This window comes from Nothobranchius furzeri, chromosome 10 (assembly GCF_043380555.1).
Source record: "Nothobranchius furzeri strain GRZ-AD chromosome 10, NfurGRZ-RIMD1, whole genome shotgun sequence".
NCBI lineage: Eukaryota > Metazoa > Chordata > Actinopteri > Cyprinodontiformes > Nothobranchiidae > Nothobranchius > Nothobranchius furzeri.
In genome coordinates, this window is record NC_091750.1 from 2,024,053 (window position 1) to 2,096,141 (window position 72,089).

Here is a 72,089-nt window from a genome sequence, read left to right on the forward strand (position 1 = left end):
AGGGGACACACATGCTTAAATATCGACTGTCGGCAATAATCAGATTCATACTCATAAATTACTTGTTTACATGTTTTGTGTGTGTGTGTGTGTGTGTGTGTGTGTGTGTGTGTGTGTGTGTGTGTGTGTGTGTGTGTGTGTGTGTGTGTAACTCTGCCCACTAATCCATTACGTATTTTGTTTCTTGTTGACATAAATACAAAAATTATGCAAAAGAAAAGAAGTGAAATAATGTACAAAATTAAAGTGTATGATCCAGTATCGAACCCGCGACCTTCACCATTGCAAGCGAACGCATTAGTCACTAGACCACCAGCACTAGGTGCTCATCTTCTCGCAAATTCATACCTTTAAAACACTATGAGTGCTGGCAGGCTTTACAGCAACGTATGTAAAATAGAGCCTTTTTTATTATTATAAACTTGTCGCTTCCGTACAAATGTGAAACAATATATCTGACGGAGATTTCTGCGGAGTTTCTGCACTTTCCTGTCAACAGAAACAGACATGCTGTCTGCCGCTGCCTTCCGCCTCCAGGCTTTTTCAGACTAATAACTGAAAACTAAAGACTGCACACGTTAACTGAACAAAGATTACAGCAATACACCACAACTTTCTCGCTACAAATATCGTCAAAACATATTTATGTGCTCAAACGATCTTAGTTTATCAAATTTTCTCTTAGAACAGCCTGAACAGAGTCCGCCATACTTTCTCTGTTTCTCAGTCCTACATGGACCAATCACATTGCTGTTCTGCATTTCTTCATTTGCATGTAAAGGCCGGATTTGCTCTCTAGCTAACTAGTGAGCAGTACAGCGGTCGAACTAGTCAACATGTTACACAGAATGCCAGCCAAGTGTGTATTTATTCAAATTCCACAAATTTACTAGTTTTAGGGGCATTTTCTGCAGCTAGTTAACTAGTGACAGTGTTTTGTGTTCACTACTTAACATGTAAGGCTCAGTTTGCCCTCTATAAGCTAGTGAGAAAAAATTATAATGCAGATATGCTCACTAGTTAACTAGTGAGTGCTTCCTGTCCCATTACAAGTGAACTAGAAAGGCCAAATATGTCAACTAGTTAACTAGTGAAGGTAAATTTGTCACTAGTTAACTAGTAAGAACACATTTTTACATAACAAGTAAACTAGATTGCTCCAAAAACAGCAACTAGTGTGCGTCTTGTGCGCACTAGTTAACTAGTGAGCATATCTGCACCTCACTAGATAACTAGTGAGCAAATCCGCACCTCACTAGTTAACTAGTGAGCAAATCCGCACCTCACTAGTTAACTAGTGAGCAAATCCGCACCTCACTAGTTAACTAGTGAGCAAATCCGCACTTCACTAGTTAACTAGTGAGCAAATCCGCGCCTCACTAGTTAGCTAGTAAGCAAATCCGCACTTCACTAGTTAACTAGTGAGCATATCTGTGCCTCACTAGTTAACTAGTGAGCAAATCTGCACCCTACTAGTTAACTATTTGGCGTTTTGGGGCCCACTAGTTAACTAGTGAGCATATCTGCACTTTACAAGTTAACTAGTGATGCTTTTTTGCACCTTACTAGTTAACTAGTGGGTGCTTTAGGGCACACTAGTTAACTAGTGAGCAAATCTGCACCTCACTAGTTAACTAGTGAGCAAATCCGCACATCACTAGTTAACTAGTGAGCATATCTGTGCCTCACTAGTTAACTAGTGAGCAAATCCGCACCCTACTAGTTAACTTGTTGACATTTTGGGGCCCACTAGTTAACTAGTGAGCATATCTGCACTTTACAAGTTAACTAGTGATGCTTTTTTGCACCTTACTAGTTAACTAGTGGGCGCTTAAGGGCACACTAGTTAACTAGTGAGCAAATCTGCACCTCACTAGTTAACTAGTGAGCATATCCGCACCTTACTAGTTAACTTGTGGGCGATTTGGGGCCCACTAGTGAACTAGTGACACTTATTTTGCACCTCACTAGTTAACTAGTGGACATTTGTACCCTCTCTAGTTAACTAGTGAGCAGTTCTGCCTTCACAAGTTTACATGTAAGTGTCACACTGAAGCCACTACTACTTCACTAGCTGAGGTTCCTCTGGCCAGCATGTTAACTTGTTTGCCGCATGCAAATGTTTGGGGTGGGATTTTACGAAATTCCGCACTGTGATTGGTTGTCATATTTTATTTTGACACAGGGAGCCAATAGAGAGTCTTAATTTGAGAAATTCTCCACCTCCTAATTAGAATTCTGCGCAACTAGCTAGCTAGTGTGAATGTAGACTTGAACTAGTTTACTAGTATACATTTATGTCCTCACTAGTTAACTAGTTTGGACAATGGATGCATCAACTAGGTAACTAGTGAGCCTGCTGCCATCAACTAGCTAGCTAGTGAGCCATTAATGGTTCACTAGTTAACTAGTGGCACTGACCTACTCCAACTAGTTAACTAGTTAGGAGTTAAGCCTTCACTAGTTAACTAGTGTGCACATTTTGACCATCAATAGTTAACTAGTGAGACAAAAAAAACCTTCAACTAGCTGACTGGTATGCACTTTGGCCTTTACTAGTTAACTAGTGAGCCATTTATGTGACAACTAGTTAACTAGTGAAGCCAAAATGTGTTCACTAGTTAACTAGTGCACATTTATGTCTACCACAAGTTAACTAGTGTGCACATTTTGGCAATCACTAGTTAACTAGTGAGACACAAAAACCTTCAACTAGCTGACTGGTATGCATTTTGGTCTTTACTAGTTAACTAGTGAGCCATTTATGTGTCAACTAGTTAACTAGTGAAGCCAAAATATCTTCACTAGTTAACTAGTGCGCATTTATGTCTACCACAAGTTAACTAGTGTGCACATTTTGACCCTCACTAGTTAACTAGTGAGACAAATACCTTCAAGTAGCTGACTGCTATGCATTTCTGCTTTTACTAGTTAACTAGTGAGCAGTTTTTGTGTCAACTAGTTAACTACTGAAGCCTAAATGTGTTCACTAGTTAACTAGTGGGCACATTTTCACCCTCGATATTTAACTAGTTGACACAAACATGTCTAACTAGTTAACTAGTGGACAGAAATGGCTTACATGTTCATGACAATTCTGGCTGATATCCTGATATCAGAATAAATGCTCATTTGGCTTGCCATATGTAACTGGACTACTTTAAATTGACACCAGATCCGGTGACCTTTGGGACATGGTTTGACCCCCTTAGGAAAGTGCTATCATCATGAAACGTTCAGATCACTTACAACTCAATAGATTCTACCTTCCTGTAATGTTTCAGCCTGATTGGACCTTGTTTTCACACAAATGAACCCAGAATGATGTGAAATTGTGCTTCGTGCAAAATAATTCTGGGTGCAATTTAAAAACCATAAGTGCTAATGACTCCATTCCTTTTTGATGTTGTAGGGGCTGTTGATTGGAGTACATTAAAACAAACCTGATCTCTCTAGGACATTCAGAAGCCAAGTTATAAGCCCTCAAAGGTGTAACTGGACTACTTCTTTAAAGTGACACCAGATCCGGTGACCTTTGGGACATGGTTTAACCCCCTTAGGAAAGTGCTATCATCATGAAACGTTCAGATAGCTTACAACTCAATAGATTCTATCTTCCTGTAACGTTTCAGCCTGATTGGACCTTGTTTTCACACAAATGGACCCAGAATGATGTGAAATTGTGCTTCGCGCAACATAATTCTGGGTGCCATTTACAAACCATAAGTGCTAATGACTCCCTTCCTTTTTGTGGTTGTAGGGGCTGTTGATTGGAGTACACTAAAACAAACCTAACCTCTCTAGGACATTCAGAAGCCAAGTTATAAGCCCACAAAGGTGTAACTGGACTACTTCTTTAAAGTGACACCAGGCCCGGTGACCTTTGGGACATGGTTTTACCCCCTATAGGAATGTGCGATCATCTTGAAACGTTCAGATCACTTACAACTCAATAGATTCTACTTTCTTGTAGCGTTTCAGCCTGATTGGACCTTGTTTTCACACAAATGGACCCAGAATTATGTGAAATTTGCCTTTCTGCATGGAGTTGCGTGTTCTCCCCATGCATGCATGGGTTTTCTCCGGGTACTCCGGTTTCCTCCACAGATCACAACATGCCCTATAGGTTAAAAAAAATAATTGTAAGTCGCTTTGGGTAAAAGCGTCTGCTAAGCACATAAACATAAACATAAACATAAATTGTGCTTCGTGCAACATAATTCTGGGTGCCATTTACAAACCTTAAGTGCTAATGACTCCATTCCTTTTTGTGGTTGTAGGGGCTGTTGATTGGAGTACACTAAAACAAACCTAACCCCTCTAGGACATTCAGAAGCCAAGTTATAAGCCCACAAATGTGTAAGTGGACTACTTCTTTAAATTGACACCAGATCCGGTGACCTTTGGGACATGGTTTTACCCCCTATAGGAATGTGCGATCATCTTGAAATGTTCAGATCACTTACAACTCAATAGATTCTACCTTCTTGTAGCGTTTCAGCCTGATTGGACCTTGTTTTCACACAAATGGACCCAGAATGATGTGAAATTCGCCTTTCTGCGTGGAGTTGCGTGTTCTCCCCATGCATGCATGGGTTTTCTCCGGGTACTCCGGTTTCCCCCACAGATCACAACATGCCCTATAGGTTAAAAAAAAATAATTGTAAGTCGCTTTGGGTAAAAGCGTCTGCTAAGCACATAAACATAAACATAAACATAAACATAAATTGTGCTTCGTGCAACATAACTCTGGGTGCCATTTACAAACCTTAAGTGCTAATGACTCCATTCCTTTTTGTGGTTGTAGGGGCTGTTGATTGAAGTACACTAAAACAAACCTGATCTCTCTAGGACATTCAGAAGCCAAGTTATAAGCCCACAAATGTGTAACTGGACTACTTCTTTAAATTGACACCAGACCCGGTGACCTTTGGGACATTGTTTGACCCCCTTAGGAAAGTGCTATCATCATGAAACGTTCAGATCACTTACAACTCAATAGATTCTACCTTCCTGTAACGTTTCAGCCTGATTGGACCCGGTTTTCACACAAATGAACCCAGAATGATGTGAAATTGTGCTTTGTGCAACATAATTCTGGGAGCCATTTAAGAACCATAAGTGCTAATGACTCCATTCCTTTTTGAGGTGGTAGGGGATGTTTATTGAAGTACACTAAAACAAACCTGATCTCTCTAGGACATTCAGAAGCCAAGTTATAAGCCCACAAATGTGTAACTGGACTACTTCTTTAAATTGACACCAGATCCGGTGACCTTTGGGACATGGTTTGGCCCCCTTAGGAAAGTGCTATCATCATGTAACGTTCAGATCACTTACAAGTCAATAGATTCTACCTTCCTGTAAAGTTTCAGCCTGATTGGACCTTGTTTTCACACAAATGAACCCAGAATGATGTGAAATTGTGCTTCGTGCAACATAATTCTGGGTGCCATTTACAAACCATAAGTGCTAATGACTCCATTCCTTTTTGTGGTTGTAGGGGCTGTTGATTGGAGTACACTAAAACAAACCTAACCTCTCTAGGACATTCAGAAGCCAAGTTATAAGCCCACAAAGGTGTAACTGGACTACTTCTTTAAAGTGACACCAGGCCCGGTGACCTTTGGGACATGTTTTGACCCCCTTAGGAAAGAGCTATCATCATGAAACGTTCAGATCACTTACAACTCAATAGATTCTACCTTCCTGTAATGTTTCAGCCTGATTGGACCTTGTTTTCACACAAATGAACCCAGAATGATGTGAAATTGTGCTTTGTGCAACATAATTCTGGGTGCCATTTACAAACCATAAGTGCTAATGACTCCATTCCTTTTTGTGGTTGTAGGGGCTGTTGATTGGAGTACACTAAAACAAACCTGATCTCTCTAGGACATTCAGAAGCCAAGTTATAAGCCCACAAATGTGTAACTGGACTACTTTAAATTGACACCAGATCCGGTGACCTTTGGGACATTGTTTGACCCCCTTAGGAAAGTGCGATCATCTTAAAACGTTCAGATCACTTACAACTCAATAGATTCTACCTTCTTGTAATGTTTCAGCCTGATTGGACCTTGTTTTCACACAAATGGACCCAGAATGATGTGAAATTGTGCTTCGTGCAACATAATTCTGGGTGCCATTTACAAACCATAAGTGCTAATGACTCCATTCCTTTTTTGTGGTTGTAGGTGCTGTTGATTGGAGTACACCAGAACAAACCTGACATCTCTAGGACATTCAGAAGCCAAGTTATAAGCCCACAAATGTGTAACTGGACTACTTCTTTAAATTGACACCAGATCTGGTGACCTTTGGGACATGGTTTTACCCCCGTAGGAAAGTGCTATCATCATGAAACGTTCAGATCACTTACAACTCAATAGATTCTACCTTCCTGTAACGTTTCAGCCTGATTGGACCTTGTTTTCACATAAATGAACCCAGAATGATGTGAAATTGTGCTTCGTGCAAAATAATTCTGGGTGCAATTTAAAAACCATAAGTGCTAATGACTCCATTCCTTTTTGATGTTGTAGGGGCTGTTGATTGGAGTACATTAAAACAAACCTGATCTCTCTAGGACATTCAGAAGCCAAGTTATAAGCCCTCAAAGGTGTAACTGGACTACTTCTTTAAAGTGACACCAGATCCGGTGACCTTTGGGACATGGTTTAACCCCCTTAGGAAAGTGCTATCATCATGAAACGTTCAGATAGCTTACAACTCAATAGATTCTATCTTCCTGTAACGTTTCAGCCTGATTGGACCTTGTTTTCACACAAATGGACCCAGAATGATGTGAAATTGTGCTTCGTGCAACATAATTCTGGGTGCCATTTACAAACCATAAGTGCTAATGACTCCCTTCCTTTTTGTGGTTGTAGGGGCTGTTGATTGGAGTACACTAAAACAAACCTGATCTCTCTAGGACATTCAGAAGCCAAGTTATAAGCCCACAAATGTGTAACTGGACTACTTCTTTAAATTGACACCAGATCTGGTGACCTTTGGGACATGGTTTGACCCCCTTAGGAAAGTGCTATCATCATGAAACGTTCAGATCCCTTACAACTCAATAGATTCTACCTTCCTGTAACATTTCAGCCTGATTGGACCTTGTTTTCACACAAATGAACCCAGAATGATGTGAAATTGTGCTTCGTGCAAAATAATTCTGGGTGCAATTTAAAAACCATAAGTGCTAATGACTCCATTCCTTTTTGATGTTGTAGGGGCTGTTGATTGGAGTACATTAAAACAAACCTGATCTCTCTAGGACATTCAGAAGCCAAGTTATAAGCCCTCAAATGTGTAACTGGACTACTTCTTTAAAGTGACACCAGGCCCGGTGACCTTTGGGACATGGTTTGACCCCCTATAGGAATCTGCGATCATCATGAAACGTTCAGATCACTTACAACTCAATAGATTCTACCTTCTTGTAACGTTTCAGCCTGATTGAACCTTGTTTTCACACAAATGGACCCAGAATGACGTGAAATTGTGCTTCGTGCAACATAATTCTGGGTGCCATTTACAAACCATGAGTGCTAATGACTCCATTCCTTTTTGTGGTTGTAGGGGCTGTTGGTTTGAGTACATTAAAAATAACCTGATCTCTCTAGGACATTCAGAAGCCAAGTTATAAGCCCACAAATGTGTAACTGGACTACTTCTTTAAATTGACACCAGATCCGGTGACTTTTGGGACATGGTTTGACCCCCTTAGGAAAGTGCTATCATCATGAAACGTTCAGATCACTTACAACTCAATAGATTCTACCTTCCTGTAACGTTTCAGCCTGATTGGACCTTGTTTTCACACAAATGAACCCAGAATGATGTGAAATTGTGCTTAGTGCAGCATAATTCTGGGTGCCATTTACAAACCTTAAGTGCTAATGACTCCATTCCTTTTTGTGGTTGTAGGGGCTGTTGATTGGAGTACATTAAAACAAAACTGATCTCTCTAGGACATTCAGAAGCCAAGTTATAAGCCCACAAAGGTGTAACTGGACTACTTCTTTAAAGTGACACCAGGCCCGGTGACCTTTGGGACATGGTTTTACCCCCTATAGGAATGTGCGATCATCTTGAAACGTTCAGATCACTTACAACTCAATAGATTCTACCTTCTTGTAGCGTTTCAGCCTGATTGGACCTTGTTTTCACACAAATGGACCCAGAATGATATGAAATTGTGCTTCGTGCAACATAATTCTGGGTGCCATTTACAAACCATAAGTGCTAATGACTCCATTCCTTTTTGTGGTTGTAGGGGCTGTTGATTGGAGTACATTAAATCAAACCTGATCTCTCTAGGACATTCAGAAGCCAAGTTATAAACCCACAAATGTGTAACTGGACTACTTCTTTAAATTGACACCAGATCCGGCGACCTTTGGGACATGGTTTGACCCCCTTAGGAAAGTGCGATCATCATGAAACGTTCAGATAACTTACAACTCAATAGATTCTACCTTCCTGTAACATTTCAGCCTGATTGGACCTTGTTTTCACACAAATGAACCCAGAATGATGTGAAATTGTGCTTCGTGCAAAATAATTCTGGGTGCAATTTAAAAACCATAAGTGCTAATGACTCCATTCCTTTTTGAGGTTGTAGGGGCTGTTGATTGGAGTACATTAAAATAAACCTGATCTCTCTAGGACATTCAGAAGCCAAGTTATACGCCCTCAAAGGTGTAACTGGACTACTTCTTTAAAGTGACACCAGGCCCGGTGACCTTTGGGACATGGTTTGACCCCCTTAGGAAAGTGCTATAATCCTGAAACGTTCAGATCACTTACAACTCAATAGATTCTACCTTCCTGTAACGTTTCAGCCTGATTGGACCTTGTTTTCACACAAATGAACCCAGAATGATGTGAAATTGTGCTTAGTGCAGCATAATTCTGGGTGCCATTTACAAACCATAAGTGCTAATGACTCCCTTCCTTTTTGTGGTTGTAGGGGCTGTTGATTGGAGTACACTAAAACAAACCTGATCTCTCTAGGACATTCAGAAGCCAAGTTATAAGCCCACAAATGTGTAACTGGACTACTTCTTTAAATTGACACCAGATCTGGTGACCTTTGGGACATGGTTTGACCCCCTTAGGAAAGTGCTATCATCATGAAACGTTCAGATCCCTTACAACTCAATAGATTCTACCTTCCTGTAACATTTCAGCCTGATTGGACCTTGTTTTCACACAAATGAACCCAGAATGATGTGAAATTGTGCTTCGTGCAAAATAATTCTGGGTGCAATTTAAAAACCATAAGTGCTAATGACTCCATTCCTTTTTGATGTTGTAGGGGCTGTTGATTGGAGTACATTAAAACAAACCTGATCTCTCTAGGACATTCAGAAGCCAAGTTATAAGCCCTCAAATGTGTAACTGGACTACTTCTTTAAAGTGACACCAGGCCCGGTGACCTTTGGGACATGGTTTGACCCCCTATAGGAATCTGCGATCATCATGAAACGTTCAGATCACTTACAACTCAATAGATTCTACCTTCTTGTAACGTTTCAGCCTGATTGAACCTTGTTTTCACACAAATGGACCCAGAATGACGTGAAATTGTGCTTCGTGCAACATAATTCTGGGTGCCATTTACAAACCATGAGTGCTAATGACTCCATTCCTTTTTGTGGTTGTAGGGGCTGTTGGTTTGAGTACATTAAAAATAACCTGATCTCTCTAGGACATTCAGAAGCCAAGTTATAAGCCCACAAATGTGTAACTGGACTACTTCTTTAAATTGACACCAGATCCGGTGACTTTTGGGACATGGTTTGACCCCCTTAGGAAAGTGCTATCATCATGAAACGTTCAGATCACTTACAACTCAATAGATTCTACCTTCCTGTAACGTTTCAGCCTGATTGGACCTTGTTTTCACACAAATGAACCCAGAATGATGTGAAATTGTGCTTAGTGCAGCATAATTCTGGGTGCCATTTACAAACCTTAAGTGCTAATGACTCCATTCCTTTTTGTGGTTGTAGGGGCTGTTGATTGGAGTACATTAAAACAAAACTGATCTCTCTAGGACATTCAGAAGCCAAGTTATAAGCCCACAAAGGTGTAACTGGACTACTTCTTTAAAGTGACACCAGGCCCGGTGACCTTTGGGACATGGTTTTACCCCCTATAGGAATGTGCGATCATCTTGAAACGTTCAGATCACTTACAACTCAATAGATTCTACCTTCTTGTAGCGTTTCAGCCTGATTGGACCTTGTTTTCACACAAATGGACCCAGAATGATATGAAATTGTGCTTCGTGCAACATAATTCTGGGTGCCATTTACAAACCATAAGTGCTAATGACTCCATTCCTTTTTGTGGTTGTAGGGGCTGTTGATTGGAGTACATTAAATCAAACCTGATCTCTCTAGGACATTCAGAAGCCAAGTTATAAACCCACAAATGTGTAACTGGACTACTTCTTTAAATTGACACCAGATCCGGCGACCTTTGGGACATGGTTTGACCCCCTTAGGAAAGTGCGATCATCATGAAACGTTCAGATAACTTACAACTCAATAGATTCTACCTTCCTGTAACATTTCAGCCTGATTGGACCTTGTTTTCACACAAATGAACCCAGAATGATGTGAAATTGTGCTTCGTGCAAAATAATTCTGGGTGCAATTTAAAAACCATAAGTGCTAATGACTCCATTCCTTTTTGAGGTTGTAGGGGCTGTTGATTGGAGTACATTAAAAGAAACCTGATCTCTCTAGGACATTCAGAAGCCAAGTTATAAGCCCTCAAAGGTGTAACTGGACTACTTCTTTAAAGTGACACCAGGCCCGGTGACCTTTGGGACATGGTTTGACCCCCTTAGGAAAGTGCTATAATCCTGAAACGTTCAGATCACTTACAACTCAATAGATTCTACCTTCCTGTAACGTTTCAGCCTGATTGGACCTTGTTTTCACACAAATGAACCCAGAATGATGTGAAATTGTGCTTAGTGCAGCATAATTCTGGGTGCCATTTACAAACCTTAAATTCTAATGACTCCATTCCTTTTTGTGGTTGAAGGGGCTGTTGATTGGAGTACACTAAAACAAACCTGATCTCTCTAGGACATTCAGAAGCCAAGTTATAAGCCCACAAATGTGTAACTGGACTACTTCTTTAAATTGACACCAGATCCGGTGAACTTTGGGACATGGTTTGACCCCCTTAGGAAAGTGCTATCATCATGAAACGTTCAGATCACTTACAACTAAATAGATTCTACCTTCCTGTAACGTTTCAGCCTGATTGGACCTTGTTTTCACACAAATGAACCCAGAATGATGTGAAATTGTGCTTCGTGCAACATAATTCTGGGTGCCATTTAAAAACCATAAGTGCTAATGACTCCATTCATTTTAGTGGTTGTAGGGGCTGTTGATTGGAGTACATTAAAACAAACCTGATCTCTCTAGGACATTCAGAAGCCAAGTTATAAGCCCACAAATGTGTAACTGGACTACTTCTTTAAATTGACACCAGATCCGGTGACCTTTGGGACATGGTTTGACCACCTTAGGAAAGTGCTATCATCATGAAACGTTCAGATCACTTACAACTCAATAGATTCTACCTTCCTGTAACGTTTCAGCCTGATTGGACCTTGTTTTCACACAAATGAACCCAGAATGATGTGAAATTGTGCTTCGTGCAACATAATTCTGGGTGCCATTTAAAAACCATAAGTGCTAATGACTCCATTCCTTTTTGAGGTTGTAGGGGCTGTTGATTGGAGTACACTAAAACAAACCTGATCTCTCTAGGACATTCAGAAGCCAAGTTATAAGCCCTCAAAGGTGTAACTGGACTACTTCTTTAAAGTGACACCAGGCCCGGTGCCCTTTGGGACATGGTTTGACCCCCTTAGGAAAGTGCTATCATCATGAAACGTTCAGATCAGTTACAACTCAATAGATTCTACCTTCCTGTAACATTTCAGCCTGATTGTACCTTGTTTTCACACAAATGAACCCAGAATGATGTGAAATTGTGCTTCGTGCAACATAATTCTGGGTGCCATTTACAAACCATAAGTGCTAATGACTCCATTCCTTTTTGTGGTTGTAGGGGCTGCTGGTTGGAGTACATTAAAACAAACCTGATCTCTCTAGGACATTCAGAAGCCAAGTTATAAGCCCACAAATGTGTAACTGGACTACTTCTTTAAATTGACACCAGACCCGGTGACCTTTGGGACATGGTTTGACCCCCTTAGGAAAGTGCTATCATCATGAAACGTTCAGATCACTTACAACTCAACAGATTCTACCTTCCTGTAACGTTCCAGCCTGATTGGACCTTGTTTTCACACAAATGAACCCAGAATGATGTGAAATTGTGCTTCGTGCAACATAATTCTGGGTGCCATTTAAAAACCATAAGTGCTAATGACTCCATTCCTTTTTGTGGTTGTAGGGGCTGTTGATTGGAGTATACTAAAACAAACCTGATCTCTCTAGGACATTCAGAAGCCAAGTTATAAGCCCACAAATGTGTAACTGGACTACTTCTTTAAATTGACACCAGATCCGGTGACCTTTGGGACATTGTTTGACCCCCTTAGGAAAGTGCGATCATCTTAAAACGTTCAGATCACTTACAACTCAATAGATTCTACCTTCTTTTAATGTTTCAGCCTGATTGGACCTTGTTTTCACACAAATGGACCCAGAATGATGTGAAATTGTGCTTCGTGCAACATAATTCTGGGTGCCATTTACAAACCATAAGTGCTAATTACTCCATTCCTTTTTTGTGGTTGTAGGTGCTGTTGATTGGAGTACACCAGAACAAACCTGACATCTCTAGGACATTCAGAAGCCAAGTTATAAGCCCACAAATGTGTAACTGGACTACTTCTTTAAATTGACACCAGATCTGGTGACCTTTGGGACATGGTTTGACCCCCTTAGGAAAGTGCTATCATCATGAAACGTTCAGATCACTTACAACTCAATAGATTCTACCTTCCTGTAACGTTTCAGCCTGATTGGACCTTGTTTTCACACAAATGAACCCAGAATGATGTGAAATTGTGCTTCGTGCAAAATAATTCTGGGTGCAATTTAAAAACCATAAGTGCTAATGACTCCATTCCTTTTTGATGTTGTAGGGGCTGTTGATTGGAGTACATTAAAACAAACCTGATCTCTCTAGGACATTCAGAAGCCAAGTTATAAGCCCTCAAAGGTGTAACTGGACTACTTCTTTAAAGTGAAACCAGGCCCAGTGACCTTTGGGACATGGTTTGACCCCCTTAGGTAAGTGCTATCATCATGAAACGTTCAGATCACTTACAACTCAATAGATTCTACCTTCTTGAAACGTTTCAGCCTGATTGAACCTTGTTTTCACACAAATGGACCCAGAATGATGTGAAATTGTGCTTCGTGCAACATAATTCTGGGTGCCATTTACAAACCATAAGTGCTAATGACTCCATTCCTTTTTGTGGTTGTAGGGGCTGTTGGTTTGAGTACATTAAAAATAACCTGATCTCTCTAGGACATTCAGAAGCCAAGTTATAAGCCCACAAATGTGTAACTGGACTACTTCTTTAAATTGACACCAGATCCGGTGACCTTTGGGACATGGTTTGACCCCCTTAGGAAAGTGCTATCATCATGAAACGTTCAGATCAATTACAACTCAATAGATTCTACCTTCCTGTAACGTTTCAGCCTGATTGGACCTTGTTTTCACACAAATGAACCCAGAATGATGTGAAATTGTGCTTAGTGCAGCATAATTCTGGGTGCTATTTACAAACCTTAAGTGCTAATGACTCCATTCCTTTTTGTGGTTGTAGGGGCTGTTGATTGGAGTACATTAAAACAAAACTGATCTCTCTAGGAAATTCAGAAGCCAAGTTATAAGCCCACAAATGTGTAACTGGACTACTACTTTAAATTGACACCAGATCTGGTGACCTTTGGGACATGGTTTGACCCCCTTAGGAAAGTGCTATCATCATGAAACGTTCAGATCACTTACAACTCAATAGATTCTACCTTCCTGTAACATTTCAGCCTGATTGGACCTTGTTTTCACACAAATGAACCCAGAATGATGTGAAATTGTGCTTCATGCAACATAATTTTGGGTGCCATTTACAAACCATAAGTGCTAATGACTCCATTCCTTTTTGTGGTTGTAGGGGCTGTTGATTGGAGTACACTAAAACAAACCTAACCTCTCTAGGACATTCAGAAGCCAAGTTATAAGCCCACAAAGGTGTAACTGGACTACTTCTTTAAAGTGACACCAGGCCCGGTGACCTTTGGGACATGGTTTTACCCCCTATAGGAATGTGCGATCATCTTGAAACGTTCAGATCACTTACAACTCAATAGATTCTACCTTCTTGTAGCGTTTCAGCCTGATTGGACCTTGATTTCACACAAATGAACCCAGAATGATGTGAAATTTTGCTTCGTGCAACATAATTCTGGGTGCCATTTACAAACCATAAGTGCTAATGACTCCATTCCTTTTTGTGGTTGTAGGGGCTGTTGATTGGAGTACATTAAATCACACCTGATCTCTCTAGGACATTCAGAAGCCAAGTTATAAGCCCACAAATGTGTAACTGGACTACTTCTTTAAATTGACACCAGATCCGGCGACCTTTGGGACAGGGTTTGACCCCCTTAGGAAAGTGCTATCATCATGAAACGTTCAGATCACTTACAACTCAATAGATTCTACCTTCCTGTAACATTTCAGCCTGATTGGACCTTGTTTTCACACAAATGAACCCAGAATGATGTGAAATTGTGCTTCGTGCAAAATAATTCTGGCTGCAATTTAAAAACCATGAGTGCTAATGACTCCATTCCTTTTTTAGGTTGTAGGGGCTGTTGATTGGAGTACATTAAAAGAAACCTGATCTCTCTAGGACATTCAGAAGCCAAGTTATAAGCCCTCAAAGGTGTAACTGGACTACTTCTTTAAAGTGACACCAGGCCCGGTGACCTTTGGGACATGGTTTGACCCCCTTAGGAAAGTGCTATAATCCTGAAACGTTCAGATCACTTACAACTCAATAGATTCTACCTTCCTGTAACGTTTCAGCCTGATTGGACCTTGTTTTCACACAAATGAACCCAGAATGATGTGAAATTGTGTTTAGTGCAGCATAATTCTGGGTGCCATTTACAAACCTTAAGTTCTAATGACTCCATTCCTTTTTGTGGTTGTAGGGGCTGTTGATTGGAGTACACTAAAACAAACCTGATCTCTCTAGGACATTCAGAAGCCAAGTTATAAGCCCACAAATGTGTAACTGGACTACTTCTTTAAATTGACACCAGATCCGGTGAACTTTGGGACATGGTTTGACCCCCTTAGGAAAGTGCTATCATCATGAAACGTTCAGATCACTTACAACTAAATAGATTCTACCTTCCTGTAACGTTTCAGCCTGATTGGACCTTGTTTTCACACAAATGAACCCAGAATGATGTGAAATTGTACTTCGTGCAACATAATTCTGGGTGCCATTTAAAAACCATAAGTGCTAATGACTCCATTCCTTTTTGTGGTTGTAGGGGCTGTTGATTGGAGTATACTAAAACAAACCTGATCTCTCTAGGACATTCAGAAGCCAAGTTATAAGCCCTCAAAGGTGTAACTGGACTACTTCTTTAAATTGACACCAGATCCGGTGACCTTTGGGACATGGTTTGACCCCCTTAGGAAAGTGCTATCATCATGAAACGTTCAGATCACTTACAACTCAATAGATTCTACCATCCTGTAACGTTTCAGCCTGATTGGACCTTGTTTTCACACAAATGAACCCAGAATGTTGTGAAATTGTGCTTCGTGCAACATAATTCTGGGTGCCATTTACAAACCCTAAGTGCTAATGATTCCATTCCTTTTTGTGGTTGTAGGGGCTGTTGATTGGAGTACACTAAAACAAACCTGACCTCTCTAGGACATTCAGAAGCCAAGTTATAAGCCCACAAAGGTGTAACTGGACTACTTTTTTAAAGTGACACCAGGCCCGGTGACCTTTGGGACATGGTTTTACCCCCTATAGGAATGTGCGATCATCTTGAAACGTTCAGATCACTTACAACTCAATAGATTCTACCTTCTTGTAGCGTTTCAGCCTGATTGGACCTTGTTTTCAAACAAATGGACCCAGAATGATGTGAATGTGTGCTTCGTCCAACATAATTCTGGGTGCCATTTACAAACCATAAGTGCTAATGACTCCATTCCTTTTTGTGGTTGTAGGGGCTGTTGATTGGAGTACACTAAAACAAACCTGATCTCTCTAGGACATTCAGAAGCCAAGTTATAAGCCCACAAATGTGTAACTGGACTACTTCTTTAAATTGACACCAGATCCGGTGACCTTTGGGACATGGTTTGACCCCCTTAGGAAAGTGCTATCATCATGAAACGTTCAGATCACTTACAACTCAATAGATTCTACCTTTCTGTAGCGTTTCAGCCTGATTGGACCTCTTTTTCACACAAATGGACCCAGAATTATGTGAAATAGTGCTTCGTGCAACATAATTCTGGGTGCCATTTACAAACCATAAGTGCTAATGACTCCATTCCTTTTTGTGGTTGTAGGGGCTGTTGATTGGAGTACATTAAAACAAACCTGATCTCTCTAGGACATTCAGAAGCCAAGTTATAAGCCCACAAATGTGTAACTGGACTACTTCTTTAAATTGACACCAGACCCGGTGACCTTTGGGACATGGTTTGACCCCCTTAGGAAAGTGCTATCATCATGAAACGTTCAGATCACTTACAACTCAATAGATTCTACCTTCCTGTAACGTTTCAGCATGATTGGACCTTGTTTTCACACAAATGAACCCAGAATGATGTGAAATTGTGCTTCGTGCAACATAATTCTGGGTGCCATTTACAAACCATAAGTGCTAATGACTCCATTCCTTTTTGTGGTTGTAGGGGCCGTTGGTTGGAGTACAATAAAACAAACCTGATCTCTCTAGGACATTCAGAAGCCAAGTTATAAGCCCACAAAGGTGTAACTGGACTACTTCTTTAAATTGACACCAGATCCGGTGACCTTTGGGACATGGTTTGACCCCCTTAGGTAAGTTCTATCATCATGAAACGTTCAGATCACTTACAACTCAATAGATTCTACCTTCCTGTAACGTTTCAGCCTGATTGGACCTTGTTTTCACACAAATGAACCCAGAATGATGTGAAATTGTGCTTCGTGCAACATAATTCTGGGTGCCATTTAAAAACCATAAGTGCTAATGACTCCATTCCTTTTTGAGGTTGTAGGGGATGTTGATTGGAGTACACTAAACAAACCTGATCTCTCTAGGACATTCAGAAGCCAAGTTATAAGCCCACAAAGGTGTAACTGGACTACTTCTTTAAATTGACACCAGATCCGGTGACCTTTGGGACATGGTTTAACCCCCTTAGGAAAGTGCTATCATCATGAAACGTTCAGATCACTTACAACTCAATAGATTCTACCATCCTGTAACGTTTCAGCCTGATTGGACCTTGTTTTCACACAAATGAACCCAGAATGTTGTGAAATTGTGCTTCGTGCAACATAATTCTGGGTGCCATTTACAAACCCTAAGTGCTAATGATTCCATTCCTTTTTGTGGTTGTAGGGGCTGTTGATTGGAGTACACTAAAACAAACCTGACCTCTCTAGGACATTCAGAAGCCAAGTTTAAGCCCACAAAGGTGTAACTGGACTACTTTTTTAAAGTGACACCAGGCCCGGTGACCTTTGGGACATGGTTTTACCCCCTATAGGAATGTGCGATCATCTTGAAACGTTCAGATCACTTACAACTCAATAGATTCTACCTTCTTGTAGCGTTTCAGCCTGATTGGACCTTGTTTTCAAACAAATGGACCCAGAATGATGTGAATGTGTGCTTCGTCCAACATAATTCTGGGTGCCATTTACAAACCATAAGTGCTAATGACTCCATTCCTTTTTGTGGTTGTAGGGGCTGTTGATTGGAGTACACTAAAACAAACCTGATCTCTCTAGGACATTCAGAAGCCAAGTTATAAGCCCACAAATGTGTAACTGGACTACTTCTTTAAATTGACACCAGATCCGGTGACCTTTGGGACATGGTTTGACCCCCTTAGGAAAGTGCTATCATCATGAAACGTTCAGATCACTTACAACTCAATAGATTCTACCTTTCTGTAGCGTTTCAGCCTGATTGGACCTCTTTTTCACACAAATGGACCCAGAATTATGTGAAATAGTGCTTCGTGCAACATAATTCTGGGTGCCATTTACAAACCATAAGTGCTAATGACTCCATTCCTTTTTGTGGTTGTAGGGGCTGTTGATTGGAGTACATTAAAACAAACCTGATCTCTCTAGGACATTCAGAAGCCAAGTTATAAGCCCACAAATGTGTAACTGGACTACTTCTTTAAATTGACACCAGACCCGGTGACCTTTGGGACATGGTTTGACCCCCTTAGGAAAGTGCTATCATCATGAAACGTTCAGATCACTTACAACTCAATAGATTCTACCTTCCTGTAACGTTTCAGCATGATTGGACCTTGTTTTCACACAAATGAACCCAGAATGATGTGAAATTGTGCTTCGTGCAACATAATTCTGGGTGCCATTTACAAACCATAAGTGCTAATGACTCCATTCCTTTTTGTGGTTGTAGGGGCCGTTGGTTGGAGTACAATAAAACAAACCTGATCTCTCTAGGACATTCAGAAGCCAAGTTATAAGCCCACAAAGGTGTAACTGGACTACTTCTTTAAATTGACACCAGATCCGGTGACCTTTGGGACATGGTTTGACCCCCTTAGGTAAGTTCTATCATCATGAAACGTTCAGATCACTTACAACTCAATAGATTCTACCTTCCTGTAACGTTTCAGCCTGATTGGACCTTGTTTTCACACAAATGAACCCAGAATGATGTGAAATTGTGCTTCGTGCAACATAATTCTGGGTGCCATTTAAAAACCATAAGTGCTAATGACTCCATTCCTTTTTGAGGTTGTAGGGGATGTTGATTGGAGTACACTAAACAAACCTGATCTCTCTAGGACATTCAGAAGCCAAGTTATAAGCCCACAAAGGTGTAACTGGACTACTTCTTTAAATTGACACCAGATCCGGTGACCTTTGGGACATGGTTTAACCCCCTTAGGAAAGTGCTATCATCATGAAACGTTCAGATAGCTTACAACTCAATAGATTCTATCTTCCTGTAACGTTTCAGCCTGATTGGACCTTGTTTTCACACAAATGGACCCAGAATGATGTGAAATGTGCTTCGTGCAACATAATTCTGGGTGCCATTTAAAAACCATAAGTGCTAATGACTCCATTCCTTTTTGAGGTTGTAGGGGCTGTTGATTGGAGTACACTAAAACAAACCTGACCTCTCTAGGACATTCAGAAGCCAAGTTATAAGCCCACAAAGGTGTAACTGGACTACTTTTTTAAAGTGACACCAGGCCCGGTGACCTTTGGGACATGGTTTTACCCCCTATAGGAATGTGCGATCATCTTGAAACGTTCAGATCACTTACAACTCAATAGATTCTACCTTCTTGTAGCGTTTCAGCCTGATTGGACCTTGTTTTCAAACAAATGGACCCAGAATGATGTGAATGTGTGCTTCGTCCAACATAATTCTGGGTGCCATTTACAAACCATAAGTGCTAATGACTCCATTCCTTTTTGTGGTTGTAGGGGCCGTTGGTTGGAGTACAATAAAACAAACCTGATCTCTCTAGGACATTCAGAAGCCAAGTTATAAGCCCACAAAGGTGTAACTGGACTACTTCTTTAAATTGACACCAGATCCGGTGACCTTTGGGACATGGTTTGACCCCCTTAGGTAAGTTCTATCATCATGAAACGTTCAGATCACTTACAACTCAATAGATTCTACCTTCCTGTAACGTTTCAGCCTGATTGGACCTTGTTTTCACACAAATGAACCCAGAATGATGTGAAATTGTGCTTCGTGCAACATAATTCTGGGTGCCATTTAAAAACCATAAGTGCTAATGACTCCATTCCTTTTTGAGGTTGTAGGGGATGTTGATTGGAGTACACTAAACAAACCTGATCTCTCTAGGACATTCAGAAGCCAAGTTATAAGCCCACAAAGGTGTAACTGGACTACTTCTTTAAATTGACACCAGATCCGGTGACCTTTGGGACATGGTTTAACCCCCTTAGGAAAGTGCTATCATCATGAAACGTTCAGATAGCTTACAACTCAATAGATTCTATCTTCCTGTAACGTTTCAGCCTGATTGGACCTTGTTTTCACACAAATGGACCCAGAATGATGTGAAATTGTGCTTCGTGCAACATAATTCTGGGTGCCATTTAAAAACCATAAGTGCTAATGACTCCATTCCTTTTTGAGGTTGTAGGGGCTGTTGATTGGAGTACACTAAAACAAACCTGACCTCTCTAGGACATTCAGAAGCCAAGTTATAAGCCCACAAAGGTGTAACTGGACTACTTTTTTAAAGTGACACCAGGCCCGGTGACCTTTGGGACATGGTTTTACCCCCTATAGGAATGTGCGATCATCTTGAAACGTTCAGATCACTTACAACTCAATAGATTCTACCTTCTTGTAGCGTTTCAGCCTGATTGGACCTTGTTTTCAAACAAATGGACCCAGAATGATGTGAATGTGTGCTTCGTCCAACATAATTCTGGGTGCCATTTACAAACCATAAGTGCTAATGACTCCATTCCTTTTTGTGGTTGTAGGGGCTGTTGATTGGAGTACACTAAAACAAACCTGATCTCTCTAGGACATTCAGAAGCCAAGTTATAAGCCCACAAATGTGTAACTGGACTACTTCTTTAAATTGACACCAGATCCGGTGACCTTTGGGACATGGTTTGACCCCCTTAGGAAAGTGCTATCATCATGAAACGTTCAGATCACTTACAACTCAATAGATTCTACCTTTCTGTAGCGTTTCAGCCTGATTGGACCTTGTTTTCACACAAATGGACCCAGAATTATGTGAAATAGTGCTTCGTGCAACATAATTCTGGGTGACATTTACAAACCATAAGTGCTAATGACTCCATTCCTTTTTGTGGTTGTAGGGGCTGTTGATTGGAGTACATTAAAACAAACCTGATCTCTCTAGGACATTCAGAAGCCAAGTTATAAGCCCACAAATGTGTAACTGGACTACTTCTTTAAATTGACACCAGACCCGGTGACCTTTGGGACATGGTTTGACCCCCTTAGGAAAGTGCTATCATCATGAAACGTTCAGATCACTTACAACTCAATAGATTCTACCTTCCTGTAGTGTATCAGCCTGATTGGACCTTGTTTTCACACAAATGGACCCAGAATGATGTGAAATTGTGCTTCGTGCAACATAATTCTGGGTGCCATTTACAAACCTTAAGTGCTAATGACTCCATTCCTTTTTGTGGTTGTAGGGGCTGTTGATTAGAGTACACTAAAACAAACCTAACCTCTCTAGGACATTCAGAAGCCAAGTTATAAGCCCACAAAGGTGTAACTGGACTACTTCTTTAAAGTGACACCAGGCCCGGTGACCTTTGGGACATGGTTTTACCCCCTATAGGAATGTGCGATCATCTTGAAACGTTCAGATCACTTACAACTCAATAGATTCTACCTTCTTGTAGCGTTTCAGCCTGATTGGACCTTGTTTTCACACAAATGGACCCAGAATGATGTGAAATTCGCCTATCTGCGTGGAGATGCGTGTTCTCCCCATGCATGCATGGGTTTTCTCCGGGTACTCCGGTTTCCCCCACAGATCACAACATGCCCTATAGGTTAAAAAAAATAATTGTAAGTCGCTTTGGGTAAAAGCGTCTGCTAAGCACATAAACATAAACATAAACATAAATTGTGCTTCGTGCAACATAATTCTGGGTGCCATTTACAAACCTTAAGTGCTAATGACTCCATTCCTTTTCGTGGTTGTAGGGGCTGTTGATTGGAGTACACTAAAACAAACCTGACCTCTCTAGGTAATTCAGATGCCAAGTTATAAGCCCACAAAGGTGTAACAGGACTACTTCTTTAAAGTGACACCAGGCCCGGTGACCTTTGGGACATGGTTTTACCCCCTATAGGAATGTGCGATCATCTTGAAACGTTCAGATCACTTACAACTCAATAGATTCTACCTTCTTGTAGCGTTTCAGCCTGATTGGACCTTGTTTTCACACAAATGGACCCAGAATGATGTGAAATTCGCCTATCTGCGTGGAGATGCGTGTTCTCCCCATGCATGCATGGGTTTTCTCCGGGTACTCCGGTTTCCCCCACAGATCACAACATGCCCTATAGGTTAAAAAAAATAATTGTAAGTCGCTTTGGGTAAAAGCGTCTGCTAAGCACATAAACATAAACATAAACATAAATTGTGCTTCGTGCAACATAATTCTGGGTGCCATTTACAAACCTTAAGTGCTAATGACTCCATTCCTTTTTGTGGTTGTAGGGGCTGTTGATTGGAGTACACTAAAACAAACCTGATCTCTCTAGGACATTCAGAAGCCAAGTTATAAGCCCACAAATGTGTAACTGGACTACTTCTTTAAAGTGACACCAGACCCGGTGACCTTTGGGACATGGTTTGACCCCCTTAGGAAAGTGCTATCATCATGAAACGTTCAGATCACTTACAACTCAATAGATTCTACCTTCCTGTAACGTTTCAGCCTGATTGGACCTTGTTTTCACACAAATGAACCCTGAATGATGTGAAATTGTGCTTCGTGCAACATAATTCTGGGAGCCATTTAAGAACCATAAGTGCTAATGACTCCATTCCTTTTTGAGGTGGTAGGGGTTGTTTACTGAAGTACACTAAAACAAACCTGATCTCTCTAGGACATTCAGAAGCCAAGTTATAAGCCCACAAATGTGTAACTGGACTACTTCTTTAAATTGACACCAGATCCGGTGACCTTTGGGACATGGTTTGGCCCCCTTAGGAAAGTGCTATCATCATGTAACGTTCAGATCACTTACAAGTCAATAGATTCTACCTTCCTGTAACATTTCAGCCTGATTGGACCTTGTTTTCACACAAATGAACCCAGAATGATGTGAAATTGTGCTTCGTGCAACATAATTCTGGGTGCCATTTACAAACCATAAGTGCTAATGACTCCATTCTTTTTTGTGGTTGTAGGGGCTGTTGATTGGAGTACACTAAAACAAACCTAACCTCTCTAGGACATTCAGAAGCCAAGTTATAAGCCCACAAAGGTGTAACTGGACTACTTCTTTAAAGTGACACCAGGCCCGGTGACCTTTGGGACATGGTTTGACCCCCTTAGGAAAGAGCTATCATCATGAAACGTTCAGATCACTTACAACTCAATAGATTCTACCTTCCTGTAATGTTTCAGCCTGATTGGACCTTGTTTTCACACAAATGAACCCAGAATGATATGAAATTGTGCTTTGTGCAACATAATTCTGGGTGCCATTTACAAACCATAAGTGCTAATGACTCCATTCCTTTTTGTGGTTGTAGGGGCTGTTGATTGGAGTACACTAAAACAAACCTAACCTCTCTAGGACATTCAGAAGCCAAGTTATAAGCCCACAAAGGTGTAACTGGACTACTTCTTTAAAGTGACACCAGGCCCGGTGACCTTTGGGACATGGTTTTACCCCCTATAGGAATGTGCGATCATCTTGAAACGTTCAGATCACTTACAACTCAATAGATTCTACCTTCTTGTAGCGTTTCAGCCTGATTGGACCTTGTTTTCACACAAATGGACCCAGAATGATGTGAAATTGTGCTTCGTGCAACATAATTCTGGGTGCCATTTACAAACCTTAAGTGCTAATGACTCCATTCCTTTTTGTGGTTGTAGGGGCTGTTGATTGGAGTACACTAAAACAAACCTAACCTCTCTAGGACATTCAGAAGCCAAGTTATAAGCCCATAAATGTGTAACTGGACTACTTCTTTAAATTGACACCAGATCCGGTGACCTTTGGGACATGGTTTGACCCCCTTAGGAAAGTGCTATCATCATGAAACGTTCAGATCACTTACAACTCAATAGATTCTACCTTCCTGTAACGTTTCAGCCTGATTGGACCTTGTTTTCACACAAATGAACCCAGAATGATGTGAAATTGTGCTTTGTGCAACATAATTCTGGGTGCCATTTAAAAACCATAAGTGCTAATGACTCCATTCCTTTTTGAGGTTGTAGGGGCTGTTGATTGGCGTACACTAAAACAAACCTGATCTCTCTAGGACATTCAGAAGCCAAGTTATAAGCCCTCAAAGGTGTAACTGGACTACTTCTTTAAAGTGACATCAGGCCCGGTGACCTTTGGGACATGGTTTGACCCCCTTAGGAAAGTGCTATCATCATGAAACGTTCAGATCACTTACAACTCAATAGATTCTACCTTCCTGTAACGTTTCAGCCTGATTGGACCTTGTTTTCACACAAATGAACCCAGAATGATGTGAAATTGTGCTTCGTGCAACATAATTCTGGGTGCCATTTACAAACCATAAGTGCTAATGACTCCATTCCTTTTTGTGGTTGTAGGGGCTGTTGGTTGGAGTACATTAAAACAAACCTGATCTCTCTAGGACATTCAGAAGCCAAGTTATAAGCCCTCAAAGGTGTAACTGGACTACTTCTTTAAAGTGACATCAGGCCCGGTGACCTTTGGGACATGGTTTGACCCCCTTAGGAAAGTGCTATCATCATGAAACGTTCAGATCACTTACAACTCAATAGATTCTACCTTCCTGTAACGTTTCAGCCTGATTGGACCTTGTTTTCACACAAATGAACCCAGAATGATGTGAAATTGTGCTTCGTGCAACATAATTCTGGGTGCCATTTACAAACCAAAAGTGCTAATGACTCCATTCCTTTTTGTGGTTGTAGGGGCTGTTGATTGGAGTACACTAAAACAAACCTAACCTCTCTAGGACATTCAGAAGCCAAGTTATAAGCCCACAAAGGTGTAACTGGACTACTTCTTTAAAGTGACACCAGGCCCGGTGACCTTTGGGCAGGGGCGGCTTCAGGATTTTTTTTCTGCAGTAGCTTAATATTTGCTTAGTGACAGAAAGGAGTTGCAAATCCTAAAATTGTTCCAATTTAGCCTGAAGTTGTGTACTTAATTAAAAGAAATGACTCTGTATGACTTTTTAATAAGAGGAAATTAGAAAGAAAGAAAGTAACAGGAAAACATACTAATATGATCATAAATAATACTAGATATTAAAGTCATTGTCTTTTCATTACACAGTGAAAAACATTGCACTTTTGGACTGTTTTAACACTGTAATTTAATGTACCAAAATAAACACAAATCACATGCATTATGGTCAGGGAGGGTGTAGTTACTCACCAACTGATGTCAGAGCAGAATAATGCGTCTGTTGTTGTGGTTCAAGGCGAAAGCATCGATGATGTCCTGCTCATCAAGGGCTCTTGCACGTTCTGCGTTGATGGACAACAAAGCCAGGTTGCTGTTTCTTGAGTCCCCGCTTTTGCTCCTCAGGTATGTTTTGACGCGCCGTAAACATGAAAAGCTCCGTTCACAGGTTGCAGATGTGACAGGCAGTGTGAGTGAAATGCATAAAAGTCTGTGCAGATCAATGAATGCATCCTTGTATGGATGAAGAAGGGAGAAAAACTCCTGTGTGGTGTTTACAGTTTGTCCGTTCTGTCTTTTCTGGTCAAGCATCCGTTGCACTTGGTGCAGTTCTGCAGAAAGGTTGTCTTTGCTTACTCCATAATGCTGAGCCATGGGTAACAGGAGATCCATTTGAAGAAAGGACTGATGTTTTGGATTTAAAGCAGATGTGCCTTGTAGAACGCCACATGCTTCAGGTGAAAAGCGTCTTTTCAGTTCACTGACAAGTCTATCGATGACAGGGTAGAAACAGTTGTGTCTAATGGCATCAGGAGAGTTGAGGGCTGGACGTCTTCCTGTTGGAGCTTCAACTACAAAGCCTTCTAACTTTCCCGCAGTTTGCACATGTCGCCTCTCTGGTCTCATCTCTGTGAAGATGCCGGCCTTGGTTGACAGGGTTTGAGCTTTATCCCAAATGTCATGCCAGAACTTTTCGTTTGCCTTTTCAGAGAGAGATGCAATTGTGGACTCAACAAGGTCTGTAGCAGATGCAAGTTGAAGATCTGGAGACTGGAGGTGATCAGACAAGAATTTGGTGGTGCGAAAGAGATCCTCAAACAGAGCAAGCTGCACAACAAACTGAAAGTCAATCAGGCCCTTTAGTGATCTTGCTTCTGTCTTCCTTCGGGCATTTGGCTGCTGCATCATATCATCAAGTGACGCACAGATTGCTGGCAGAGTTTTCTGAATGGCTAACAGTGCAGAATACTGACAAGCCCATCTAGTTTCAGACAACTTTTTTAGTTCAAACAGCTTATCTGCAGCTTGAAGCTCCTTTTGTTTCTTCATGAAAATACTGTGCACAACAGAGCCAGAAAAAAAATTATGCAGCATCTGCACAATTTCAAAGAATTCTCCAGCTGGTTCGACATTATTCACACAATCCACCAAGACCAGATTTAGACGGTGGGCATGGCAATGGACATATAGAGCTTGTGGGACCTCCTGTCTAAATTTTTCCTGGACACCATTATTACACCCTGACATGACAGCTGCCCCGTCATAACACTGGCCGATACACCTGTTGTGATCAATGTTGCATTTGCTCAGAGTCTGTTTGATGGTTGTCAGAAGGGAGTTGGCATCAAGCCCATCAGCTGGAGTAAAGTGAAGGAACTCTTCCCATATTTCATCATTATGCACGTACCGCACAGCCACAGACACCTGCTCCTTCTTACTCACATCTTTACTCTCATCAACTATCAGTGCAAATACGCCAGCCTCTTGTAATTCCCTGCTTATTTGTTCCCTGACCATATTTGCCATGATGTCAACCAGTTCATCTTGTATGTCATGATGAGTGTACTTCGCATTTTTGGGATTATTGGCAATTTTTGATTCAACTGTTTTGTCAAACTTCCCAATGACATGTAAAAGTTCAATAAAATTGCCTCTGTTAGATGTTTCAGATTCCCTGTGTCCTCTCTGTGCAATGGTCTGACATGCAGTATAGCGTAAAGCTTCCACAACATATATTCCCGGTTTTCACGTACCGTTTTGGAATGTCCCTCGCTGAGTGCATTGCTTATTTTAGAGCCACTCTCTTTTCTCAGCTTAAATTCAGACCACGCATCCATTGCATATTTATGGCCAGCACTGACATTGTGTGTGTGGAATGACTGTGTAGCTTTAACCCATGTGCTGAACCCATCCTGGGTAAACGCGGTCTCTTTCCGAAACTGCCGGCCTGGGTGAGCAAAATGTCTGCATGCAAAGCAAAACACACTGTCCTTGTCGGCCGAGTACTCCAGCCAACTATATTGCTCATACCATCGGCGGTTAAAGGACCGCATTTGTATGCCGCACTTTTTAGCCCGGTATTTTACCAGTATTGGGCGACGTGGTCCTTCATGAGGGGTTTGGCTGATATCTGATGAAGTTGAGTCGTTGTTTGTTCCACTGCCTGGGACAGAAAGAAGCGGGTCAGGGCGCGTCTCTTCACACAGCGCGGGCACCTGTTCTCCTCTGTGCTCATCACAATCATCCTCGACCCGTGGATCCTCGCTGCTGTTAAAATCCGTGGCGTGGTCCTTTTCAATGGTGGAAGTAGCTGCATCATCCGTCTCCGTTGATAATCGCGGTCGTTTGGGTGGAATAAGATATTTGTCCATGTTTGCATCAGGCTGCTTTGTAATAGCTATGCGCTAGCAAGAAAAATCTCAGTGCTTCTAAAAGCGTGGGGTCAAATCGAAGTCTCGCGATAGCACCAGTGAGGCACGTCTTTTTTTGTTTTTCCAAGAAATTTGTTCTCCAAAACTATAAGTAAAACTACCGCTTTTTATGTTAGATTAAATATATATATTTTAAATTATTTAATGTAAAAACTTTATACAATCTTTGTTACAACATAATCAGGGTTGCTAAGCAGTTGCTTGGTCAAATCTTGTGGTTGCTATAGCAACACCAAGCTACCGCCTGGCGCCGCGTCTGCCTTTGGGACATGGTTTTACCCCCTATAGGAATGTGCGATCATCTTGAAACATTCAGATCACTTACAACTCAATAGATTCTACCTTCTTGTAGCTTTTCAGCCTGATTGGACCTTGATTTCACACAAATGGACCCAGAATGATGTGAAATTGTGCTTCGTGCAACATAATTCTGGGTGCCATTTACAAACCTTAAGTGCTAATGACTCCATTCCTTTTTGTGGTTGTAGGGGCTGTTGATTGGAGTACACTAAAACAAACCTGATCTCTCTAGGACATTCAGAAGCCAAGTTATAAGCCCACACATGTGTAACTGGACTACTTCTTTAAATTGACACCAGATCCGGTCATAGGCGTCATTTTAACCGGGGACGCCGGGGACATGTCCCCGGCAAAATTTGTGATTGGCAGCTGTGTCCCCCCCACTTTCAAAAACGCCTGCTGATGAGGATTTTTGTTTTACCAGCTCAGATCTTATCAGGGGTCGGCAGCCTATTCCCATCAAAGAGCCATTATTACCCGTTTCCCACGGTAATTTTGGACGGACCTTAATAAGCAGTGACTTAAGTGAAGCAGGCAGGTCGCGCTAGAAAATTTAGTTAAAAAAAGACGTCATAAATGTGTTCCCCCGTCCTTTTTATTTATAAAATATGAAGTAAAAACTCACAATTTAATTTTCATTCATTTGTCATTAATATTTAGTCTACACCCGTGCGTTAAGTGGACCATCTTCCAGTAAAAGCAAAGCATCCAGCCCACCTCTCCAAATGCGTAAAATGTGCATCAGCCGCTAGTTAGGCGCGCCGCGCGCACCATCAGCTGATCAGCCCAGACAAGAGCAGAGCAAAAAGAGAAAGAATAGAGGATAATTCTGTCTGGATGTGGATGGAGATTACATTTTACAGCAGCCTGATCATCATTTAAATACGTAAACCATCACCTGTCTTCTAGTCCATGCTATCAGCATTATTTTAATTGATGTGTGTGTGTGTGTGTGTGTGTGTGTGTGTGTGTGTGTGTGTGTGTGTGTGTGTGTGTGTGTGTGTGTTTTCCACTTCAAACACTGGTCTAACCAAGCAGACCAGCGTGTCCAGTAACATATTAATGTTACAATTAAACTGTTTCCCTTCACGTAGGCTAGGAACGTTTCACCTGCCGTGGCCCGACTGCTTCTGCTCCACATGAACTTTGTGCGTAATCAAATGTCTCTACGTGTCATGCGTCTCCATATTAGAGACGGGAACAAGCGCTGTTCAGCCAAAGTTTCATAATTTCATAAAAAGAACATTTTTCCAAGTGACACATCCCTCAGAGAGACCGGGTTTCCAGACTGTTTCAGTGGGAGGAAATCATCGCATGCACCGTGGTTCTGCACTGCGCTGCGAACCCCTCAGATCTTCAGCTCACTGTCCACCGTGGGCGCTCCGAGCCACGCTGAACCAGTATAAAGCTCTGATGTTCTGATGGGAATATTTTACCTCCGCATGTGCATCAACGATTAAAATGTCAGCTCATCCATGCGCATCAGTGTGCGTCGGGGTGATTCTTTCAAACCAAGCAACATGCTTGAGTTCATCTGTCAAAATAAACAGTCAAATGGAAATATCTGTAACCTGCCGTTTAACTGTTTTGCCTTCTTGTGAAGATTGTTGCAAAGAGAAACAATTAAACTTGATTAACCCCAGAGCCACCCAGAGAACCATGCATAGCGCATGCGGGAAGATTCCTCCCACTGAAGCAAGTGTTTTCCAAACCCTGTCTCTCAGAGGGACTTGTCACTTAGAAAATGTTCCCTGATGATGAAACTTTGGCTGAATAGTGCTTGTTCCTGTCTCCAATGTGGCGACACATCCAGGAGCCGTCTGAGGAGAATCCCAGAATCTCACATCCTCTTCAGCTCATAAAGCGCCGATATGATTACGCACAAGCGTGACGCGTCAACCCGGTCTCACAGTAAGACCGGGTTGGACCTGTTCAGGTTTACGCAGACAATCTTTACATTTAGAATTGGCATACAGGTGTAAAATTAATGCAGTAAAATATAAAGCATTTTATTTAAATATCCATTCATTATTTTACAAACACAGAGAGCCGGATGGAAGAGCCGCATGCGGCTCCAGAGCCGCCGACCCCTGTGCTAGCCTACTTTATTGTCCCCAGCAATTTTTAAACCCCACTCAAGTGTATGGTTATTGTCCCCAGCAATTCTGAAAACAAACTGACGCCCTTGGATCCGGTGACCTTTCGGACATGGTTTGACCCCCTTAGGAAAGTGCTATCATCATGAAACGTTCAGATCACTTACAACTCAATAGACTCTACCTTCCTGTAACGTTTCAGCCTGATTGGACCTTGTTTTCACACAAATGAACCCAGAATGATGTGAAATTGTTCTTCGTGCAACATAATTCTGGGTGCCATTTAAAAACCATAGGTGCTAATGACTCCATTCCTTTTTGTGGTTGTAGGGGATGTTGATTGGAGTACACTAAAACAAACCTGATCTCTCTAGGACATTCAGAAGCCAAGTTATAAGCCCTCAAAGGTGTAACTGGACTACTTCTTTAAAGTGACACCAGGCCCGGTGACCTTTGGGACATGGTTTGACCCCCTATAGGAATGTGCGATCATCATGAAACGTTCAGATCACGTACAACTCAATAGATTCTACCTTCTTGTAACGTTTCAGCCTGATTGGACCTTGTTTTCACACAAGTGGACCCAGAATGATGTGAAATTGTGCTTCGTGCAACATAATTCTGGGTGCCATTTACAAACCATAAGTGCTAATGACTCCATTCCTTTTTGTGGTTGTAGGGGCTGTTGGTTGGAGTACATTAAAACAAACCTGATCTCTCTAGGACATTCAGAAAACAAGTTATAAGCCCACAAATGTGTAACTGGACTACATCTTTAAATTGACACCAGATCAGGTGACCTTTGGGACATGGTTTGACCCCCTTAGGAAAGTGCTATCATCATGAAACGTTCAGATCACTTACAACTCAATAGATTCTACCTTCCTATAACGTTTCAGCCTGATTGGACCTTGTTTTCACACAAATGAACCCAGAATGATGTGAAATTGTGCTTAGTGCAGCATAATTCTGGGTGCCATTTAAAAACCATAAGTGCTAATGACTCCATTCCTTTTTGAGGTTGTAGGGGATGTTGATTGGAGTACACTAAAACAAACCTGATCTCTCTAGGTCATTCAGAAGCCAAGTTATAAGCCCACAAATATGTAACTGGACTACTTCTTTAAATTGACACCAGACCCGGTGACCTTTGGGACATGGTTTGACCCCCTTAGGAAAGTGCTATCATCATGAAACGTTCAGATCACTTACAACTCAATAGATTCTACCTTCTTGTAACGTTTCAGCCTGATTGGATCTTGTTTTCACACAAATGAACCCAGAATGATGTGAAATTGTGCTTCGTGCAACATAATTCTGGGTGCCATTTACAAACCATAAGTGCTAATGACTCCATTCCTTTTTGTGGTTGTAGGGGCTGTTGATTGGAGTACACTAAAACAAACCTGACCTCTCTAGGACATTCAGAAGCCAAGTTATAAGCCCACAAAGGTGTAACTGGACTACTTCTTTAAAGTGACACCAGGCCCGGTGACCTTTGGGACATGATTTTACCCCCTATAGGAATGAGCGATCATCTTGAAACGTTCAGATCACTTACAACTCAATAGATTCTACCTTCTTGTAGCGTTTCAGCCTGATTGGACCTTGTTTTCACACAAATTGACCCAGAATGATGTGAAATTGTTTTTCGTGCAACATAATTCTGGGTGCCATTTACAAACCATAACTGCTAATGACTCCATTCCTTTTTGTGGTTGTAGGGGCTGTTGATTGGAGAACACTAAAACAAACCTAACCTCTCTAGGACATTCAAAAGCCAAGTTGTAAGCCCACAAAGGTGTAACTGGACTACTTCTTTAAAGTGACACCTGGCCCGGTGACCTTTGGGACATGGTTTTACCCCCTATAGGAATATGCGATCATCTTGAAACGTTCAGATCACTTACAACTCAATAGATTCTACCTTCTTGTAGCGTTTCAGCCTAATTGGACCTTGTTTTCACACAAATGGACCCAGAATGATGTGAAATTGTGCTTCGTGCAACATAATTCTGGGTGACATTTACAAACCATAAGTGCTAATGACTCCATTCCTTTTTGAGGTTGTAGGGGATGTTGACTGGAGTACACTAAAACAAACCTGATCTCTCTAGGACATTCAGAAGCCAAGTTATAAGCCCACAAATGTGTAACTGGACTACTTCTTTAAATTGACACCAGATCCGGTGACCTTTGGGACATGGTTTGACCCCCTTAGGAAAGTGCTATCATCATGAAACGTTCAGATCACTTACAACTCAATAGATTCTACCTTCCTGTAACATTTCAGCCTGATTGGACCTTGTTTTCACACAAATGAACCCAGAATGATGTGAAATTGTGCTTCGTGCAACATAATTCTGGGTGCCATTTACAAACCATAAGTGCTAATGACTCCATTCCTTTTTGTGGTTGTAGGGGCTGTTGATTGGAGTACACTAAAACAAAACTGATCTCTCTAGGACATTCAGAAGCCAAGTTATAAGCCCACAAATGTGTAACTGGACTACTTTAAATTGACACCAGATCCGGTGACCTTTCGGACATGGTTTGACCCCCTTAGGAAAGTGCTATCATCATGAAACGTTCAGATCACTTACAACTCAATCGATTCTACCTTCCTGTAACGTTTCAGCCAGATTGGACCTTGTTTTCACACAAATGAACCCAGAATGATGTGAAATTGTGCTTCGTGCAACATATTTCTTGGTGCCATTTAAAAACCATAAGTGCTAATGACTCCATTCCTTTTTGTTGTTGTAGGGGCTGTTGATTGTAGTATACTAAAACAAACCTGATCTCTCTAGGACATTCAGAAGCCAAGTTATAAGCCCACAAAGGTGTAACTGGACTACTTTAAATTGACACCAGATCCGGTGACCTTTGGGACATGGTTTGACCCCCTTAGGAAAGTGCTATCATCATGAAACGTTCAGATCACTTACAACTCAATAGATTCTACCTTCCTGTAACGTTTCAGCCTGATTGGACCTTGTTTTCACACAAATGAACCCAGAATGATGTGAAATTGTGCTTCGTGCAACATAATTCTGGGTGCCATTTACAAACCATAAGTGCTAATGACTCCATTCATTTTTGTGGTTGTTGGGGCTGTTGATTGGAGTACACTAAAACAAACCTGACCTCTCTAGGTTATTCAGAAGCCAAGTTATAAGCCCACAAAGGTGTAACTGGACTACTTCTTTAAAGTGACACCTGGCCCGGTGACCTTTGGGACATGGTTTTACCCCCTATAGGAATGTGCGATCATCTTGAAACGTTCAGATCACTTATAACTCAATAGATTCTACCTTCTTGTAGCGTTTCAGCCTGATTGGACCTTGTTTTCACACAAATGGACCCAGAATGATGTGAAATTGTGCTTCGTGCAACATAATTCTGGGTGCCATTTACAAACCATAAGTGCTAATGACTCCATTCCTTTTTGAGGTTGTAGGGGATGTTGATAGGAGTACACTAAAACAAACCTGATCTCTCTAGGACATTCAGAAGCCAAGTTATAAGCCCACAAATGTGTAACTGGACTACTTCTTTAAATTGACACCAGATCCGGTGACCTTTGGGACATGGTTTGACCCCCTTAGGAAAGTGCTATCATCATGAAACGTTCAGATCACTTACAACTCAATAGATTTCTCTTTCACCTCTGTCTCCGTGTCTGGTCGGAATTACAAAGCATTCAACAACAATAACAATAAAGTTTTAAGTATCAGGCGTGACATTAAAAGAAACGCTTTGATGCTCCACCTGAGAATAAATCTGTAAGGCTTGTCACCAGCATTCAGACATCAATTCTGCTTGCTTCACAGCCAGACAGGACACGGTAAAAAAAAAAAAAAAAAAAAAAAAAAATAGATTCTACCTTCTTGTAGCATTTCAGCCTGATTGAACCTTGTTTTCACACAAATGGACTCAGAATGATGTGAAATTGTGCTTCGTGCAACATAATTCTGGGTGCCATTTACAAACCATAAGGGCTAATGACTCCATTCCTTTTTGTGGTTGTAGGGGCTGTTGATTGGAGTACACTAAAACAAACCTGATCTCTCTAGGACATTCAGAAGCCAAGTTATAAGCCCACACATGTGTAACTGGACTACTTCTTTAAATTGACACCAGATCCGGTGACCTTTGGGACATGGTTTGACCCCCTTAGGAAAGTGCTATCATCATGAAACGTTCAGATCACTTACAACTCAATAGATTCTACCTTCCTGTAGTGTTTCAGCCTGATTGGACCTTGTTTTCACACAAATGGACCCAGAATGATGTGAAATTGTGCTTCGTGCAACATAATTCTGGGTGCCATTTACAAACCTTAAGGGCTAATGACTCCATTCCTTTTTGTGGTTGTAGGGGCTGTTGATTGGAGTACACTAAAACAAACCTAACCTCTCTAGGACATTCAGAAGCCAAGTTATAAGCCCACAAAGGTGTAACTGGACTACTTCTTTAAAGTGACACCAGGCCCGGTGACCTTTGGGACATGGTTTTACCCCCTATAGGAATGTGTGATCATCTTGAAACGTTCAGATCACTTACAACTCAATAGATTCTACCTTCTTGTAGCGTTTCAGCCTGATTGGACCTTGTTTTCACACAAATGGACCCAGAATGATGTGAAATTCGCCTTTCTGCGTGGAGTTGCGTGTTCTCCCCATGCATGCATGGGTTTTCTCCGGGTACTCCGGTTTCCCCCACAGATCACAACATGCCCTATAGGTTAAAAAAAATAATTGTAAGTCACTTTGGGTAAAAGCGTCTGCTAAGCACATAAACATAAACATAAACATAAACATAAATTGTGCTTCGTGCAACATAATTCTGGGTGCCATTTACAAACCTTAAGTGCTAATGACTCCATTCCTTTTTGTGGTTGTAGGGGCTGTTGATTGGAGTACACTAAAACAAACCTAACCTCTCTAGGACATTCAGAAGCCAAGTTATAAGCCCACAAATGTGTAACTGGACTACTTCTTTAAAGTGACACCAGGCCCGGTGACCTTTGGGACATGGTTTTACCCCCTATAGGAATGTGCGATCATCTTGAAACGTTCAGATCACTTACAACTCAATAGATTCTACCTTCTTGTAGCGTTTCAGCCTGATTGGACCTTGTTTTCACACAAATGGATCCAGAATGATGTGAAATTCGCCTTTCTGCGTGGAGTTGCGTGTTCTCCCCAAGCATGCATGGGTTTTCTCCGGGTACTCCGGTTTCCCCCACAGATCACAACATGCCCTATAGGTTAAAAAAAATAATTGTAAGTCGCTTTGGGTAAAAGCGTCTGCTAAGCACATAAACATAAACATAAATTGTGCTTCGTGCAACATAATTCTGGGTGCCATTTACAAACCTTAAGTGCTAATGACTCCATTCCTTTTTGTGGTTGTAGGGGCTGTTGATTGGAGTACACTAAAACAAACCTGATCTCTCTAGGACATTCAGAAGCCAAGTTATAAGCCCACAAATGTGTAACTGGACTACTTCTTTAAATTGACACCAGACCCGGTGACCTTTGGGACATGGTTTGACCCCCTTAGGAAAGTGCTATCATCATGAAACGTTCAGATCACTTACAACTCAATAGATTCTACCTTCCTGTAACGTTTCAGCCTGATTGGACCTTGTTTTCACACAAATGAACCCAGAATGATGTGAAATTGTGCTTCGTGCAACATAATTCTGGGAGCCATTTAAGAACCATAAGTGCTAATGACTCCATTCCTTTTTGAGGTGGTAGGGGTTGTTTATTGAAGTACACTAAAACAAACCTGATCTCTCTAGGACATTCAGAAGCCAAGTTATAAGCCCACAAATGTGTAACTGGACTACTTCTTTAAATTGACACCAGATCCGGTGACCTTTGGGACATGGTTTGGCCCCCTTAGGAAAGTGCTATCATCATGTAACGTTCAGATCACTTACAAGTCAATAGATTCTACCTTCCTGTAACATTTCAGCCTGATTGGACCTTGTTTTCACACAAATGAACCCAGAATGATGTGAAATTGTGCTTCGTGCAACATAATTCTGGGTGCCATTTACAAACCATAAGTGCTAATGACTCCATTCCTTTTTGTGGTTGTAGGGGCTGTTGATTGGAGTACACTAAAACAAACCTAACCTCTCTAGGACATTCAGAAGCCAAGTTATAAGCCCACAAAGGTGTAACTGGACTACTTCTTTAAAGTGACACCAGGCCCGGTGACCTTTGGGACATGGTTTGACCCCCTTAGGAAAGAGCTATCATCATGAAACGTTCAGATCACTTACAACTCAATAGATTCTACCTTCCTGTAATGTTTCAGCCTGATTGGACCTTGTTTTCACACAAATGAACCCAGAATGATGTGAAATTGTGCTTTGTGCAACATAATTCTGGGTGCCATTTACAAACCATAAGTGCTAATGACTCCATTCCTTTTTGTGGTTGTAGGGGCTGTTGATTGGAGTACACTAAAACAAACCTAACCTCTCTAGGACATTCAGAAGCCAAGTTATAAGCCCACAAAGGTGTAACTGGACTACCTCTTTAAAGTGACACCAGGCCCGGTGACCTTTGGGACATGGTTTTACCCCCTATAGGAATGTGCGATCATCTTGAAACGTTCAGATCACTTACAACTCAATAGATTCTACCTTCTTGTAGCGTTTCAGCCTGATTGGACCTTGTTTTCACACAAATGGACCCAGAATGATGTGAAATTGTGCTTCGTGCAACATAATTCTGGGTGCCATTTACAAACCTTAAGTGCTAATGACTCCATTCCTTTTTGTGGTTGTAGGGGCTGTTGATTGGAGTACACTAAAACAAACCTAACCTCTCTAGGACATTCAGAAGCCAGGTTATAAGCCCACAAATGTGTAACTGGACTACTTCTTTAAATTGACACCAGATCCGGTGACCTTTGGGACATGGTTTGACCCCCTTAGGAAAGTGCTATCATCATGAAACGTTCAGATCACTTACAACTCAATAGATTCTACCTTCCTGTAACGTTTCAGCCTGATTGGACCTTGTTTTCACACAAATGAACCCAGAATGATGTGAAATTGTGCTTTGTGCAACATAATTCTGGGTGCCATTTAAAAACCATAAGTGCTAATGACTCCATTCCTTTTTGAGGTTGTAGGGGCTGTTGATTGGCGTACACTAAAACAAACCTGATCTCTCTAGGACATTCAGAAGCCAAGTTATAAGCCCTCAAAGGTGTAACTGGACTACTTCTTTAAAGTGACATCAGGCCCGGTGACCTTTGGGACATGGTTTGACCCCCTTAGGAAAGTGCTATCATCATGAAACGTTCAGATCACTTACAACTCAATAGATTCTACCTTCCTGTAACATTTCAGCCTGATTGTACCTTGTTTTCACACAAATGGACCCAGAATGATGTGAAATTGTGCTTTGTGCAACATAATTCTGGGTGCCATTTACAAACCATAAGTGCTAATGACACCATTCCTTTTTGTGGTTGTAGGGGCTGTTGGTTGGAGTACATTAAAACAAAACTGATCTCTCTAGGACATTCAGCAGCCAAGTTATAAGCCCACAAATGTGTAACTGGACTACTTCTTTAAATTGACACCAGATCCGGTGACCTTTGGGACATGGTTTGACCCCCTTAGGAAAGTGCTATCATCATGAAACATTCAGATCACTTACAACTCAATAGATTCTACCTTCCTGTAACGTTTCAGCCTGATTGGACCTTGTTTTCACACAAATGAACCCAGAATGATGGGAAATTGTGCTTCGTGCAACATAATTCTGGGTGCCATTTACAAACCATAAGTGCTAATGACTCCATTCCTTTTTGTGGTTGTAGGGGCTGTTGATTGGAGTACACTAAAACAAACCTAACCTCTCTAGGACATTCAGAAGCCAAGTTATAAGCCCACAAAGGTGTAACTGGACTACTTCTTTAAAGTGACACCAGGCCCGGTGACCTTTGGGCAGGGGCGGCTCCAGGATTTTTTTTCTGCAGTAGCCTAATAGTTGCTTAGTGACAGAAAGGAGTTGCAAATCCTAAAATTGTTCCAATTTAGCCTGAAGTTGTGTACTTAATTAAAAGAAATGACTCTGTATGACTTTTTAATAAGAGGAAATTAGAAAGAAAGAAAGTAACAGGAAAACATACTAATATGATCATAAATAATACTAGATATTAAAGTCATTGTCTTTTCATTACACAGTGAAAAATATTGCACTTTTGGACTGTTTTAACACTGTAATTTAATGTACCAAAATAAACACAAATCACATGCATTATGGTCAGGGAGGGTGTAGTTACTCACCAACTGATGTCAGAGCAGAATAATGCGTCTGTTGTTGTGGTTCAAGGCGAAAGCATCGATGATGTCCTGCTCATCAAGGGCTCTTGCACGTTCTGCGTTGATGGACAACAAAGCCAGGTTGCTGTTTCTTGAGTCCCCGCTTTTGCTCCTCAGGTATGTTTTGACGCGCCGTAAACATGAAAAGCTCCGTTCACAGGTTGCAGATGTGACAGGCAGTGTGAGTGAAATGCATAAAAGTCTGTGCAGATCAATGAATGCATCCTTGTATGGATGAAGAAGGGAGAAAAACTCCTGTGTGGTGTTTACAGTTTGTCCGTTCTGTCTTTTCTGGTCAAGCATCCGTTGCACTTGGTGCAGTTCTGCAGAAAGGTTGTCTTTGCTTACTCCATAATGCTGAGCCATGGGTAACAGGAGATCCATTTGAAGAAAGAACTGATGTTTTGGATTTAAAGCAGATGTGCCTTGTAGAACGCCACATGCTTCAGGTGAAAAGCGTCTTTTCAGTTCACTGACAAGTCTATCGATGACAGGGTAGAAACAGTTGTGTCTAATGGCATCAGGAGAGTTGAGGGCTGGACGTCTTCCTGTTGGAGCTTCAACTACAAAGCCTTCTAACTTTCCCGCAGTTTGCACATGTCGCCTCTCTGGTCTCATCTCTGTGAAGATGCCGGCCTTGGTTGACAGGGTTTGAGCTTTATCCCAAATGTCATGCCAGAACTTTTCGTTTGCCTTTTCAGAGAGAGATGCAATTGTGGACTCAACAAGGTCTGTAGCAGATGCAAGTTGAAGATCTGGAGACTGGAGGTGATCAGACAAGAATTTGGTGGTGCGAAAGAGATCCTCAAACAGAGCAAGCTGCACAACAAACTGAAAGTCAATCAGGCCCTTTAGTGATCTTGCTTCTGTCTTCCTTCGGGCATTTGGCTGCTGCATCATATCATCAAGTGACGCACAGATTGCTGGCAGAGTTTTCTGAATGGCTAACAGTGCAGAATACTGACAAGCCCATCTAGTTTCAGACAACTTTTTTAGTTCAAACAGCTTATCTGCAGCTTGAAGCTCCTTTTGTTTCTTCATGAAAATACTGTGCACAACAGAGCCAGAAAAAAAATTATGCAGCATCTGCACAATTTCAAAGAATTCTCCAGCTGGTTCGACATTATTCACACAATCCACCAAGACCAGATTTAGACGGTGGGCATGGCAATGGACATATAGAGCTTGTGGGACCTCCTGTCTAAATTTTTCCTGGACACCATTATTACACCCTGACATGACAGCTGCCCCGTCATAACACTGGCCGATACACCTGTTGTGATCAATGTTGCATTTGCTCAGAGTCTGTTTGATGGTTGTCAGAAGGGAGTTGGCATCTAGCCCATCAGCTGGAGTAAAGTGAAGGAACTCTTCCCATATTTCATCATTATGCACGTACCGCACAGCCACAGACACCTGCTCCTTCTTACTCACATCTTTACTCTCATCAACTATCAGTGCAAATACGCCAGCCTCTTGTAATTCCCTGCTTATTTGTTCCCTGACCATATTTGCCATGATGTCAACCAGTTCATCTTGTATGTCATGATGAGTGTACTTCGCATTTTTGGGATTATTGGCAATTTTTGATTCAACTGTTTTGTCAAACTTCCCAATGACATGTAAAAGTTCAATAAAATTGCCTCTGTTAGATGTTTCAGATTCCCTGTGTCCTCTCTGTGCAATGGTCTGACATGCAGTATAGCGTAAAGCTTCCACAACTGCACGCATATATTCCCGGTTTTCACGTACCGTTTTGGAATGTCCCTCGCTGAGTGCATTGCTTATTTTGGAGCCACTCTCTTTTCTCAGCTTAAATTCAGACCACGCATCCATTGCATATTTATGGCCAGCACTGACATTGTGTGTGTGGAATGACTGTGTAGCTTTAACCCATGTGCTGAACCCATCCTGGGTAAACGCGGTCTCTTTCCGAAACTGCCGGCCTGGGTGAGCAAAATGTCTGCATGCAAAGCAAAACACACTGTCCTTGTCGGCCGAGTACTCCAGCCAACTATATTGCTCATACCATCGGCGGTTAAAGGACCGCATTTGTATGCCGCACTTTTTAGCCCGGTATTTTACCAGTATTGGGCGACGTGGTCCTTCATGAGGGGTTTGGCTGATATCTGATGAAGTTGAGTCGTTGTTTGTTCCACTGCCTGGGACAGAAAGAAGCGGGTCAGGGCGCGTCTCTTCACACAGCGCGGGCACCTGTTCTCCTCTGTGCTCATCACAATCATCCTCGACCCGTGGATCCTCGCTGCTGTTAAAATCCGTGGCGTGGTCCTTTTCAATGGTGGAAGTAGCTGCATCATCCGTCTCCGTTGATAATCGCGGTCGTTTGGGTGGAATAAGATATTTGTCCATGTTTGCATCAGGCTGCTTTGTAATAGCTATGCGCTAGCAAGAAAAATCTCAGTGCTTCTAAAAGCGTGGGGTCAAATCGAAGTCTCGCGATAGCACCAGCGAGGCACGTCTTTTTTTGTTTTTCCAAGAAATTTGTTCTCCAAAACTATAAGTAAAACTACCGCTTTTTATGTTAGATTAAATATATATATTTTAAATTATTTAATGTAAAAACTTTATACAATCTTTGTTACAACATAATCAGGGTTGCTAAGCAGTTGCTTGGTCAAATCTTTTGGTTGCTATAGCAACACCAAGCTACCGCCTGGCGCCGCGTCTGCCTTTGGGACATGGTTTTACCCCCTATAGGAATGTGCGATCATCTTGAAACATTCAGATCACTTACAACTCAATAGATTCTACCTTCTTGTAGCTTTTCAGCCTGATTGGACCTTGATTTCACACAAATGGACCCAGAATGATGTGAAATTGTGCTTCGTGCAACATAATTCTGGGTGCCATTTACAAACCTTAAGTGCTAATGACTCCATTCCTTTTTGTGGTTGTAGGGGCTGTTGATTGGAGTACACTAAAACAAACCTGATCTCTCTAGGACATTCAGAAGCCAAGTTATAAGCCCACACATGTGTAACTCGACTACTTCTTTAAATTGACACCAGATCCGGTGACCTTTCGGACATGGTTTGACCCCCTTAGGAAAGTGCTATCATCATGAAACGTTCAGATCACTTACAACTCAATAGATTCTACCTTCCTGTAACGTTTCAGCCTGATTGGACCTTGTTTTCACACAAATGAACCCAGAATGATGTGAAATTGTTCTTCGTGCAACATAATTCTGGGTGCCATTTAAAAACCATAGGTGCTAATGACTCCATTCCTTTTTGTGGTTGAAGGGGCTGTTGATTGGAGTATACTAAAACAAACCTGATCTCTCTAGGACATTCAGAAGCCAAGTTATAAGCCCACAAAGGTGTAACTGGACTACTTCTTTAAATTGACACCAGATCCGGTGACCTTTGGGACATGGTTTGACACCGTTAGGAAAGTGCTATCATCATGAAACGTTCAGATCACTTACAACTCAATAGATTCTACCTTCCTGTAACATTTCAGCCTGATTGGACCTGGTTTTCACACAAATGAACCCAGAATGATGTGAAATTGTGCTTCGTGCAACATAATTCTGGGTGCCATTTAAAAACCATATGTGCTAATGACTCCATTCCTTTTTGTGGTTGTAGGGGCTGTTGATTGGAGAACACTAAAACAAACCAAACCTCTCTAGGACATTCAGAAGCCAAGTTATAAGCCCACAAAGGTGTAACTGGACTACTTCTTTAAAGTGACACCTGGCCCGGTGACCTTTGGGACATGGTTTTACCCCCAATAGGAATATGCGATCATCTTGAAACGTTCAGATCACTTACAACTCAATAGATTCTACCTTCTTGTAGCGTTTCAGCCTAATTGGACCTTGTTTTCACACAAATGGACCCAGAATGATGTGAAATTGTGCTTCGTGCAACATAATTCTGGGTGACATTTACAAACCATAAGTGCTAATGACTCCATTCCTTTTTGAGGTTGTAGGGGATGTTGATTGGAGTACACTAAAACAAACCTGATCTCTCTAGGACATTCAGAAGCCAAGTTATAAGCCCACAAATGTGTAACTGGACTACTTTAAATTGACACCAGATCCGGTGACCTTTCGGACATGGTTTGACCCCCTTAGGAAAGTGCTATCATCATGAAATGTTCAGATCACTTACAACTCAATCGATTCTACCTTCCTGTAACGTTTCAGCCTGATTGGACCTTGTTTTCACACAAATGAACCCAGAATGATGTGAAATTGTGCTTCGTGCAACATATTTCTTGGTGCCATTTAAAAACAATAAGTGCTAATGACTCCATTCCTTTTTGTGGTTGTAGGGGCTGTTGATTGGAGTATACTAAAACAAACCTGATCTCTCTAGGACATTCAGAAGCCAAGTTATAAGCCCACAAAGGTGTAACTGGACTACTTTAAATTGACACCAGATCCGGTGACCTTTGGGACATGGTTTGACCCCCTTAGGAAAGTGCTATCATCATGAAACGTTCAGATCACTTACAACTCAATAGATTCTACCTTCCTGTAACGTTTCAGCCTGATTGGACCTTGTTTTCACACAAATGAACCCAGAATGATGTGAAATTGTGCTTCGTGCAACATGATTCTGGGTGCCATTTACAAACCATAAGTGCTAATGACTCCATTCCTTTTTGTGGTTGTAGGGGCTGTTGATTGGAGTACACTAAAACAAACCTGACCTCTCTAGGTTATTCAGAAGCCAAGTTATAAGCCCACAAAGGTGTAACTGGACTAGGGCTGCAGCTATCGAATATTTTTGTAATCGAGTACTCTATCGAATATTTTTTTCGATTAATCGAGTACTCTAATAAATTACCCTTTTGTATTTGTAAACCATTATATCAAATAGCATGTTATAATTATGAAAGACCTGTTAAAATGAGCAAGCAATTGCCAGTTATTCTTCAAGTTTTATTCAAAATTAGTTTTCAAAACTTCAGCACTTCAACTTTACTTCACAGTAAACAAATGGCTGTGCAAAAAATAAGTACACAACCTGAGCCGATTTTCCCCTCGTGCGAGAATCTGCTAGCCTGCAAGCCAGACAGAAACTAGGAGGATAACTGTTGGAAGTAGCGCTGCGAGCGGCTGCGGCCCAAACAGAACCAGAACCGCTCACGGTGCATGCGCAAACAGCTCGCCGGCTGTTTCCCTATTAACACACGTCCGTTTTAATTTCAACACGTTTTTACTCACACAATAACAAGGATTGTCGAGAAAGCATGTTTGCTGTGGTTTTGTCAAATTATACTGATCACACAACATTTATTTACTTTCTTTCGTTTTCCTCTCATAAATACCCATGTCCTCCTGCAGCAATCCCGAGGGACAACAAACATCAATAACACAATAAAAAGTCCGACGTTTTGTGTAAAAATGCTATTTTTTAGCACATTTTAAGTCCGACGTGTTGCTACCAGACGTACGGTGTGAGCTGAAACTAAGTGCTACAAACGAAAAAGTCGCACAGTGTCCGCAGAATATATGGAAATACAGGCTAAAATGCATTATCTTGTAGAGGCTCCGAGTCCGCTTGCAGAAGTGACATTTACAGGCGCTGCAGCAGCATGGAGGATGTGGTGTTGTGCTAGGCTAAATCCATTTTACAGTATTTACACTGGAGTACGTTTTCCGCCTAACGACGTGAAAAATGGTCCCACATCTTGACATTTTCTGTCTTTTTCGCACTCTACCGGGGTCCACGTTGTCCGCCATGGCTTAAGAGAAAGTTAAGTTACATTCGCTACTCGCGTGTGCAGTCCAGTGAGCATGTGCGTCACTTATTTCAGTCCGGGTGAAACATGACCACGGGCGACTGCAAAGCCACGAATTAATTAAATATGAATTAAACGAATCCTCGAGGCAGAGAATTTGACTCGAGGATTTTTTGTACAAGAATTATTCGAGGTACTCGAGGAATCGTTTCAGCCCTAAACTGGACTACTTCTTTAAAGTGACACCAGGCCCGGTTACCTTTGGGACATGATTTTACCCCCTATAGGAATGAGCGATCATCTTGAAACGTTCAGATCACTTACAACTCAATAGATTCTACCTTCTTGTAGCGTTTCAGCCTGATTGGACCTTGTTTTCACACAAATGGACCCAGAATGATGTGAAATTGTGCTTCGTGCAACATAATTCTGGGTGCCATTTACAAACCATAAGTGCTAATGACTCCATTCCTTTTTGTGGTTGTAGGGGCTGTTGATTGGAGAACACTAAAACAAACCTAACCTCTCTAGGACATTCAGAAGCCAAATTATAAGCCCACAAATGTGTAACTGGACTACTTCTTTAAAGTGACACCTGGCCCGGTGACCTTTGGGACATGGTTTTACCCCCTATAGGAATGTGCGATCATCTTGAAACGTTCAGATCACTTACAACTCAATAGATTCTACCTTCTTGTAGCGTTTCAGCCTGATTGGACCTTGTTTTCACACAAATGGACCCAGAATGATGTGAAATTGTGCTTCGTGCAACATAATTCTGGGTGCCATTTACAAACCATAAGTGCTAATGACTCCATTCCTTTTTGAGGTTGTAGGGGATGTTGATTGGAGTACAATAAAACAAACCTGATCTCTCTAGGACATTCAGAAGCCAAGTTATAAGCCCACAAATGTGTAACTGGACTACTTCTTTAAATTGACACCAGATCCGGTGACCTTTGGGACATGGTTTGACCCCCTTAGGAAAGTGCTATCATCATGAAACGTTCAGATCACTTACAACTAAATAGATTCTACCTTCCTGTAACGTTTCAGCCTGATTGGACCTTGTTTTCACACAAATGAACCCAGAATGATGTGAAATTGTGCTTCGTGCAACATAATTCTGGGTGCCATTTAAAAACCATAAGTGCTAATGACTCCATTCCTTTTTGTGGTTGTAGGGGCTGTTGATTGGAGTACACTAAAACAAACCTGATCTCTCTAGGACATTCAGAAGCCAAGTTATAAGCCCTCAAAGGTGTAACTGGACTACTTCTTTAAAGTGACACCAGGCCTGGTGACCTTTGGGACATGGTTTGACCCCCTATAGGAATGTGCGATCATCATGAAACGTTCAGATCACTTACAACTCAATAGATTCTACCTTCTTGTAACGCTTCAGCCTGATTGGACCTTGTTTTCACACAAGTGGACCCAGAATGATGTGAAATTGTGCTTCGTGCAACATAATTCTGGGTGCCATTTAAAAACCATAAGTGCTAATGACTCCATTCCTTTTTGTGGTTGTAGGGGCTGTTGATTGGAGTATAATAAAACAAACCTGATCTCTCTAGGACATTCAGAAGCCAAGTTATAAGCCCACAAAGGTGTAACTGGACTACTTTAAATTGACACCAGATCCGGTGACCTTTGGGACATGGTTTGACCCCCTTAGGAAAGTGCTATCATCATGAAACGTTCAGATCACTTACAACTCAATAGATTCTACCTTCCTGTAACGTTTCAGCCTGATTGGACCTTGTTTTCACACAAATGAACCCAGAATGATGTGAAATTGTGCTTCGTGCAACATAATTCTGGGTGCCATTTACAAACCATAAGTGCTAATGACTCCATTCCTTTTTGTGGTTGTAGGGGCTGTTGATTGGAGTACACTAAAACAAACCTGACCTCTCTAGGTTATTCAGAAGCCAAGTTATAAGCCCACAAAGGTGTAACTGGACTACTTCTTTAAAGTGACACCAGGCCCGGTTACCTTTGGGACATGATTTTACCCCCTATAGGAATGAGCGATCATCTTGAAACGTTCAGATCACTTACAACTCAATAGATTCTACCTTCTTGTAGCGTTTCAGCCTGATTGGACCTTGTTTTCACACAAATGGACCCAGAATGATGTGAAATTGTGCTTCGTGCAACATAATTCTGGGTGCCATTTACAAACCATAAGTGCTAATGACTCCATTCCTTTTTGTGGTTGTAGGGGCTGTTGATTGGAGAACACTAAAACAAACCTAACCTCTCTAGGACATTCAGAAGCCAAGTTATAAGCCCACAAAGGTGTAACTGGACTACTTCTTTAAAGTGACACCTGGCCCGGTGACCTTTGGGACATGGTTTTACCCCCTATAGGAATGTGCGATCATCTTGAAACGTTCAGATCACTTACAACTCAATAGATTCTACCTTCTTGTAGCGTTTAAGCCTGATTGGACCTTGTTTTCACACAAATGGACCCAGAATGATGTGAAATTGTGCTTCGTGCAACATAAATCTGGGTGCCATTTACAAACCATAAGTGCTAATGACTCCATTGCTTTTTGAGGTTGTAGGGGATGTTGATTGGAGTACACTAAAACAAACCTGATCTCTCTAGGACATTCAGAAGCCAAGTTATAAGCCCACAAATGTGTAACTGGACTACTTCTTTAAATTGACACCAGATCCGGTGACCTTTGGTACATGGTTTGACCCCCTTAGGAAAGTGCTATCATCATGAAACGTTCAGATCACTTACAACTCAATAGATTCTACCTTCCTGTAACGTTTCAGCCTGATTGGACCTTGTTTTCACACAAATGAACCCAGAATGATGTGAAATTGTGCTTCGTGCAACATAATTCTGGGTGCCATTTAAAAACCATAAGTGCTAATGACTCCATTCCTTTTTGTGGTTGTAGGGGCTGTTGATTGGAGTACACTAAAACAAACCTGATCTCTCTAGGACATTCAGAAGCCAAGTTATAAGCCCTCAAAGGTGTAACTGGACTACTTCTTTAAAGTGACACCAGGCCTGGTGACCTTTGGGACATGGTTTGACCCCCTATAGGAATGTGCGATCATCATGAAACGTTCAGATCACTTACAACTCAATAGATTCTACCTTCTTGTAACGCTTCAGCCTGATTGGACCTTGTTTTCACACAAGTGGACCCAGAATGATGTGAAATTGTGCTTCGTGCAACATAATTCTGAGTGCCATTTAAAAACCATAAGTGCTAATGACTCCATTCCTTTTTGTGGTTGTAGGGGCTGTTGGTTGGAGTACATTAAAACAAACCTGATCTCTCTAGGACATTCAGAAGCCAAGTTATAAGCCCACAAATGTGTAACTGGACTACTTCTTTAAATTGACACCAGATCGGGTGACCTTTGGGACATGGTTTGACCCCCTTAGGAAAGTGCTATCATCATGAAACGTTCAGATCACTTACAACACAATAGATTCTACCTTCCTGTAACGTTTCAGCCTGATTGGACCTTGTTTTCACACAAATGAACCCAGAATGATGTGAAATTGTGCTTAGTGCAGCATAATTCTGGGTGCCATTTAAAAACCATAAGTGCTAATGACTCCATTCATTTTGAGGTTGTAGGGGATGTTGATTGGAGTACAGTAAAACAAACATGATCTCTCTAGGACATTCAGAAGCCAAGTTATAAGCCCACAAATATGTAACTGGACTACTTCTTTAAATTGACACCAGATCCGGTGACCTTTGGGACATGGTTTGACCCCCTTAGGAAAGTGCTATCATCATGAAACGTTCAGATCACTTACAACTAAATAGATTCTACCTTCCTGTAACGTTTCAGCCTGATTGGACCTTGTTTTCACACAAATGAACCCAGAATGATGTGAAATTGTGCTTCGTGCAACATAATTCTGGGTGCCATTTACAAACCATAAGTGCTAATGACTCCATTCCTTTTTGTGGTTGTAGGGGCTGTTGACTGGAGTACACTAAAACAAACCTGACCTCTCTAGGACATTCAGAAGCCAAGTTATAAGCCCACAAAGGTGTAACTGGACTACTTCTTTAAAGTGACACCAGGCCCGGTGACCTTTGGGACATGGTTTTACCCCCTATAGGAATGTGCGATCATCTTGAAACGTTCAGATCACTTACAACTCAATAGATTCTACCTTCTTGTAGCGTTTCAGCCTGATTGGACCTTGTTTTCACACAAATGGACCCAGAATGATGTGAAATTGTGCTTCGTGCAACATAATTCTGGGTGCCATTTACAAACCATAAGTGCTAATGACTCCATTCCTTTTTGTGGTTGTAGGGGCTGTTGATTGGAGTACACTAAAACAAACCTGACCTCTCTAGGACATTCAGAAGTCAAGTTATAAGCCCACAAAGGTGTAACTGGACTACTTCTTTAAAGTGACACCAGGCCCGGTTACCTTTGGGACATGGTTTTACCCCCTATAGGAATGTGCTATCATCTTGAAACGTTCAGATCACTTACAACTCAATAGATTCTACCTTCTTGTAGCGTTTCAGCCTGATTGGACCTTGTTTACACACAAATGGACCCAGAATGATGTGAAATTGTGCTTCGTGCAACATAATTCTGGGTGCCATTTACAAACCATAAGTGCTAATGACTCCATTCCTTTTTGTGGTTGTAGGGGCTGTTGATTGGAGTACATTAAAACAAACCTGATCTCTCTAGGACATTCAGAAGCCAAGTTATAAGCCCACAAATGTGTAACTGGACTCTCGTCTCTCGTCTTCCTCCGCTTATCCGGGTCCGGGTCGCGGGCGCAGCATCCCAATTAGGGAGCTCCAGGCCGTCCTCTCCCCGGCCTTGTCCACCAGCTCCTCCGGCAGGACCCCAAGGCGTTCCCGGACCAGATTGGAGATGTAACCTCTCCAACGTGTCCTGGGTCGACCCGGGGGCCTTCTGCCGGCAGGACATGCCCGAAACACCTCCCCGGGGAGGCGTCCAGGAGGCATCCTGACCAGATGCCCAAACCACCTCAACTGGCTCCTTTCGATCCGGAGGAGCAGCGGTTCTACTCCGAGTCCCTCCCGAATGTCCGAGCTCCTCACCCTATCTCTAAGGCTGAGCCCGGCCACCCTACGGAGGAAACTCATTTCGGCCGCTTGTATCCGCGATCTCGTTCTTTCGGTCATTACCCAAAGCTCATGACCATAGGTAAGGATTGGGACGTAGATCGACCGGTAAATCGAGAGCCTGGCTTTCTGGCTCAGCTCCCTCTTCCCCACGACAGATCGGCTCAGCGTCCGCATCACTGCAGACGCCGAACCAATCCGCCTGTCGATCTCCCGATCCCTCCTACCCTCACTCGTGAACAAGACCCCGAGATACTTAAACTCCTCCACTTGAGGTAGGACCTCTCCCCCGACCCGGAGGTGGCAAGCCACCCTTTTCCGGTCGAGAACCATGGTCTCAGATTTGGAGGTGCTGATCCTCATCCCAGCCGCTTCACATTCGGCCACGAACCTACCCAGCAAGAGCTGAAGGTCAGAGCTGGATGAAGCTAGGAGAACCACATCATCCGCAAAAAGCAGAGACGAGATTCTCCTGCCCCCAAACTCGACACACTCCACACCACGGCTGCGTCTAGAAATTCTGTCCATAAAAGTGATGAACAGAACCGGTGACAAAGGGCAGCCCTGGCGGAGTCCAACCCTCACTGGGAACAGGTCCGACTTACTACCGGCTATGCGGACCAAACTCACGCTCCTCTGGTAAAGGGACTGAATGGCCCTTAACAGAAAGCCACCCACCCCATACTCCTGGAGCGTCCCCCACAGGGTGCCCCTGGGGACACGGTCATAAGCCTTCTCCAAATCCACAAAGCACATGTGGATTGGTTGGGCAAACTCCCATGCCCCCTCCATCACCCTTGCAAGGGTATAGAGCTGGTCCACAGTTCCACGGCCAGGACGAAAACCACATTGCTCCTCCTCTATCTGAGATTCAACTATCGATCGGACCCTCCTCTCCAGTACCTTGGAGTAGACCTTTCCAGGGAGGCTGAGGAGTGTGATCCCCCTATAGTTGGAACACACCCTCAGGTCACCCTTCTTAAAGATGGGGACCACCACCCCGGTCTGCCACTCCCTAGGAACTGCCCCCGATGACCACGCAATGTTGTAGAGACGTGTCAACCATGACAGCCCTACAACATCCATAGCCTTGAGATACCCAGGACGAACCTCATCCGCCCCCGGGGCTCCGCCGCTGTGTAGTTGTTTGACTACCTCAGCAACTTCTGCCCCCGAGATCGGACAGTCCATCCCCAGGCCTCCCAGCTCTGGGTCCTCCTCGGAATGCGCATTGGTGGGATTGAGGAGCTCCTCAAAGTATTCCTTCCACCGTCCGACTATAGCCTCAGTTGACGTCAGCAGCTCCCCATCCCCACTGTAAACAGTGTGAGCGAGTTGCTGCCTTCCTCTCCTGAGGCGCCGGACAGTTTGCCAGAACCTCTTTGGAGCCGATCGATAGTCTTTCTCCATGGCCTCACCAAACTCCTCCCACGCCCGAGATTTTGCCTCGGCAACTGCCACTGCTGCACCCCGCTTGGCTATCCGGTACCTGTCTGCTGCCTCCGGAGACCCACAGACCAGCCACGCCCTGTAGGCCTCCTTCTTCAGCCTGACGGCTCCCCGAACCTCTGGTGTCCACCAGCGGGTATGGGGGTTGCCACCATGACTGGCACCGGCCACCTTACGACAACAGCTAGCAACAGCCGCCTCGACAATCGCAGAGTGGAACAAGGCCCACTCGGACTCAATGTCCCCCACTGCTCTCGGGACGTGGTCAAAGCTCTGCCGGAGGTGGGAGTTGAAGACCGTCTTGACAGGTTCTTCTGCCAGGCGTTCCCAGCAGACCCTCACTATGCGTTTGGGTCTGCCAGGTCTACGCGGCATGTTCCCTTGCCATCTGATCCAACTCACCACCAGGTGGTGATCAGTTGACAGCTCCGCCCCTCTCTTCACTCGGGTGTCCAAAACATACGGCCGCAGGTCAGATGATACGACTACAAAATCTATCATCGACCTGTGACCTAGGCTGCCCTGGTACCAAGTGTACCGGTGGGCATCCTTATGTTCGAACATGGTGTTCGTTATGGCCAAACTGCGGCTTGCACAGAAGTCCAATAACAAAACACCGCTCGAGTTCTGATCAGGTGGGCCGTTCCTCCCAATCACACCCCTCCAGGTCAAGCTGTCATTGCCCACGTGAGCATTGAAGTCCCCCAGCAGGACAATGGAGTCCCCTGATGGAGCACTATCTAGCACTCGTCCCAGGGACTCCAAAAAGGGTGGGTACTCTGAACTGATATTTTGCCCATAAGCACAAACAACAGTCAGGACCCGTTCCCCGACTCGAAGGCGCAAGGAAGCTACCCTTTTGTCCCCCAGGGTAAACCCCAACACACAGGCAGAGAGTCTCGGGGCTAACAAAAAGCCAACCCCAGCCCTCCGCCTCTCACCCGGAGCAACTCCAGCAAAGTAGAGTGTCCAACCCCTCTCCAGGTCTCGGGTTCCAGAGCCAATGCTATGTGTCGAGGTGAGTCCGACTATATCTAGCCGGTACCGCTCAACCTCTGCCACAAGCTCCGGCTCCTTCCCCGCCAGCGAGGTGACGTTCCATGTCCCAAAAACTAGTTTTCTTGTCCGGGGATTGGACCGCCAAGGCTCCCGCCTTGGTCTGCCACCCGATTCACATTGCACCGGACCCTTCATGTTCCTCCTGCGGGTGGTGGGTCCACAGTTGGACGAGCCCATGTATCCGGTTCGGGCTGGGCCCGGCCGGGCCCCATGGGCGAAAGCCCGGCCACCAGGCGCTCGCTCACGGGCCCCAACCCCAGGCCTGGCTCCGGGGTGGGACCCCGGTAACCCTCCGGGCCGGGTACTCCGACTCTTCGTTTTAACCGCCATGAAAGATCCTTCAAACCGTTCTTTGACTCACCCTTCACCTAAGACCAATTTGTCATGGGAGACCCTACCAGGGGCACTAAGTGCCCCAGACAACATAGCTCCTAGGATCATTAGGGCACTCAAACTCCTCCACCACGATAAGGTGACGGTTCAAGGAGGAGTAACTGGACTACTTCTTTAAATTGACACCAGATCCGGTGACCTTTGGGACATGGTTTGACCCCCTTAGGAAAGTGCTATCATCATGAAATGTTCAGATCACTAACGACTCAATAGATTCTACCTTCCTGTAACGTTTCAGCCTGATTGGACCTTGTTTTCACACAAATGAACCAAGAATGATGTGAAATTGTGCTTCGTGCAACATAATTCTGGGTGCCATTTACAAACCATAAGTGCTAATGACTCCATTCCTTTTTGTGGTTGTAGGGGATGTTGATTGGAGAACACTAAAACAAACCTAACCTCTCTAGGACATTCAGAAGCCAAGTTATAAGCCCACAAATGTGTAACTGGACTACTTCTTTAAAGTGACACCAGGCCCGGTGACCTTTGGGACATGGTTTTACCCCCTATAGGAAAGTGCTATCATCATGAAACGTTCAGATCACTTACAACTCAATAGATTCTACCTTCATGTAACATTTCAGCCTGATTGGACCTTGTTTTCACACAAATGAACCGAGAATGATGTGAAATTGTGCTTAGTGCAGCATAATTCTGGGTGCCATTTAAAAACCATAAGTGCTAATGACTCCATTCCTTTTGAGGTTGTAGGGGATGTTGATTGGAGTACACTAAAACAAACCTGATCTCTCTAGGACATTCAGAAGCCAAGTTATAAGCCCACAAAGGTGTAACTGGACTACTTCTTTAAAGTGACACCAGGCGCGGTGACCTTTGGGACATGGTTTTACCCCCTATAGGAATGTGCGATCATCTTGAAACGTTCAGATCACTTACAACTCAATAGATTCTACCTTCTTGTAGCGTTTCAGCCTGATTGGACCTTGTTTTCACACAAATGGACCCAGAATGATGTGAAATTGTGCTTCGTGCAACATAATTCTAGGTGCCATTTACAAACCATAAGTGCTAATGACTCCATTCCTTTTTGTGGTTGTAGGGGCTGTTGATTGGAGTACATTAAAACAAACCCGATCTCTCTAGGACATTCAGAAGCCAAGTTATAAGCCCACAAATGTGTAACTGGACTACTTCTTTGAATTGACACCAGATCCGGTGACCTTTGGGACATGGTTTGACCCCCTTAGGAAAGTGCTATCATCATGAAACGTTCAGATCACTAACAACTCAATAGATTCTACCTTCCTGTAACGTTTCAGCCTGATTGGACCTTGTTTTCACACAAATGAACCAAGAATGATGTGAAATTGTGCTTCGTGCAACATAATTCTGGGTGCCATTTACAAACCATAAGTGCTAATGACTCCATTCCTTTTTGTGGTTGTAGGGGCTGTTGATTGGAGAACACTAAAACAAACCTAACCTCTCTAGGACAGTCAGAAGCCAAGTTATAAGCCCACAAATGTGTAACTGGACTACTTCTTTAAAGTGACACCAGGCCCGGTGACCTTTGGGACATGGTTTTACCCCCTATAGGAAAGTGCTATCATCATGAAACGTTCAGATCACTTACAACTCAATAGATTCTACCTTCCTGTAACATTTCAGCCTGATTGGACCTTGTTTTCACACAAATGAACCCAGAATGATGTGAAATTGTGCTTAGTGCAGCATAATTCTGGGTGCCATTTAAAAACCATAAGTGCTAATGACTCCATTCCTTTTTGAGGTTGTAGGGGATGTTGATTGGAGTACACTAAAACAAACCTGATCTCTCTAGGACATTCAGAAGCCAAGTTATAAGCCCTCAAATGTGTAACTGGACTACTTCTTTAAATTGACACCAGATCCGGTGACCTTTGGGACATGGTGTGACCCCCTTAGGAAAGTGCTATCATCATGAAACGTTCAGATAACTTACAACTCAATAGATTCTACCTTCCTGTAACGTTTCAGCCTTATTGGACCTTGTTTTCACACAAATGAACCCAGAATGATGTGAAATTGTGCTTCGTGCAACATAATTCTGGGTGCCATTTACAAACCATAAGTGCTAATGACTCCATTCCTTTTTGTGGTTGTAGGGGCTGTTGGTTTGAGTACATTAAAACAAACCTGATCTCTCTAGGACATTCAGAAGCCAAGTTATAAGCCCACAAATGTGTAACTGGACTACTTCTTTTAATTGACACCAGATCCGGTGACCTTTGGGACATGGTTTGACCCCCTTAGGAAAGTGCTATCATCATGAAACGTTCAGATCACTTACAACTCAATAGATTCTACCTTCCTGTAACGTTTCAGCCTGATTGGACCTTGTTTTCACACAAATGAACCCAGAATGATGTGAAATTGTGCTTCGTGCAACATAATTCTGGGTGCGATTTAAAAACCATAAGTGCTAATGACTCCATTCCTTTTTGTGGTTGTAGGGGCTGTTGATTGGAGTATACTAAAACAAACCTGATCTCTCTAGGACATTCAGAAGCCAAGTTATAAGCCCACAAAGGTGTACCTGGACTACTTCTTTATATTGACACCAGATCCGGTGACCTTTGGGACATGGTTTGACCCCCTTAGGAAGGTGCTATCATCATGAAACGTTCAGATCACTTACAACTCAATAGATTCTACCTTCCTGTAACGTTTCAGCCTGATTGGACCTTGTTTTCACACAAATGAACCCAGAATGATGTGAAATTGTGCTTCGTGCAACATAATTCTGGGTGCCATTTACAATCCATAAGTGCTAATGACTCCATTCCTTTTTGTGGTTGTAGGGGCTTTTTATTGGAGAACACTAAAACAAACCTAACCTCTCTAGGACATTCAGAAGCCAAGTTATAATCCCACAAAGGTGTAACTGGACTACTTCTTTAAAGTGACACCAGGCCCGGTGACCTTTGGGACATGGTTTTACCCCCTATAGAAATGTGCGATCATCTTGAAACGTTCAGATCTCTTACAACTCAATAGATTCTACCTTCTTGTAGCGTTTCAGCCTGATTGGACCTTGTTTTCACACAAATGGACCCAGAATGATGTGAAATTGTGCTTCGTGCAACATAATTCTGGGTGCCATTTACAAACCATAAGTGCTAATGACTCCATTTCTTTTTGTGGTTGTAGGGGCTGTTGATTGGAGTATACTAAAACAAACCTGATCTCTCGAGGACATTCAGAAGCCAAGTTATAAGCCCACAAATGTGTAACTGGACTACTTCTTTAAATTGACACCAGATCCGGTGACCTTTGGGACATGGTTTGACCCCCTTAGGAAAGTGCGATCATCGTGAAACGTTCAGATCACTTACAACTCAATAGATTCTACCTTCTTGTAACTTTTCAGCCTGATTCGACCTTGTTTTCACACAAATGGACCCAGAATGATGTGAAATTGTGCTTCATGCAACATAATTCTGGGTGCCATTTAAAAACCATAAGTGCTAATGACTCCATTCATTTTAGTGGTAATGGGGGCTGTTAATTGGAGTACTCTAAAATAAACCTGACCTCTCTAGGATATTCAGAAGCCAAGTTATAAGCCCACAAAGGTGTAACTGGACTACTTCTTTAAAGTGACACCAGGCCCGGTGACCTTTGGGACATGGTTTGACCCCCTATAGGAATGTGCGATCATCATGAAAGGTTCAGATCACTTACAACTCAATAGATTCTACCTTCTTGTAACGTTTCAGCCTGATTGGACCTTGTTTTCACACAAATGGACCAAGAATGATGTGAAATTGTGCTTCGTGCAACATAATTCTGGGTGCCATTTACAAACCATAAGTGCTAATGACTCCATTCCTTTTTGTGGTTGTAGGGGCTGTTGATTGGAGTACACTTAAAAAACCTGATCTCTCTAGGACATTCAGAAGCCAAGTTAGAAGCCCACAAAGGTGTAACTGGACTACTTCTTTAAATTGACACCAGATCCGGTGACCTTTGGGACATTGTTTGACCCCCTTAGAAAAGTGCGATCATCTTGAAACGTTCAGATCACTTACAACTCAATAGATTCTACCTTCTTGTAATGTTTCAGCCTGATTGGACCTTGTTTTCACACAAATGGACCAAGAATGATGTGAAATTGTGCTTCGGGCAACATAATTCTGGGTGCCATTTACAAACCATAAGTGCTAATGACTCCATTCCTTTTTGTGGTTGTAGGGGCTGTTGGTTGGAGTACATTAAAACAAACCTGATCTCTCTAGGACATTCAGAAGCCAAGTTATAAGCCCACAAAGGTGTAACTGGACTACTTCTTTAAAGTGACACCAGGCCCGGTGTCCTTTGGGACATGGTTTGACCCCCTATAGGAATGTGCGATCATCATGAAACGTTCAGATCACTTACAACTCAATAGATTCTACCTTCTTGTAACGTTTCAGCCATATTGGACCTTGTTTTCACACAAATGAACCCAGAATGATGTGAAATTGTGCTTCGTGCAACATAATTCTGGGTGCCATTTAAAAACCATAAGTGCTAATGACTCCATTCCTTTTAGTGGTAATGGGGGCTGTTAATTTGAGTACTCTAAAACAAACCTGACCTCTCTAGGATATTCAGAAGCCAAGTTATAAGCCCACAAAGGTGTAACTGGACTACTTCTTTAAAGTGACACCAGGCCCGGTGACCTTTGGGACATGGTTTGACCCCCTATAGGAATGTGCAATCATCATGAAACGTTCAGATCACTTACAACTCAATAGATTCTACCTTCTTGTAATGTTTCAGCCTGATTGGACCTTGTTTTCACACAAATGGACCCAGAATTATGTGAAATTGTGCTTCGTGCAGCATAATTTTGGGTGCCATTTACAAACCATAAGTGCTAATGACTCCATTCCTTTTTGTGGTTGTAGGGGCTGTTGATTGGAGTACACTAAAACAAACCTGATCTCTCTAGGACATTCAGAAGCCAAGTGATAAGCCCACAAAGGTGTAACTGGACTACTTCTTTAAATTGACACCAGATCCGGTGACCTTTGGGACATTGTTTGACCCCCTTAGGAAAGTGCGATCATCATGAAACGTTCAGATCACTTACAACTCAATAGACTCTACCTTCTTGTAACGTTTCAGCCTGATTGGACCTTGTTTTCACACAAATGGACCCAGAATGATGTGAAATTGTGCTTCGTGCAACATAATTCTGGGTGCCATTTACAAACCATAAGTGCTAATGACTCCATTCCTTTTTGTGGTTGTAGGGGCTGTTGATTGGAGTATACTAAAACAAACCTGATCTCTCTAGGACATTCAGAAGCCAAGTTATAAGCCCACAAAGGTGTAACTGGACTACTTCTTTAAAGTGACACCAGGCCCGGTGACCTTTGGGACATGGTTTTACCCCCTATAGGAAAGTGCGATCATCATGAAACGTTCAGATCACTTACAACTCAATAGATTCTACCTTCTTGTAACGTTTCAGCCTGATTGGACCTTGTTTTCACACAAATGAACCCAGAATGATGTGAAATTGTGCTTCGTGCAACATAATTCTGGGTGCCATTTAAAAACCATAGGTGCTAATGACTCCATTCCTTTTAGTGGTAACGGGGGCTGTTAATTGGAGTACTCTAAAACAAACCTGACCTCTCTAGGATATTCAGAAGCCAAGTTATAAGCCCACAAAGGTATAACTGGACTACTTCTTTAAAGTGACACCAGGCCCGGTGACCTTTGGGACATGGTTTGACCCCCTATAGGAATGTGCAATCATCATGAAACGTTCAGATCACTTACAACTCAATAGATTCTACCTTCTTGTAACGTTTCAGCCTGATTGGACCTTGTTTTCACACAAATGGACCCAGAATGATGTGAAATTGTGCTTCGTGCAACATAATTCTGGGTGCCATTTACAAACCATGAGTGCTAATGACTCCATTCCTTTTTGTGGTTGTAGGGCTGTTGATTGGAGTACACTAAAACAAACCTGATCTCTCTAGGACATTCAGAAGCCAAGTGACAAGCCCACAAAGGTGTAACTGGACTACTTCTTTAAATAGACACCAGATCCGGTGACCTTTGGGACATTGTTTGACCCCCTTAGGAAAGTGCGATCATCTTGAAACGTTCAGATCACTTACAACTCAATAGATTCTACCTTCTTGTAACGTTTCAGCCTGATTGGACCTTGTTTTCACACAAATGGACCCAGAATGATGTGAAATTGTGCTTCGTGCAACATAATTCTGGGTGCCATTTAAAAACCATAAGTGCTAATGACTCCATTCCTTTTTGGGGTAATGGGGGCTGTTGATTGGAGTACACTAAAACAAACCTGACTTCTCTAGGACATTCAGAAGCCAAGTTATAAGCCCACAAAGGTGTAACTGGACTACTTCTTTAAAGTGACACCAGGCCCGGTGACCTTTGGGACATGGTTTGACCCCCTATAGGAATGTGCGATCATCTTGAAACGTTCAGATCACTTACAACTCAATAGATTCTACCTTCCTGTAATGTTTCAGCCTGATTGGACCTTGTTTTCACACAAATGGACCCAGAATGATGTGAAATTGTGCTTCGTGCAACATAATTCTGGGTGCCATTTACAAACCATAAGTGCTAATGACTCCATTCCTTTTTGTGGTTGTAGGGGCTGTTTATTGGAGTTAACTAAAACAAACCTGATCTCTCTAGGACATTCAGAAGCCAAGTTATAAGCCCACAAATGTGTAACTGGACTACTTCTTTAAATTGACACCAGATCCGGTGACCTTTGGGTCATGGTTTGACCCCCTTAGGAAAGTGCTATCATCTTGAAACGTTCAGATCACTTACAACTCAATAGATTCTACCTTCCTGTAACGTTTCAGCCTGATTGGACCTTGTTTTCACACAAATGGACCCAGAATGATGTGAAATTGTGCTTCGTGCAACATAATTCTGGGTGACATTTACAAACCATAAGTGCTAATGACTCCATTCCTTTTTGTGGTTGTAGGGGCTGTTGATTGGAGTACATTAAAACAAACCTGATCTCTCTAGGACATTCAGAAGCAGAGTTATAAGCCCACAAATGTGTAACTGGACTACTTCTTTAAAGTGACACCAGGCCCAGTGACCTTTGGGACATCGTTTTACCCCCTATAGGAATGTGCGATCATCATGAAACGTTCAGATCACTTACAACTCAATAGATTCTACCTTCTTGTAACGTTTCAGCCTGATTGGACCTTGTTTTCACACAAATGAACCCAGAATGATGTGAAATTGTGCTTTATACAACATAATTCTGGGTGCCATTTAAAAACCATAAGTGCTAATGACTCCATTCCTTTTAGTGGTAATGGAGGCTGTTAATTGGAGTAGTCTAAAACAAACCTGATCTCTCTAGGACATTCAGAAGCCAAGTTATAAGCCCACAAATGTGTAACTGGACTACTTCTTTAAAGTGACACCAGGCCCGGTGACCTTTGGGACATGGTTTTACCCCCTATAGGAATGTGCGATCATCATGAAACGTTCAGATCACTTACAACTCAATAGATTCTACCTTCTTGTAACGTTTCAGCCTGATTGGACCTTGTTTTCACACAAATGAACCCAGAATGATGTGAAATTGTGCTTCGTGCAACATAATTCTGGGTTCCATTTAAAAACCATAGGTGCTAATGACTCCATTCCTTTTAGTGGTAACGGGGGCTGTTAATTGGAGTACTCTAAAACAAACCTGACCTCTCTAGGATATTCAGAAGCCAAGTTATAAGCCCACAAAGGTGTAACTGGACTACTTCTTTAAAGTGACACCAGGCCCGGTGACCTTTGGGACATGGTTTGACCCCCTATAGGAATGTGCGATCATCATGAAACGTTCAGATCACTTACAACTCAATAGATTCTACCTTCTTGTAACGTTTCAGCCTGACTGGACCTTGTTTTCACATAAATGGACCCAGAATGATGTGAAATTGTGCTTCGTGCAACATAATTCCGGGTGCCATTTACAAACCATAAGTGCTAATGACTCCATTCCTTTTTGTGGTTGTAGGGGCTGTTGATTGGAGTACACTAAAACAAACCTGATCTCTCTAGGACATTCAGAAGCCAAGTGATAAGCCCACAAAGGTGTAACTGGACTACTTCTTTAAAATGACACCAGATCCGGTGACCTTTGGGACATCGTTTGACCCCCTTAGGAAAGTGTGATCAACTTAAAAAGTTCAGATCACTTACAACTCAATAGATTCTACCTTCTTGTAACGTTTCAGCCTGATTGGACCTTGTTTTCACACAAATGGACCCAGAATGATGTGAAATTGTGCTTCGTGCAACATATTTCTGGGTGCCATTTAAAAACCATAAGTGCTAATGACTCCATTCCTTTTAGTGGTAATGGGGGCTGTTAATTGGAGTACTCTAAAACAAACCTGATCTTTCTAGGACATTCAGAAGCCAAGTTATAAGCCCACAAATGTGTAACTGCACTACTTCTTTAAAGTGACACCAGGCCCGTTGACCTTTGGGACATGGCTTTACCCCCTATAGGAATGCGCGATCATCATGAAACGTTCAGATCACTTACAACTCAATAGATTCTACCTTCTTGTAACGTTTCAGCCTGATTGGACCTTGTTTTCATAAAAATGAACCCAGAATGATGTGAAATTGTGCTTCGTGCAACATAATTCTAGGTGCCATTTACAAACCATAAGTGCTAATGACTCCATTCCTTTTTGTGGTTGTAGGGGCTGTTGATTGGAGTACATTAAAACAAACCCGATCTCTCTAGGACATTCAGAAGCCAAGTTATAAGCCCACAAAGGTGTAACTGGACTACTTCTTTGAATTGACACCAGATCCGGTGACCTTTGGGACATGGTTTGACCCCCTTAGGAAAGTGCTATCATCATGAAACGTTCAGATCACTAACAACTCAATAGATTCTACCTTCCTGTAACGTTTCAGCCTGATTGGACCTTGTTTTCACACAAATGAACCAAGAATGATGTGAAATTGTGCTTCGTGCAACATAATTCTGGGTGCCATTTACAAACCATAAGTGCTAATGACTCCATTCCTTTTTGTGGTTGTAGGGGCTGTTGATTGGAGAACACTAAAACAAACCTAACCTCTCTAGGACAGTCAGAAGCCAAGTTATAAGCCCACAAATGTGTAACTGGACTACTTCTTTAAAGTGACACCAGGCCTGGTGACCTTTGGGACATGGTTTTACCCCCTATAGGAAAGTGCTATCATCATGAAACGTTCAGATCACTTACAACTCAATAGATTCTACCTTCCTGTAACATTTCAGCCTGATTGGACCTTGTTTTCACACAAATGAACCCAGAATGATGTGAAATTGTGCTTAGTGCAGCATAATTCTGGGTGCCATTTAAAAACCATAAGTGCTAATGACTCCATTCCTTTTTGAGGTTGTAGGGGATGTTGATTGGAGTACACTAAAACAAACCTGATCTCTCTAGGACATTCAGAAGCCAAGTTATAAGCCCTCAAATGTGTAACTGGACTACTTCTTTAAATTGACACCAGATCCGGTGACCTTTGGGACATGGTGTGACCCCCTTAGGAAAGTGCTATCATCATGAAACGTTCAGATAACTTACAACTCAATAGATTCTACCTTCCTGTAACGTTTCAGCCTTATTGGACCTTGTTTTCACACAAATGAACCCAGAATGATGTGAAATTGTGCTTCGTGCAACATAATTCTGGGTGCCATTTACAAACCATAAGTGCTAATGACTCCATTCCTTTTTGTGGTTGTAGGGGCTGTTGGTTTGAGTACATTAAAACAAACCTGATCTCTCTAGGACATTCAGAAGCCAAGTTATAAGCCCACAAATGTGTAACTGGACTACTTCTTTTAATTGACACCAGATCCGGTGACCTTTGGGACATGGTTTGACCCCCTTAGGAAAGTGCTATCATCATGAAACGTTCAGATCACTTACAACTCAATAGATTCTACCTTCCTGTAACGTTTCAGCCTGATTGGACCTTGTTTTCACACAAATGAACCCAGAATGATGTGAAATTGTGCTTCGTGCAACATAATTCTGGGTGCGATTTTAAAACCATAAGTGCTAATGACTCCATTCCTTTTTGTGGTTGTAGGGGCTGTTGATTGGAGTATACTAAAACAAACCTGATCTCTCTAGGACATTCAGAAGCCAAGTTATAAGCCCACAAAGGTGTACCTGGACTACTTCTTTATATTGACACCAGATCCGGTGACCTTTGGGACATGGTTTGACCCCCTTAGGAAGGTGCTATCATCATGAAACGTTCAGATCACTTACAACTCAATAGATTCTACCTTCCTGTAACGTTTCAGCCTGATTGGACCTTGTTTTCACACAAATGAACCCAGAATGATGTGAAATTGTGCTTCGTGCAACATAATTCTGGGTGCCATTTACAATCCATAAGTGCTAATGACTCCATTCCTTTTTGTGGTTGTAGGGGCTTTTTATTGGAGAACACTAAAACAAACCTAACCTCTCTAGGACATTCAGAAGCCAAGTTATAATCCCACAAAGGTGTAACTGGACTACTTCTTTAAAGTGACACCAGGCCCGGTGACCTTTGGGACATGGTTTTACCCCCTATAGAAATGTGCGATCATCTTGAAACGTTCAGATCTCTTACAACTCAATAGATTCTACCTTCTTGTAGCGTTTCAGCCTGATTGGACCTTGTTTTCACACAAATGGACCCAGAATGATGTGAAATTGTGCTTCGTGCAACATAATTCTGGGTGCCATTTACAAACCATAAGAGCTAATGACTCCATTTCTTTTTGTGGTTGTAGGGGCTGTTGATTGGAGTATAATAAAACAAACCTGATCTCTCGAGGACATTCAGAAGCCAAGTTATAAGCCCACAAATGTGTAACTGGACTACTTCTTTAAATTGACACCAGATCCGGTGACCTTTGGGACATGGTTTGACCCCCTTAGGAAAGTGCGATCATCGTGAAACGTTCAGATCACTTACAACTCAATAGATTCTACCTTCTTGTAACTTTTCAGCCTGATTCGACCTTGTTTTCACACAAATGGACCCAGAATGATGTGAAATTGTGCTTCATGCAACATAATTCTGGGTGCCATTTAAAAACCATAAGTGCTAATGACTCCATTCATTTTAGTGGTAATGGGGGCTGTTAATTGGAGTACTCTAAAATAAACCTGACCTCTCTAGGATATTCAGAAGCCAAGTTATAAGCCCACAAAGGTGTAACTGGACTACTTCTTTAAAGTGACACCAGGCCCGGTGACCTTTGGGACATGGTTTGACCCCCTATAGGAATGTGCGATCATCATGAAAGGTTCAGATCACTTACAACTCAATAGATTCTACCTTCTTGTAACGTTTCAGCCTGATTGGACCTTGTTTTCACACAAATGGACCAAGAATGATGTGAAATTGTGCTTCGGGCAACATAATTCTGGGTGCCATTTACAAACCATAAGTGCTAATGACTCCATTCCTTTTTGTGGTTGTAGGGGCTGTTGGTTGGAGTACATTAAAACAAACCTGATCTCTCTAGGACATTCAGAAGCCAAGTTATAAGCCCACAAAGGTGTAACTGGACTACTTCTTTAAAGTGACACCAGGCCCGGTGTCCTTTGGGACATGGTTTGACCCCCTATAGGAATGTGCGATCATCATGAAACGTTCAGATCACTTACAACTCAATAGATTCTACCTTCTTGTAACGTTTCAGCCATATTGGACCTTGTTTTCACACAAATGAACCCAGAATGATGTGAAATTGTGCTTCGTGCAACATAATTCTGGGTGCCATTTAAAAACCATAAGTGCTAATGACTCCATTCCTTTTAGTGGTAATGGGGGCTGTTAATTTGAGTACTCTAAAACAAACCTGACCTCTCTAGGATATTCAGAAGCCAAGTTATAAGCCCACAAAGGTGTAACTGGACTACTTCTTTAAAGTGACACCAGGCCCGGTGACCTTTGGGACATGGTTTGACCCCCTATAGGAATGTGCAATCATCATGAAACGTTCAGATCACTTACAACTCAATAGATTCTACCTTCTTGTAATGTTTCAGCCTGATTGGACCTTGTTTTCACACAAATGGACCCAGAATTATGTGAAATTGTGCTTCGTGCAGCATAATTTTGGGTGCCATTTACAAACCATAAGTGCTAATGACTCCATTCCTTTTTGTGGTTGTAGGGGCTGTTGATTGGAGTACACTAAAACAAACCTGATCTCTCTAGGACATTCAGAAGCCAAGTGATAAGCCCACAAAGGTGTAACTGGACTACTTCTTTAAATTGACACCAGATCCGGTGACCTTTGGGACATTGTTTGACCCCCTTAGGAAAGTGCGATCATCATGAAACGTTCAGATCACTTACAACTCAATAGACTCTACCTTCTTGTAACGTTTCAGCCTGATTGGACCTTGTTTTCACACAAATGGACCCAGAATGATGTGAAATTGTGCTTCGTGGAACATAATTCTGGGTGCCATTTAAAAACCATAAGTGCTAATGACGCCATTCCTTTTTGGGGTAATGGGGGCTGTTGATTGGAGTACACTAAAACAAACCTGACTTCTCTAGGACATTCAAAAGCCAAGTTATAAGCCCACAAAGGTGTAACTGGATTACTTCTTTAAAGTGACACCAGGCCCGGTGACCTTTGGGACATGGTTTGACCCCCTATAGGAATGTGCGATCATCTTGAAATGTTCAGATCACTTACAACTCAATAGATTCTACCTTCCTGTAATGTTTCAGCCTGATTGGACCTTGTTTTCACACAAATGGACCCAGAATGATGTGAAATTGTGCTTCGTGCAACATAATTCTGGGTGCCATTTACAAACCATAAGTGCTAATGACTCCATTCCTTTTTGTGGTTGTAGGGGCTGTTGATTGGAGTATACTAAAACAAACCTGATCTCTCTAGGACATTCAGAAGCCAAGTTATAAGCCCACAAAGGTGTAACTGGACTACTTCTTTAAAGTGACACCAGGCCCGGTGACCTTTGGGACATGGTTTTACCCCCTATAGGAAAGTGCGATCATCATGAAACGTTCAGATCACTTACAACTCAATAGATTCTACCTTCTTGTAACGTTTCAGCCTGATTGGACCTTGTTTTCACACAAATGAACCCAGAATGATGTGAAATTGTGCTTCGTGCAACATAATTCTGGGTGCCATTTAAAAACCATAGGTGCTAATGACTCCATTCCTTTTAGTAGTAACGGGGGCTGTTAATTGGAGTACTCTAAAACAAACCTGACCTCTCTAGGATATTCAGAAGCCAAGTTATAAGCCCACAAAGGTATAACTGGACTACTTCTTTAAAGTGACACCAGGCCCGGTGACCTTTGGGACATGGTTTGACCCCCTATAGGAATGTGCAATCATCATGAAACGTTCAGATCACTTACAACTCAATAGATTCTACCTTCTTGTAACGTTTCAGCCTGATTGGACCTTGTTTTCACACAAATGGACCCAGAATGATGTGAAATTGTGCTTCGTGCAACATAATTCTGGGTGCCATTTACAAACCATGAGTGCTAATGACTCCATTCCTTTTTGTGGTTGTAGGGCTGTTGATTGGAGTACACTAAAACAAACCTGATCTCTCTAGGACATTCAGAAGCCAAGTGACAAGCCCACAAAGGTGTAACTGGACTACTTCTTTAAATAGACACCAGATCCGGTGACCTTTGGGACATTGTTTGACCCCCTTAGGAAAGTGCGATCATCTTGAAACGTTCAGATCACTTACAACTCAATAGATTCTACCTTCTTGTAACGTTTCAGCCTGATTGGACCTTGTTTTCACACAAATGGACCCAGAATGATGTGAAATTGTGCTTCGTGCAACATAATTCTGGGTGCCATTTAAAAACCATAAGTGCTAATGACTCCATTCCTTTTTGGGGTAATGGGGGCTGTTGATTGGAGTACACTAAAACAAACCTGACTTCTCTAGGACATTCAGAAGCCAAGTTATAAGCCCACAAAGGTGTAACTGGACTACTTCTTTAAAGTGACACCAGGCCCGGTGACCTTTGGGACATGGTTTGACCCCCTATAGGAATGTGCGATCATCTTGAAACGTTCAGATCACTTACAACTCAATAGATTCTACCTTCCTGTAATGTTTCAGCCTGATTGGACCTTGTTTTCACACAAATGGACCCAGAATGATGTGAAATTGTGCTTCGTGCAACATAATTCTGGGTGCCATTTACAAACCATAAGTGCTAATGACTCCATTCCTTTTTGTGGTTGTAGGGGCTGTTGATTGGAGTTAACTAAAACAAACCTGATCTCTCTAGGACATTCAGAAGCCAAGTTATAAGCCCACAAATGTGTAACTGGACTACTTCTTTAAATTGACACCAGATCCGGTGACCTTTGGGTCATGGTTTGACCCCCTTAGGAAAGTGCTATCATCTTGAAACGTTCAGATCACTTACAACTCAATAGATTCTACCTTCCTGTAACGTTTCAGCCTGATTGGACCTTGTTTTCACACAAATGGACCCAGAATGATGTGAAATTGTGCTTCGTGCAACATAATTCTGGGTGACATTTACAAACCATAAGTGCTAATGACTCCATTCCTTTTTGTGGTTGTAGGGGCTGTTGATTGGAGTACATTAAAACAAACCTGATCTCTCTAGGACATTCAGAAGCAGAGTTATAAGCCCACAAATGTGTAACTGGACTACTTCTTTAAAGTGACACCAGGCCCAGTGACCTTTGGGACATGGTTTTACCCCCTATAGGAATGTGCGATCATCATGAAACGTTCAGATCACTTACAACTCAATAGATTCTACCTTCTTGTAACGTTTCAGCCTGATTGGACCTTGTTTTCACACAAATGAACCCAGAATGATGTGAAATTGTGCTTTATACAACATAATTCTGGGTGCCATTTAAAAACCATAAGTGCTAATGACTCCATTCCTTTTAGTGGTAATGGAGGCTGTTAATTGGAGTAGTCTAAAACAAACCTGATCTCTCTAGGACATTCAGAAGCCAAGTTATAAGCCCACAAATGTGTAACTGGACTACTTCTTTAAAGTGACACCAGGCCCGGTGAGCTTTGGGACATGGTTTTACCCCCTATAGGAATGTGCGATCATCATGAAACGTTCAGATCACTTACAACTCAATAGATTCTACCTTCTTGTAACGTTTCAGCCTGATTGGACCTTGTTTTCACACAAATGAACCCAGAATGATGTGAAATTGTGCTTCGTGCAACATAATTCTGGGTTCCATTTAAAAACCATAGGTGCTAATGACTCCATTCCTTTTAGTGGTAACGGGGGCTGTTAATTGGAGTACTCTAAAACAAACCTGACCTCTCTAGGATATTCAGAAGCCAAGTTATAAGCCCACAAAGGTGTAACTGGACTACTTCTTTAAAGTGACACCAGGCCCGGTGACCTTTGGGACATGGTTTGACCCCCTATAGGAATGTGCGATCATCATGAAACGTTCAGATCACTTACAACTCAATAGATTCTACCTTCTTGTAACGTTTCAGCCTGACTGGACCTTGTTTTCACATAAATGGACCCAGAATGATGTGAAATTGTGCTTCGTGCAACATAATTCCGGGTGCCATTTACAAACCATAAGTGCTAATGACTCCATTCCTTTTTGTGGTTGTAGGGGCTGTTGATTGGAGTACACTAAAACAAACCTGATCTCTCTAGGACATTCAGAAGCCAAGTGATAAGCCCACAAAGGTGTAACTGGACTACTTCTTTAAATTGACACCAGATCCGGTGACCTTTGGGACATTGTTTGACCCCCTTAGGAAAGTGTGATCAACTTAAAAAGTTCAGATCACTTACAACTCAATAGATTCTACCTTCTTGTAACGTTTCAGCCTGATTGGACCTTGTTTTCACACAAATGGACCCAGAATGATGTGAAATTGTGCTTCGTGCAACATATTTCTGGGTGCCATTTAAAAACCATAAGTGCTAATGACTCCATTCCTTTTAGTGGTAATGGGGGCTGTTAATTGGAGTACTCTAAAACAAACCTGATCTTTCTAGGACATTCAGAAGCCAAGTTATAAGCCCACAAATGTGTAACTGCACTACTTCTTTAAAGTGACACCAGGCCCGGTGACCTTTGGGACATGGCTTTACCCCCTATAGGAATGCGCGATCATCATGAAACGTTCAGATCACTTACAACTCAATAGATTCTACCTTCTTGTAACGTTTCAGCCTGATTGGACCTTGTTTTCATAAAAATGAACCCAGAATGATGTGAAATTGTGCTTCGTGCAACATAATTCTGGGTGCCATTTAAAAACCATAGGTGCTAATGACTCCACTCCTTTTAGTGGTAACGGGGGCTGTTAATTGGAGTACTCTAAAACAAACCTGACCTCTCTAGGATATTCAGAAGCCAAGTTATAAGCCCACAAAGGTGTAACTGGACTACTTCTTTAAAGTGACACCAGGCCCGGTGACCTTTGGGACATGGTTTGACCCCCTATAGGAATGTGCGATCATCATGAAACGTTCAGATCACTTACAACTCAATAGATTCTACCTTCTTGTAACGTTTCAGCCTGATTGGACCTTGTTTTCACACAAATGAACCCAGAATGATGTGAAATTGTGCTTCGTGCAACATAATTCTGGGTTCCATTTAAAAACCATAGGTGCTAATGACTCCATTCCTTTTAGTTTTAACGGGGGCTGTTAATTGGAGTACTCTAAAACAAACCTGACCTCTCTAGGATATTCAGAAGCCAAGTTATAAGCCCACAAAGGTGTAACTGGACTACTTCTTTAAAGTGACACCAGGCCCGGTGACCTTTGGGACATGGTTTGACCCCCTATAGGAATGTGCGATCATCATGAAACGTTCAGATCACTTACAACTCAATAGATTCTACCTTCTTGTAACGTTTCAGCCTGACTGGACCTTGTTTTCACATAAATGGACCCAGAATGATGTGAAATTGTGCTTCGTGCAACATAATTCCGGGTGCCATTTACAAACCATAAGTGCTAATGACTCCATTCCTTTTTGTGGTTGTAGGGGCTGTTGATTGGAGTACACTAAAACAAACCTGATCTCTCTAGGACATTCAGAAGCCAAGTGATAAGCCCACAAAGGTGTAACTGGACTACTTCTTTAAATTGACACCAGATCCGGTGACCTTTGGGACATTGTTTGACCCCCTTAGGAAAGTGCGATCAACTTAAAAAGTTCAGATCACTTACAACTCAATAGATTCTACCTTCTTGTAACGTTTCAGCCTGATTGGACCTTGTTTTCACACAAATGGACCCAGAATGATGTGAAATTGTGCTTCGTGCAACATATTTCTGGGTGCCATTTAAAAACCATAAGTGCTAATGACTCCATTCCTTTTAGTGGTAATGGGGGCTGTTAATTGGAGTACTCTAAAACAAACCTGATCTTTCTAGGACATTCAGAAGCCAAGTTATAAGCCCACAAATGTGTAACTGCACTACTTCTTTAAAGTGACACCAGGCCCGGTGACCTTTGGGACATGGCTTTACCCCCTATAGGAATGCGCGATCATCATGAAACGTTCAGATCACTTACAACTCAATAGATTCTACCTTCTTGTAACGTTTCAGCCTGATTGGACCTTGTTTTCATAAAAATGAACCCAGAATGATGTGAAATTGTGCTTCGTGCAACATAATTCTGGGTGCCATTTAAAAACCATAGGTGCTAATGACTCCACTCCTTTTAGTGGTAACGGGGGCTGTTAATTGGAGTACTCTAAAACAAACCTGACCTCTCTAGGATATTCAGAAGCCAAGTTATAAGCCCACAAAGGTGTAACTGGACTACTTCTTTAAAGTGACACCAGGCCCGGTGACCTTTGGGACATGGTTTGACCCCCTATAGGAATGTGCGATCATCATGAAACGTTCAGATCACTTACAACTCAATAGATTCTACCTTCTTGTAACGTTTCAGCCTGATTGGACCTTGTTTTCACACAAATGAACCCAGAATGATGTGAAATTGTGCTTCGTGCAACATAATTCTGGGTGCCATTTAAAAACCATAAGTGCTAATGACTCCATTCCTTTTAGTGGTAATGGGGGCTGTTAATTGGAGTACTCTAAAACAAACCTGATCTCTCTAGGACATTCAGAAGCCAAGTTATAAGCCCACAAATGTGTAACTGGACTACTTCTTTAAAGTGACACCAGGCCCGGTGACCTTTGGGACATGGTTTTACCCCCTATAGGAATGTGCGATCATCATGAAACGTTCAGATCACTTACAACTCAATAGATTCTACCTTCTTGTAACGTTTCAGCCTGATTGGACCTTGTTTTCACACAAATGAACCCAGAATGATGTGAAATTGTGCTTCGTGCAACATAATTCTGGGTTCCATTTAAAAACCATAGGTGCTAATGACTCCATTCCTTTTAGTGGTAACGGGGGCTGTTAATTGGAGTACTCTAAAACAAACCTGACCTCTCTAGGATATTCAGAAGCCAAGTTATAAGCCCACAAAGGTGTAACTGGACTACTTCTTTAAAGTGACACCAGGCCCGGTGACCTTTGGGACATGGTTTGACCCCCTATAGGAATGTGCGATCATCATGAAACGTTCAGATCACTTACAACTCAATAGATTCTACCTTCTTGTAACGTTTCAGCCTGATTGGACCTTGTTTTCACACAAATGGACCCAGAATGATGTGAAATTGTGCTTCGTGCAACATAATTCTGGGTGCCATTTACAAACCATAAGTGCTAAGGACTCCATTCCTATTTGTGGTTGTAGGGGCTGTTGATTGGAGTACACTAAAACAAACCTGATCTCTCTAGGACATTTAGAAGCCAAGTGATAAGCCCACAAAGGTGTAACTGGACTACTTCTTTAAATTGACACCAGATCCGGTGACCTTTGGGACATTGTTTGACCCCCTTAGGAAAGTGCGATCATCTTGAAACGTTCAGATCACTTACAACTCAATAGATTCTACCTTCTTGTAACGTTTCAGCCTGATTGGACCTTGTTTTCACACAAATGGACCCAGAATGATGTGAAATTGTGCTTCGTGCAACATATTTCTGGGTGCCATTTAAAAACCATAAGTGCTAATGACTCCATTCCTTTTAGTGGTAATGGGGGCTGTTAATTGGAGTACTCTAAAACAAACCTGATCTTTCTAGGACATTCAGAAGCCAAGTTATAAGCCCACAAATGTGTAACTGCACTACTTCTTTAAAGTGACACCAGGCCCGGTGACCTTTGGGACATGGTTTTACCCCCTATAGGAATGCGCGATCATCATGAAACGTTCAGATCACTTACAACTCAATAGATTCTACCTTCTTGTAACGTTTCAGCCTGATTAGACCTTGATTTCATAAAAATGAACCCAGAATGATGTGAAATTGTGCTTCGTGCAACATAATTCTGGGTGCCATTTAAAAACCATAGGTGCTAATGACTCCACTCCTTTTAGTGGTAACGGGGGCTGTTAATTGGAGTACTCTAAAACAAACCTGACCTCTCTAGGATATTCAGAAGCCAAGTTATAAGCCCACAAAGGTGTAACTGGACTACTTCTTTAAAGTGACACCAGGCCCGGTGACCTTTGGGACATGGTTT